The sequence below is a fragment of the Anabrus simplex genome, chromosome 13 (assembly GCF_040414725.1).
Source record: "Anabrus simplex isolate iqAnaSimp1 chromosome 13, ASM4041472v1, whole genome shotgun sequence".
Taxonomy (NCBI): Eukaryota; Metazoa; Arthropoda; class Insecta; order Orthoptera; family Tettigoniidae; genus Anabrus; species Anabrus simplex.
Genome location: NC_090277.1, coordinates 31,656,141 through 31,728,229, shown reverse-complemented (window position 1 = coordinate 31,728,229; position 72,089 = coordinate 31,656,141). Strand labels below are relative to the sequence as shown.

General features: G+C 38.6%; 1 protein-coding gene across 1 annotated transcript; it reads right to left on the bottom strand.

Annotated features, from left to right (window-relative positions):
* Positions 1 to 17,810: 17,810 nt before the first annotated feature.
* LOC137502910 (oocyte zinc finger protein XlCOF6-like) lies at positions 17,811 to 70,855 on the bottom strand. The gene is made up of 3 exons (XM_068230104.1): positions 70,737 to 70,855; positions 38,816 to 38,898; positions 17,811 to 20,155 (listed from the first exon to the last, which is right to left on the bottom strand). The coding sequence occupies exons 1-3, from the start codon at positions 70,812 to 70,814 to the stop codon at positions 18,907 to 18,909; spliced, it is 1,410 nt and encodes a 469-aa protein (XP_068086205.1). The 5' UTR covers positions 70,815 to 70,855; the 3' UTR covers positions 17,811 to 18,906.
* Between the last annotated feature and the right edge of the window lie 1,234 nt (positions 70,856 to 72,089).

Genomic DNA, 72,089 nt, shown 5'->3' with positions numbered 1-72,089 from the left:
CAATTCGCATATACTGAAAGTGGTAGCTGAGTCGTACAAGACCCTAGGATTCAATATCAGGAAAATAAAACCATTCAAAAACACACAAATTTTCATTCATCTGTTCAATACCATAGTAAGACCAAAAGTGGAATATGCCAGCATCGTTTGGAGCACTAGTTGTCAATCATATATCTATCAGATTGAAAAATTCCAAAAAAGATTTTAAATATTAAAAAACTGGCTGCTATCACTATCGGAGTGGAGAGTTTAGAAATTCGCAGACGAAAGTTTGCAGTAAAATTTATTTTTAAAATTGTAAACTATGCTATTTATAATCCTGAATTACTGTCTCTCCTTAATTTTCATATACCTCGCTTCAATTCCAGAAATAACATAACATTTTAAAATGAAAAACCAGGACGTGTGCCCATGATAACTCGCCGGTAAGCAGACTCCGTAGTATCTTCAACAGTGCCATTCAGAAAAATAATGGCCTTGACTTCAGTCTGACATTGCGTGAGTTTGTAACTGAACTTCATTCCGAAATTCTGAACACCTTAAAAAATCATTTTACATCAACAATACATGTGAGCAAATTTTCATGAAGGTACTGAGTTCTGAAAGAATGCTGCGGTATCAGACTCTGAAGGGCTAAGGAGGGAATACATTTGAAATTTATGAAAGTCATCAATTTTACACTGCTGAGAAATAGCCTCAGAGATTTCTCTCCTTAAAGTACCCTCACAATGGGAAAATAAGGCCCTATACATGCCTAGGTCATCAACAGAATATACACTGGTGGATTCCTTCATTTCTACAAAAAAATCTTACGAATCTCAAACATTCATCAATTGAATTCACAGAAAAATTCTTATCTCCACTTAACAGTTACTTAAGGGAATTACGAGGGGGCGTAGTATTTAATCCAGAAATGAGGCCTTCCAACACAGAAGTGGCAACAGAGGTATACGCTTGTTAATTAAAATTGGAAGCAAATTGGATAGGATGGTTTTTAGAGTTAGGGCAAGAAGGATTTTCTTTACCAACCACAGATAAATTTTCTACCTCTCTACACGCTAACGTCAGATCTAACTCAGTAGAGATACTAGCGGCGAGACATAATGGAGACGTTAATTCACTTATATACTCAACAGCAGGCTTAATAGTTACAAGGTCTTGAATCCGGCCACAATAATGTAATGGTCTAGCCTTGAGCCGGTCTACCTGAGCCTTAGTAGGCGTTATCTCAATAAATTGATTTTAAAAGCCGCAATTTCATTAATATTAGACTTTATCTCAAGTACAGACTCACCGGGGTGCCTGTTTCTACCTTGGATAGATCAATGGGAACCTGGAGATGGGATGATAAATGAGCAGCACGTTCAGTAGCAGTGCCGCCTGACTCCAAGCCACGTATCCAGAGCTCGTACAAGAGTCCGGACTATCTTCAAATGATATGGGAATAACACGACTCGGGACATGATGAATGAACATGAAACAATAGTTCGAAAAAAGATTAGGAGAGATACTTGCACTTCTTTTCACAATTATGCATATAATTACAATACATAATCTTCCTTCACAACCCAGCAATTCAACGCCATCTCAAGCGCATTATCCAGGAAAGGGGAAAAGAGAAAGAAAATAGTTAGTAGCGAGCCCAAGAAAAAGCAATACAACCATACTCTGCTACGAATTACTGGGCCGCCAGCGCAATTTAACACCCAATTATACCAACGGTCAGCAAAAATGCACCAGCCGTTACCACCTCTAAGCTGGTGTAAAAAGGAGCAAGGGAAAACAAACAGATATATGACAAACAAGGAAGCGTTTTACACGGATAATTTACTTGCCCAAGAACAGGCCCATTAACATCCAAAGAACGTGGAGAATATTACCAGATACCGCGCTAAATGACTGTAGTTTATGAAAGAAAACTCCGTGCCTTCAGTAAATTTTAATTTTAATCCAACAAGTAAGAGATTAAACGAGAAAAATAAAAGGTGATATCGTTGTTAAAATAATAACTATAAGTGAACAAATTAGGATAGTCAATGTGCAATTAAAGTTAAGTTTAAACTTAAAACGCGGGTCCGCTTTCCATACCATATTTTCCAAAAGTCTGAGCAAGAAAAAATAGGAAATAAAGATTTACAACGTTCATATAAACTTTAACCAGGAGAAATTTCTCTGAATAGGATTCCGCATAGCATGAAAATCTAGGCCAATCCAACTTAATATAAGGAACACAAATGTTTCCACTACACCGGAAATATAAAACCAAACAGAAAATATATTAAACAGAAAGATAGTAAACAATAGGAAACATTCGTTAGTAAGTTTTGAAACCAGACATTAATTACCCAACCAACTATCAAACTAGTAGTGCCACACCCACTTCAGTCAAAATCCATCATCATAATCATTCCTATGGTAACCAACAACAACACAGGTAAAGAAAGTAAACGGCCAATTGCGGGGCAAGACCGCAGAAAGGGGCACCCACGCAAAGAAATATTACCAGGGAAATTAAATATAAGGAAAAAATAAAACTCAAATAAGCTACAAGAATTCAGAATTGCATGCCCATGCGAAGTCCCACATACTTGGGGACATATATACGAAGTTAAATGGTAATTTCATACTCAGGCATAGCCTATCTACAGGTGGCAAATGATACAATGAAGTGAACATCCTTTTTCTCTTTCTTTAAGAAAGAACACTCACAAAGTAGTTTTTATCTAATTTCGCAGGGAGGTTTTAATTACATATCATAATTTCTTTCCTATTTGATAAACATCCGATAGCTGCATGAAGTTCCACAATATACGTGAAGGAACTTTCGACGGAGATTTGTTCAGTCATCACAGAAGTTTAATTTATTGCTGTTTGCAGTAACTTACTTACTTGTAGATGGCCAATACACATCTCTCTGGTTACATAAGGTCCAAGACACAACAGAACGATGCCAATAGAACACAAATGTTTGATGGTTATGAAAACCACGTCGTTAGATTATCATCCGGGGTCAATCCACCACCCGGACGCCAATATTTTTCGAGACAAAGCAACGCGTCTACTGGCCATTACTTCCAGCAACGAACTGATTTGCATCATGGCTTCTCGTTTGTTGTAGCTAGCCATCCGTTCACTGATTGGACAAGAAACTGTAGGAGGAGCGTTCTGCTTAGTTCGCTGCCACGAGAGCGCGGCACACAACAGGGACCGTAAAAATGTATTCACGTTGATTAACAAATATATGTATGGAGATTTGAAAAGTTTCATTTCAGTCCAAAATCAGAAATATAATCCATGAGAAATGAGTAAGTCCACAAATTACTAGTAGTACGGGAGAAATCGCGCACGTTAACGAATTTCCACAGCTGAGCCAGTTCCGAAACTGTTTCTAGAGAGGAGGATTTTAAATACGTAACACGGAGTCAGTGACCTCCGGTGCTTACTCAGCAGAGAAAGTGCTGACGCCATGTTTCTGAACCGGCATAGCGCATACTACTTTCATTTGTTTGAAGTTCCGATACTCGTTCATTCCTCCTCTCATTATTGTTAATGGAGGAAGGTTGCCAAGTTGTGCGTCCTCTTGAAACAGTAATCACCACTACAGTGTTAAGGCACTCAAAGCCATAGCAACTCCATTTTCGTTCGGAATTCGGAACATACTAACGCGACTTTTGATTGAAAGAATTCTGTATACAACGTCTCGCTTTCGGTCAGTGAGGTATCGCAGCATTTATTAAGATAAAAATTATATTTCTCTTGATAATATCGACTGCTCTTCGCCACTGTTGATACCGATAATATTGTTATAGCGGTGTCTCTTCCAGTCCCTATTCCATAAAAACGGTGGTAAGTCTCACAATCAATCAATCAATCAATCAATCAATCAATCAATCAATCAATCAATCAATCAATCAATCAATCAATCAATCAATCAATCAATCAATCAATCAATCAATCAATCAATCAATCAATCAATCAATCAATCAATCAATCAATCAATCAATCAATCAATCAATCAATCAATCAATCAATCAATCAATCAATCAATCAATCAATCAATCAATCCATCAATCCATCAATCAATCAATCAATCAATCAATCAATCAATCAATCAATCAATCAATCAATCAATCAATCAATCAATCAATCAATCAATCAATCAATCAATCAATCAATCAATCAATCAATCAATCAATCAATCAATCAATCAATCAATCAATCAATCAATCAATCAATCAATCAATCAATCAATCAATCAATCAATCAATCAATCACATTATGTTGTTTCATACTTTTCGTAATCGAGCAAGTGGTTGTGCTGTTTGGCTCACGTAGCTATCAGCTTGCACTTCGGATATCCTGGGATCGAACCCGTAAAGATACAAAACTAATAAGATTCTTACTTTTAAAATCCCGCCCAATCGTATTCGTCTACTGATGTCACTCTCAGCCTTCTCCCAGATGTCAGCTCGGAACATACCACTTGGTAGAGTTGCTCGTCGCCTTACTCCCAAGTCTTCCCGTGCCTAAGTTCGCAGAATTTACGAAATGCCGCTCGTTTGTCGGAAATCATCCAGAATTGTAGTCTCACCACTAACGTTTAGGTTCTTACTACAACCGCGTAACACCAACATAACCACATAAAGAGTTCTCTAGCCGTTATTTACAATCCCGTTAAGGCGATTACTCAAATGAAGACCTTTCCTTATATTAACACCAAGGTATTTACAATGATCTCCATGTGGAATTTTCACTACATTAAATCTGAGAAGACTTGGTCCTTCCGTGAGAGATACAACCTGGCTTTTCACCATCATGCCATTGTCCATATCTCAACATTATCAAGATACTTTCGTGGTCACTCACAATCCTGTAATGTACCCGTATTTATAGTACAACACCATCCGCAAAGCTCCTTGTCTGTAATTCCATTTATATATAGGAAATCATAAAGGTCCAATAATGCTGACTTGCGTAACCCACTCGTTGTCGTAACAGTATCAGATACTGATCCACCTATCGTAAGTCGTTGAGTTTTATGTTCTTGAATTTAGCCACCTATATTTCACCGTTCTTAGTATTTTCCTCACTAATTTCCTATGATCATCCCTGTCGAAGGCCGTGGGTAGGTCAATAGCGAAGAAAGGACCTCTTGAAACAAAAATATCTGCTAAATTATTCTGGAGTTCTTGACGTTGAGCCTCAATGGAATAACTTTCCTAAACCCAAAATGCCTTCAAACGGATCAGTTAGTAACTTCACAAACGTGTCTAATATAATAAGAAAGGATGCTTTCCAGACTTATTTCAAGCTGACTGGCCCGTAATTATTAGCAGTATGTTTATAATTATGCATCATTACATACTGGGGCTACTATAGCTACTCTCCATTCATTCGGTATAATTTCTTTATACAAACAGTAATCAATTAAATATTCCATATACGACACAATATCGCACCTAATGTCGTCAGAAAGGTTCCATACCAGCTGCTTTGCTAGCTTTCGAATTTCGTATATTTCTGCTAAGATTTTTATTATCACAGATCAATTACAGTACTTCTCCTCATCTACCTTGACATTATCTTTATGTACCGCTGACTAAACACTTATACTTTCCATAAATCTCAATATTTAAACCTCCTCATTTAATTATGATTACTGGAGTATCCTTCCTGGAACCTTGCTTAATCTTGAGGTATCTAACTGTCTTTCCGTTTTCACTAAAATTCACTTTACTGCCAATTATGTCTACCTTTGTTTTGTACCTAGCTGATTTCTTCGATAAGTTGAATTTTCTGTTAAGTTCCTTCAATTTTTCTTTACTTCCCAACAATTCGTAACTCTTCTTTTTTCTAACCAGTTCACTTCTTTGTTATCAGATAATGGAACTTTGTCATTCCGTATAACCATTCACAAGTAAACACCTATTATCACACTCCTCAGCTATTGCATGAAACCCACCCCACTGGTTGTTTAAATATTTATTTACCATTTTTCATTGATCGTAATTGATTTCCATAAACCCTCGTCTCTCTCTTAACAACCACATGGTATTGCCTGATTGTCTCACTTATACACTCTTCCTTTCTATCGCATTTATTACTGGCTACGAAAAAAACAACTTCCTAATTACTTATACCTGCATCACTTCAGTTTCATCTGGCTTTTTCAGCACCACGTCTAGAATATTCTTCCCTCCTGTTCGATCTGTCAACCCTTCCGGTGTTCGGGCCTCGTGAGGTTTCCCGTGCAGGCCCTTCCGTCAATTCCCTTAAGTTTTAGCTTTGTAAACATAGTTCCCCCGGAACGCAAAAGCTTTGGTTTCCCGGGAGCTGCCTGCCAAGTCATCGCAGGAACTTTGGCGTATCGCTAGCTGTCGAAGGAAACCCTTTCAGCAAAGACACCATAACAATGGGACAACAAGTAATTTATTCTATCTCTGAAGTAAAATGGGCACAGTGGTTAAGGTTGATGAAAGATACTGACATGGGTAGGAGTAGTCAAAAAGTTTGGCGATTACTTAGACGACTCAGTAGTAATCCTAATATAAATTCAACACATTCCATTGTCGCAACAAACCAAATTGCACATCAACTTCCGCAAAATGAGCAACCATCTAATCCATGTCTATTTCCAAATAAAGAAATTGAGAGGGATTATGAGCAGAAAACTTATACACTCACACTGAACCTTTTACTTTATCTGAGCTGAAAAGAGCAATAAATCAGAGTAAGTATGGTGAGGCTGCTGGCCTAGATGATATTATGTTTGGAGCAAATTAAGCAATTTAGACCTGTTGCTAAACAATGGTTACTAGAACTGTACAATAACTGTATAAACATATTGTACCAGGAAAAGTTGTGGGCAAAGGGCATGAGTAGGACCTCAGGGAGTGGAACTTGGTTTTGGAGCTGATACAGAGTAGGATAGACTCGCAGAGCGAATAATAGATGGTTAAAAATCTTTTTCAATACAATTTATTAATTCTTCACCCTGCGATATGATTTTTGATTCAAATCTGGCATTGAAATTAAAAGTTTGAAAGTAATCTTCCTGAATTCTGTTCATGAAGATGGCATAAATACTACTGATTTCAAAGTCTTTCATATGTGAGAATATGAGGTATAGAATTTCCACCTAAAGTCTTTCTAAACCTAAGCACACTTATAATTGTAAGTTGATATGAGAAATTAAATTTTGGTTAATAGTTTTCAGTTCTCAGTTCGTCACCCTTGATATATAGCACACTTGAAAAGCCTAAAGTCTTTCTACGAGATATGAAACTGAAATTTGAAATTAAATTAATCACTTCTGAGAAATTATGAGAACTCTGAAATATTTGTTCACACGCGGCACTGAAGTTTCCACTGTTCACAAATTAATGAAGAAAAAAAAAATTAGTCAGTTTGTTATTACTCACTTATGGCAAGAAATGTTGCTACAAAATGTCGAAGGATGGACATCTGGAATGTTCCGTGGAGAATCAGGATCGGCGATGTTCCCTTGACACACCATGTTGACGTTCCCGATGAGGTGATGACGGCTGGAACTGGATCATGTAGAATTGCAGCTCGTTAGGGTGATTTTTCGCACACGAAAAATTCACTTAGTGCGAGTAGTTAACACTGACACTGTCATTGACTGTTGAACACTATTTATGGCGTAATTGAAAGAATCACAGTCCTTCCTGTATGAATTACTATTTACAGTCGTTATTGAAACGTTCATAAATGCACAGTTCACACTTGAAAAGGCAAGTCGATAATCACAGTCTTTGAACACAGTCATTAAGTCACTAAGAATTATTTTCTGCTTATCCTGTTATTATAATGTTATATTACCTCAGAAAAGTTCTTAATTTTCACTCAAATTACTGTAAGTCGTATACTGACGTGGCATGAATAAAGGAATACAGTTCAATACTCGGAAAGAAACGAGTTCTGGTGATTCTACACATTAGTTTCTGCAGAAGTTCAATATCATAAGTCTACACGTAATGACATATTCTGTGAACGTTAAATAGTTAATGTGTGCACTTCAATAAGTTCACTCGTATTACATTCTTAAATGTCTTTAGGATTAGACTGTAGTCGCGACGCGATATACTAAATATAGTGCGACGTCTTTTATAATTCTGTCGGCGATATAATTGCGCGTTCCGAAAATACGACGGAAAGTACTTTCACCGTGACTGCGCGAACATACTGTACGCGGGCCGGTCTCTCCTCTGTCTCACTCACACAGCTGTCTACTCGTCCTTGTACTGGCTTGCTGGCTGGCTGGCCTTGGCATATATAGATACCAGCGCTGGGAGGGGTAGCATCTCTCTCGGCCATGTGACCGTCATTGCGTAATTTCGTTGAGACTTTAAATTATTATAACTCAACAACCATGGGATGAATTAATTCGAAATTCACAGGGATTAACTTTTATGACGTCCGCTATAATTCAGCGTTTGTCCCGTTGAAATTGGTTAAGGCGTTAAAAAGCTGGTAAAAGAAAAATTCTTTCGAGAAATGTCTCTAGGGGAGGTGAGCTTCAAGCGACAGGTGACGTCACTTGACTCCGCCTAGTGCACTCGTAGGGTCTGGCACATACTGGAACATTCTTTACATAGATGTTCGTACGTCGGTCGGATCTTTTATGCTGAAGTAATGTTTCTTTCAATTAATATGGACCAGGACCTAGGCTTTCCTGGTACAATATGCAAGTTACCACGTGTGCGGAGGAAATCCAGAGTAATCGCAATTCTCAAACCAGGAAAAGACCCAAACTATCCGAAAATTTATACAGACCTATCTCACTGTTGTGTCATCTGTACAAGATCCTAGAACGGATGATCCTTGAAAGACATACAGTGATCATTGAACCACTTCTCATCCCAGAGCAAGCAGGATTACGCAAACGGAGAAGTTGTAATTGACATGTCCTCCATCTGACACAGTATTTCGAAGATGGATACGAAAATCATAAAATCACAGGGAAGACTTTTATCGACTTAGCTGTTGCATATGATACAGTTAATCATCGTATACTGTTGCGCAATCTATACATCATGACAAAGAATTACAAGATGATTCCAGTCATTTGCAATCTTCTCCAAAATCTTACGTTCTTCGTCGAATTTCCAGATCAGAATAGTCCATGGAGGAAACAAAAGATTGGTTTGCCACAAGGCAGTGTTCTCGCCCCTATGCTCTTCAATATCTATCATCCTCTTCCAGTTGGCACCAGAAGCTTCATATATGGGAATGATCGAGCTATTTCTACTCAAGCAAACAGCTTTTAAGTTGTAGAAGAAAAGTTATCAGAGGCTCTTTCTGAACTATCCTACTACCATAGAGGTAACCAATTGAAGCCTATCCCATCTAAAACTCAGGTATTTGTCTTCCATTTAAAGAACAAACAGGTGTCAACGAAATTGCAGATAGTATGAGAAGATACTCACTCAACTAGATAAAGGCAAAACACCTAAGTATCTAGGTGTAACACTGGATCGTGCTCTCACATACAAACAACACTGCGTGAATATCAAACAGAAAGCGTCAGCTAGAAACAGCATCCTTCACAAGTTGTCTGGAACCATTTGATGTATACGTCCAAAGACGGTGAGAACTACAGCCCTGGATCTGTGTTACTCCGCTGCAGAGTACGCGTGCCCTGTTTGGTATATATCCAGTCATGCTAAACAAGTTCACATTTCTCTAAATGAAACATGCCGAATTATCACTGGTTGTTTGAGACTAACACCACGAGATAGAATCTACTGTTTGGCTGGAATCCTCCCGCCAGATATTAGAAGTGAAGTCGCATCCCTTAATGAAAGAATTAAAGCACCTCCGGCATGTGCACACCCATTGCACGGATATGAACCTGCCCACCGAAGATTGAGGACTAGGAGGAATTTCCTGAATCTGAAACGAATCTGATCAATCTACAAGGTTGAGATTATGGAGTACAATAAATCCTCTACTTTCTGGTTGGATGCTACCAATTGAACATCTACTTCCAGGACACGAGGAACATGGGTCTACTTGGAAATCGTTGAACAGGCTTCGCACTGGGGTTGGTAGGTCAAGAATCAATATGGTAAAGAGGGGATTTCTTGGCACATCCAGGGTATGTGAATGTGCTGAAGAACGAACCACAGCTCATATCATGAACTGTAGTAGGTGCCCTTAAAGTTGCACAATGGAGGACTTGATGGCCGCGAAACCTAATGCCCGTGATTTGGCAAAATTCGGAGCAGACACTATTTGATATATGTGTCAATAAGTACCATTATGCTATGTAAAACATATGCTTCTGATACGAATAAATTAATAAGTTCCACGCCCACTGTGTCCAGGCGCAGCTGCTTCTGATCTAGCAGTCCTTCCCAGATTAACTTACATTCGCATTCACGTCGCAGTTAACATTCACCCACTTTCTGTGCTGTTCGCCAATTAGCTGACAACTGTGCACCAGTTCCCGGTCACTACAATCCAAGTTGTCTGGTATCTTTAGAGACGAGCCTTTCACCTAGAATTTCATGTTTCTCTGCCTTAAATTTTTCACTATATAAACACCCTCCTTTCCCTATGATGAACTCTCCAGCTCTGAGAGAAAACTCAACTCATATCGCAAACCGGTGAAAATATAAATATACGAACTTTTTGTCGCACTGAAACTTGGAAGGTTTTCGGAGACGGAAAGATTGTGAAGGTAGCGGCCATTGCATTAATTAAAGTACGGGGCCAGCATTTGCCTGGTATGAAAGTGGGAAACCACGGATGGGGTATGTAACCTCCATCTCCCGAATGCAAGCTAACAACAATGCGACCCTCACCACTCGGCCAAAACCCAGGGTAAAAATATATTTGTTAAGTAAATACTTAATTATAGTCCTTTCGTTACAATATATCTACAGTTCTCCAACTACAACTTGACTTGACTTCCAGCTCCCTGTACTCGAATCACCGCTCCCTTGATCAAACTTCCCTGGAGTACTGTCATTTTTACCCAAAATTCTAAATCATTAATTTGCCTTAAAATTACGCGATGTATTCTTTCTACATGAGAATATCTGCTAAATACTCTTATTTGTGCTCAGTAACTAATGTTTTAAAATTCCATCTTATTGAAATCCCAGGCCCCAAGAAACCGTAGCTAAGAGATTCAAAATGTTAAAAAAATAAGATTTGAGTGTGGTCTCATACGGAGATTTTTATCAGATCCTCTTAAATCTTCTGTTCCGTTCGTTCAACCTGGACATTCTCCAAAGTCCAAGGCATTTTAACTGTTACTCAGGACATATACAATTTAAGATTTATCTCTAATACTGAATAATTATTTACATTTAAATATTGATATGGGGTCAAAACACTTATCATATTTTGCTCAATTCTGGCCACATTCCATAGTTTCTATCTCAAGGTATGATTCTGTAAGTTGGTGGAACAAAGAGAGTGTTGACAATTTTCGTGTTTTCAATGTACTAGCCTTGCATATCTTCTATCGATTATCGGAACGTCATCCTCAGGGTTATCGAAAGTCGTCCTATCTCTAATTTCACTGCGCAGCATTCGAATCTGATACAAAATGACAAGCAGAGGAAGTAAATTCAATATCAAAACGTAAGGAGATGGCGCTTTACTTGGCGAGTTTCTTATTAAAATATGAGTACAGGGATGTTTTAGGAAATTCATTGTCAATCATTCGAGCTCAATGAAGTATTGGGAGGAATAGTAGCATGTGAAATGTCGTCATAAATGAAAGAATATAGTCGAAAATCCGGGATGAAATGGCTAAATAAAATAACACGATTAGCGTAAAATTCGCCCCACTGTGTGAGAGAGAAACGCGCAAGCGAGACAGTCACAGAAAATCATTAACCCAGGCTTGTTCAATTTCTTCGGGGAAATACAATTGCTCATTCTGAGGGGGAAAATATGAGATGCATCAACGTTGGAAAACCCAACGAACTGATTTCTATCTAGCACGGGTACCCGATCTGGGCGAAATAAAAATGCAAAATAGAAAAGATATAATTGCCTGATATCGAATGAGTTACATCTCAAAAACTGAATTAGAATTTTTGAGATATTTCTGTCAATGTTGACCATATGCCGACCTCTACGACCTCCTAAATTTTAACAACATATCATCTAATGCATTACAAACAGTTTCATTGTTCCGTAATTCGTCGCTTTTCTTAAGTCAAAAGTTGTAGCTCTTTTCAAGATTGTAATATTCATGTAAGATGCGCGTACACACCAATTTTCATAAAAATTATGTAACACGTCAATTTTTGAGAGGCAATAGTGTAAACTGATAAAACTCTTCTCTTGAAAATAATTGATTTTGAATTGTAACTCTTTTGTTCTGGGCCTTTAAATTATACAGCGATGCCCAGTCATGCATTGATTCATCATTCTGGTAGAAGCTAGGAAATTAGAGCGAATCAATGCCAGAAAGTCGGCTGGCATCAGAAAGATATGTCTTTAGCCGGGGATGTGCCCCGCGTCGGTTGAGCGGGCCGTGAATTCAAAACAAGTGGGTGCGATGCTTCCTTGTCTTGTATCCAGAGCTGTTGCTAGAAGTGCGTGTCGCCTGTCGAGAAGTCGGAGCTGCAAACAAAGCTCTTTGTGAATTGTACATGTTGCTCTTCGTTCAGAGCGGTTAGAGAATAGAATCCAGTAATTAATATGGAAAACTTAAAGATGCAGAACAATGCATTTGTAGATAGTTTCACTAATACTCGTAATTGCGACCGTAAACGTTGGCTCTGAAGTAGAGCAGCTTATAAAATTGCTACTAAGGAATATGTACTTACGATTGGACGAACTAATACCATGATGATGATGATTGTTATTTAAAGAGGCTTAACATCTGATATCGGCCCCAACTAAGACCTGGGTCCATGACCTTCGATGTTAGGCCCCTTTAAACAACAAGCATCATCAAGAAGTAAGCCAACTAAGACCATTAGGTGTTATCTAATATCTGCTCATGAGTGGACTGACTAATTTCAGTCAGGCAAGTAAGCACACCATACACTTACTGGTATTTTTTCTAGGCTGGAGACCTTGAGTTCGAGTGTCGCGCGCGGTATACATGTACCATAACGTTCACGCGGCCCGCTAGTTCGGAGAAGTGTTAAATGAACAATTACTCAATAGCCCAATGTTTTATGTAGCAGTGACGCATTTTCCAACCCACCAAAAATATTACCTCACTAGTTTAGTGGTCGATATCACTAACAGATCCACGAACTTCCCTTAAGTCAATATGAAGCACTAATCACCAATGAAAGACTCTATGAGGCCTATGTTCATCACAAGGTGGAGACCAGGTAAGTACTAATCAGTATTATATTTAGGAGCTTAGTAATAATCGCACTCGGCCGTCTATATAAATCTGTAAATATAAATCACTGATGATTCATTGTGGCGATTTTAAGTTTCCTAATTACCTAGTATATAATTGGGTTAATGCATGTTCTCTTATGGTTGATGGATTGCCTAAGTGAGTACTAGTTAATGCGGTGTAAATATTAGTAATCATGAGTGTACAGATGTATTTGCTTAATGTTCAGTTGACACGAAATGACTTTAGTTTAGCAAATATTATGACTAATGTAGAAAAAGTATTCTTCATATGTTGCCTGATCATAAACGTCTCAGGCCTCAACTATCATTGGAAAACTATCAGCAAGGTAACACTAACCGAATCAAACATTCCCTGATGGTCAGGCAGAAAAATATAACAGCTTTAAAATATAATATCAGTGGAAGAAGGAAACTCAGAAACACATTATTAATTTAAAACTGAAATATTTAAACTTAATTTAAGCACTTGCCCAAAGGAAAGCTGCCTAGAAAAATTAAGGTATTAAAAATCCCATAGCACAACAATAAGGAAGCTGAATAATAAAAGCTACATTCCTCATCTTGCAAGTAATCAGAAAGGAAACAGTTTTATTGCATAGCTAAGCAGAGTATTTCTGAAGAAAATTCGCGGTAGAAAACTGACAAAATTTTATATGGAAGGGAAATATAAAAATAATTGTCAACGACGAAATTATGCGAGATTCTGAAGTTAATATAACACTGCTTGGGAAATAATAAGTAATGAAACTGGTAGGAAGTTTATAAAAGGGTCAACAGCCATTGTACCAAACATCCTGAATTACTTCTTTATAAACAAGTACAAACTGAAAAATAACTTTGATATCCTTGAGGATTGTTACGATTTACCTCCTGATATTCTGAGTTACCATCAATTATAGATGTAATGATGTAAACTTTATGTGACATTAAATTACATTTAAAAGGTCTGTCCGTGACACCTGGTAGTATACATGAATTGTGTAGGACTAGTGGCAAGTAAATAATAACATCCATATGTACAATTTCTATTGCTCATTTATCTCAAGTTTCCATTGCATTTGTGCTGCCTTCTGCTCATGAATTCCAATTCTCTAATACAGCACATTCCCATTTACTGCAGTACGAGGGTATTTACTCCTCTGATGTCGATTCCTAAAAATAATATTTTAAACAAGAATTACCTGCTTGTGCCCCTTTGCAGCTCCTCATTATATTATGCATCACAATTACAAACAATACAGGTGACCACACATTTAATAGATTACACACATAACAATGTGTAGACTGTAGCACGGAGCACTCTTATAGAGCAAGTAAATGTGCATAACAGTATTTCGAAATATCATCGAGCTCGAAGGGTAGAACTGTAGGTTGCTGAGCGGCAACAATATTATTTTATTCATACAAGAAGGCAAAGAGCTACTTCCACTGTTGTTTTCTCACAATTGCACTTTTAATGATATTTCCATAAATCGAAAATCTTATCAGCCATACTCCATAGTAAGTAGGCAGAAGGTCATTAAGGGAAACTTATTGGGCAAACAAACTTTCATGCACAGCAAAACTCCACGACACTTCCCCAGAGAGAGGTAAGAATGTTATGTAACGAAAGTAATTTTACTGAGCCACACATCCCGGCTGTTATTTGAAGAAAGCAATGTTATAAAAATGTGGCGCTCTACACATGAGGAATGTGCGACCTGACACGTGAGTTAGTGGACTGGTAACATCGACGATTGTACCACTGAGAAAATATACGATTGTACACATCGCTATGGATGGTCGTTAACACAATCCATGTTAACCCCAGAACAATAGGGTGAAAATCGTAACATAAACGGTCGGGCTAGGTGTGATAGACGCAATATCAAAACAGTTATGTAAAACATTTAGTGATTAATTTTGCACCAAAAATATTTCACAATAAAATGGTACCTCAGTACCTTGAAAGCATTCTTAAAATAGTCAACTCCATCAAACTTTAAAATGTCCATTGAAAAACCAGCATAACATTCAGGTTTCAAAATACACACGGATATGAAATTTTGGGGCAAATAATATGTACTTAATACATCTATCACTTAGCTGTATTTTCCAAAAATGAACACAGTAATTCTCAATATGGTAGGCAAAATTTAACGTGTATATGACACTTAGGGACGTTCCAAATGGGTCACACTCCTTGGCTTCTTCTGCCTTTATCATCTAAGTAATGAGGAGAACTATCTGCATTTCAATCCTTTGTAATCACCGTAACAGTGGAATAATTATGGTTGCATCTCTAATGTGTTCTTCTTCGTCTTTTGCAATAAGTTACCTATTGGATTCAAAATTACTGGTTATCACAAACTCTGGGTCAGGGTTTGAATCATTCTAGGGTTAAACAGTCAAAAAAGATGAGACTTCATTCATAAACATATCTGCACGTTAAATACAAGGGAGCAGCTGTTGTATAAAATCCGTTCTAAGATTAAGTATTCTAGAAAATAACGTTGAAACGTACCATATAAAACATGGGCGATACCTATAGTGTCTAAATAAGTGTTCATTGCGAGCGTACTTACAAAAAGAACAAGAGATCAAAGATACATAACAGAGGTGTAGATGTACACTAACGTGAGCTAGCAGGTCAGTCCGAAAATGAGTCTTGTGGGAAGACGTTTTAAATTAATTTCTTAAAATGGCTTGATCGATCTGCAGGGTTAGCGTGTGAGTTTTTCTTAAGGCAAGACTTCTATGAATCCTACAACCTCACTTATTACTCAGAAGCAGGTATGCTGGAGACTGAGTGAGTTGGTGTTTACAATAATTACCACACTCGTTACAGGGGGGAGAGGGGTTCTACCAAATTCTTCAGAAGAACGTCGCCGTTCCACACCACAGGTCAGCATATGTAGTTCTATTGCACGTTTGAGATAATTTAACAAAACATTGACATTATCAGTGGGACCGTAGCTTGGGGTGACTCGCCGCATGTTTTCAAAGACAAGACTCTTCACTAAAGCTTTTACCTCATTCCGAGCAATAGTGTGAACATTTTCCGTTATAAGTGACCTGGTGCATTCAATGATTAGAGTTCTTGAATAACTTACTGTACTACCACTCTTCACAATATTGTAGGCGCCCAGCAGTATTCGTGGGCATGTGTGCTCTAAGACGACATATCAGGGGAACGCTCACCACAAGTGTGGAAGCTCTACGATATATTTAAGCAGTTGTTATTTACGCGTACACTTATCACGAAACCCTTTATGACATTAGTTACGGGAGTTTGGTTGAAAATCATAATGCATGAACAGGTGGTGCTGAAAAATATATTTGAAGAAAACGCATTATGACAGACAAGAGTACAGAGGCTTATAAATGTCTTTTAGCAGGTACCCATTAGGTGTGCTCTTTTCACGAAATTTTGACAACATTAGTTACGATAGTTTGGGCGACAGATATTTCCGATAAATATATTGGCGGAGAACCACTGTAACATTAAACACAGTAGAGTGACCTATATCGTGTATGTGTGTGTTGTGACAGCACACATATTACACCCTCGCATGGTATTCAGATGTAAGATATATTATTGTCCGTATACGATTTATTATTTTGTTATCATTACTTTATTTGTATATATATTCCTAATATTTTAAACTGGAAGGTATCCATTTGTGATATCAGTAATATGTTTTCTACAAGCGGATGGGAAACATGCTCATTTCAACTGGGAAATTTGTATGAGTCATGCGAACATCCCGGAGTCCAAGGAGGTGGCCTTGTTGATGTTGCACGCGGAAAGTTCCTATGAGTCATGTGAATAGCCAAGCGTCTGACGAGTTGGCCTTGTGGATGTTGTCAAGGGGCCCGGAAGAGCTTCAGGGCGTGGTATTGGAAAGATCTACTATTGATTGGATGGCCAGGATCAATCTACACTGATCATATAACAAAACCGGGAAGCTGGGGTCTATATAGTCATGTGATCAAACGACGAGAAGCATACCGGACTTGGCTTCATACTGGAATGGATTAAAACTTTGGTGGAGAAAACATTACTTCAAACAGCAAATGAGAGATGTAACTTTTCTGAAATATGGTCTAAATGTGTTGGTGAAGTGTGATAATAACCTACAACTGCTGAATGCCTAAGCACTTCATATTGTGCCACTTGTTGCGGGTTGGTATTATATGTTGGTGAGAGCTATGCAGTGCTGTATTTCAGACTTTCTATCATTTATGTTCTAGAACAACAAACGTGCGTTGCTCGAGTGATGTATCCTTAAACAAAGTATTAGTGTCTGTTAACACAGTATTATAAATGTACAGTATCTGTGTGATATAACAAGTACCCTAAACAAGAATGAGCAAGTTGTGTTGATACACAGTCAGTAAAGGGTACTTATATACATATATATGCTTTGTTCAACGGAGTTCCTGCAGGTGGTGGCTTGGTCCTCGCTTTAGGTTTCCCACTGTTTATGTTGTTGATTATTGTGTAAGTATGGAGTCTTTCTGCAATATATTGCGAGTATATTTTATGTATATATTGGTGTGTTGATGAGGTGCCCATTCACGGATATTGCACAGAATACAATTGTTTTAGAATCAGTGCAGTTAATGACAAACCTATGTGCAGTCCCTACCTATTTAGCCGTTTTCAGAAGGTTATGTAAGGAATGCAGATTATGTACTAGTACGCAAGTTTGTGTACACGCCCTGGGAAAGAACGTATTATCATGCCCTACCAAAATTCGTGGGATCCATTCTAGTTCACTCTGACGCTCATACCACGGACATATCGAAATATTATTTTAATAATAAGTTTTGATTAATAATGTTGGTATTTTATTCAGATAGATTTCACGTTACAAAGCGTGAGGCGATTATTTTATTTTATTTTAACCGAATTGTAATCCTTAATTATCAACATAATATCAATCAGGGCTCCCAATGTGGGGCGATAACCTACCTTATTTTATTTATATTTCATTACTTAGTTATGTGGCAATGGTCATTGATGCTTTTAATAATTATTAATATTAACATATATTACAGTGTGTGTGTGTAAGATGTTGTATATCCAGTTTGCACTCTTCGTGAAACTTCATACCACATCCATTGGTCACTCGACAATAATCGCAATAAATGTGTTGTCGAATATTAGATTTGGATGAAATATTACCACATTGACATCAAGCACATATTTGGCCAAGACTGTCACACACATCGATCTCAACAAATTGGTTAAGCTGCAACATAACTTACTTTTTTTGTTTTCGAAGACTAAAGTTGGTAAAATTAATTAACACATTGATGAAAGGAATTTAGCCGCACCATAGTTTGGGTAGGCACGTGCTGTCGAGGAACATCTCTCTCAGAAGATATCTTACCACAGTCATCGCAGAAATGTGGACGCTCAGACTTTTGAGAAAATGTATTGCCACATTGATTACAGGAGAATGACGACTCGCCAGTATGAGGAAACAGGAGATTCGGAAGACGCATCTTCTGTGAAAATCTCTTACCACATTGAGCACACCTTATCCATTAACCTGTGGGTGTAAGCAAATGTCGCCGAAGAGTGAACTTCGTAGAAAACTTACCACCACATTCATCACAACGATATAGACGCTCACGAGCATGTGTAAGCAGGTGTGGCCCAAGATGCCGTTTCTGAGAAAAATTCCTACCACACTGATCACACCGATATGAACGCTCTGCAGTATGTGTAAGCAGATGTCGCTGAAGAGTGCATTTGTCCAAAAATGTACTACCACATTTATCACAACCATATGGACGCTCTCCAGTATGTATAAGCTGGTGTCGCCGAAGATGCTGTTGCTGAGAAAACTTCCTACCACATTCATCACAACGATATGGATGCTCTCCAGTATGTGTAAGCAGATGTCGCCGAAGATGCTGTTGATGAGAAAACTTCCTACTACATTGATCACATGAATGTTGACGCTCACCAGTATGAGTAAGTAGATGACGCCGAAGAGTAAATTTGTCTGAAAATGTATTACCACAATCATCACACCGATATGGACGCTCTGCAGTATGTGTAAGCAAGTGTCGCCGAAGATGCTGTTGCAGAGAAAACTTCCTACCACACTGATCACATGAATGTTTACGCTCACCTGTGTGAGTCAGCAAATGTTGCCGAAGATTCCATTTGTGTGAAAATGAACTACAACATTCATTACACTGATATGGACGCTCTCCAGTATGTGTACGCAGATGTCGCCGAAAATGGTGTTGCTTTGAAAACTTCCTACCACATTCATCACAGGAAAGTTGACGCTCACCAGTATGAGTAAACAGTTGTTGCCGAAGAGTGCATTTGTCTGGAAATTTACTACCACGTTGATCACAGGTATTCGGTTGAGTTAGTAGGTGTTGCCGAAGATGCGACTTCCGAGAAAACTTACTACCACATTGTTCACAGGCAATCGTTCGCACAGCATTGTGCATAAGCGAGTGTTGCCGAAGATTCCACTCGTCAGAAAACTTATTACCATATTCATTACAGGAATTTTGACGCTCCTCAGTATCTGTGTGCAGGTGTTTCTGAAGAACTGAGGTCCGAGAAAATTTATTACCATATTGATCATAGGAATTCGGTCGCTTTCCAGTATGGGTAGGGAGGTGTCGCCGATCAGAATCGGAAAACACGTGTAGTTTGCATTCATTAAGAGGGGGCGAAATGGACATTATCTCACTTCCCTCTTTCATTATTTTGCAGCTAATGTTACATGTTACATGACTTCTCGTCAATAATGCAGCGTTGCCAAATCTAGAAAACCAAAACATGTTATTACACATTATGAGTAAGATAAAAAATCGAATACTATATTCAAAAGCAAATGCAATATATGTTCCAAAATTGTTTCTTATCACATTACATAGCACTCCAAACATCAATAATTTCACATAAAGGCTCTAACAGATAAGCCAATATAATTTCCAATCGCGAAATATGATGTATGATAAGTTTGTACTTAACCACAGCACATCGAAACAATTTACGAAAGTCCAATATGGAAACAATGATGGTGAGAATGCTTCTCCTTGTGATTTCCTTACGTGCATTTTTCACAATTTATCTGTAACTGAAACTCACCACATTTGGTATGCTAAATAATAACCAATGTTTTAATAGCTTAATTCTTATTGAGGTTACATCTTGACAATGTTTCTCTATCATCTACGGGGACATTGGCGAAGGCTGCTGGACATTTTGACGTCCAACTGCTGAGATACATATATGTACAATAAAGTCAGAAGAAATTTCTGACTGAAGTTCCTCAGCTACTTCAATTGAGCTAGTAACTGTCAACACGTCGTCAAGGTAAAACAATATGCAATACGGTGAGATTCTGTGTGTTCCTCAACAAGTTGAACTAGATACCTCGGAGCAAGGAAAGGGGCAGAACTTGTAACAGTAGTAAGATGGTAGTTCTTGTTAACTTCACCAGAGGATTCATGCCATGAAATAATCTAAAGAGTCCTGTATTAACATAAATTTGTACAGCATAACTGAAAGAGTAACAAGGTAAGTTCTGAACTTTAAAACATTAGACAGGAATTCAGGCTGAATTTCAGAGTCAACCGTTTGCAAAGAGTTCACAGTTATCCCATTTCAAGATTCACAACATCTGTCAAACTAAACTCTTGGGTTGGTTGTCATGCTAGAATCTTTGAGCACACAATGATGTGGCATGTAAAAGCTTAATGAGTTAGAAGTCTCAAGTGATGCAATTTCCATGTGTACCATTTCACTGTATTCACGCATGAAAATTTCATACAGCCGTTTCTAGTCTCGAAATCTAGCAAGCTTATTTTCATTGTGTTTGAGCGTTTTACAAGCATTATGCTTAGACTGAGCTACAGGTGACACTTCAGGACGAGTAGCAAATCCGCCATCAAACCTGAGTTAATCATCCATTTTGTCGTTGTTCAAGAAAACGTTCTTCACATGCCCTTTCTGCATGAGTGAAAAATGGTTGGTGGAGTTTTTCACGCTTCCAAAATCTTTGTAAGTTTTTGTAAAGAGAATCAAGATTTACATGCCTGGCACACCGAGCTTTGGCATTATTCTTAACACAAACTCAGGGGTGGTGCCTGTAAATACCCAACCAAATTTGGTCATTTAACGAGGTGGGATAACCTTTCTTATGCACGGTATTAAAGACAAAATTTCATACCAGAGTTCAGCTCTTAGCAAGATATAAATAACAGAATGCTGCTTAAATATACCAACATATAAAATAACGTCACGAACAATATACCAACTGGAACAATCAATCTGCTGTGCAGGAAGTTGGCTATGGTTGTATTCATGACTGCACAGTTCAACTTCAATGAATAATCTGACAAATTAGAGAGGGAAACAAGGTTGCATGTGGATCTTCCAGGCGATACATGAGTATTGCCTATGCCAAATACAGGAGCCAACAAATCTTAGTACGAATGCCAAGATTCGTGACAAGCCTACAAGACACTAAGGATAAATGACTCCTCCAGTCCAGTAAATCTTCAAATAGTACAATCTCTCCTGAACCGTTCTTCACCGCTACACAAGCTGTGCTTAACTGAATATTTGAGTTGGGGGATACAATTGCAGAACTTCTAACATTTATATCATTATTGGAAATTGTTTGTTCTTTACAAACCTATAAGGTGAGGAGTCCATTATATCAGGGGCACTCGTGTCACCTAGACTGTTTAGATGCATGGGAAGGAGAAACATAGATACCAAAGGTTATTCTCCCTCACAAACTTGCGGAGATAATCAACGTATGTTTGTTTGTTGGTTGGAACTTTCCACAATTAGAATTGCTTTCATTATCAAGTTTGAAACACTTACAATTGTATCGTAAGTATTGTGAAGTAAAATATAAAGTGAAAGACAATAACAAAATGACCATGAATCCAAAACTACCAGTGGATCCAATTCGCAATGCCTTATTTTCAGAGATAATGCTTGTTGTCCAGAAGGGTCCAAATCCATGTCACTGCCTCATGCAATGGTACTAATTACTGGTAAAGCAGAACCACGGCAGTCCTGCTATAGTTGTACTAATCACTGGCATCATACTCATGGCATTCCTCGCATGTTGGTACTAATCATAGGTAATAGAGACACATGGCATGTCACACATAATGGCACCACTCACAGGTAACAGAGACCAATGGTGTTCCCCATATTAGGGTACTACTCACAAGCAATGCAGACCGATGGTGTTCCTCACATGGTGGAACTAAACACGGTCACTGACTAGATCAATGATTTCTTGTTTAAAGGGGCCTACCCGCTAGGTAACCAGGCCCTTTTGGTACGAGGTGCAACAAAATGAAACGATAATTAAAGCATCAACACAAATTAGTTGACAAGAATCTAAAGTGAATGATGATGACAAATTAGTACGAATTCAAAACAATCCGTGGATCCGATTGGCAGTGCTTTAATGACGTCACTATGCAGGGTAAAATAGAAAGAACTTTAGGATAAAACATACAACTTAGCTTGGAGTTCCAACGTTCGATACTGCATCAGCCTGTTTGCATGCCGGAGTCGGCGTGCGATCCTCCTCCATAGAGAAGAGTTTGCTACATGATTCTTAGGTCCTATATCTAAGAACGTGCACTCGAGGGGTGGTAAGTTCAAATGCGCAGCTCAGAAGATAGTTAACATAACGTATCTGTAGTGTGAAACTCCTCCTCAAAGACTTAGTAGCGCTTTACCTTCTCCTTGTGGACAGAGTACTCGGTACTCATTTCCGTTACAAAGTTGAGTAAACCTCAGATATCTCTCAAACCTCTTAACAGACAATCAAACTTACACCGTTATCGATTAGACCTAAATGAATTACTGATAAAATTATTCTTTATCCATTCAGATTAAAATCAATGCCTTCCTCACAACCACCATTAAGAAACAAACCCTGAATCTATGAGTTCTGATATAGAGATTTGAACCCCAAGAACTGCAAATCCCATAGCAGATAAATGTGTTATCACTCGTCCTCACTTAGCAAACTGGTATTCGTATAATATTTTGACAGAGAATCGGTTCATCACGAGAATCGACTATTATAATTAAACTTATTATGATTATATATATTATATTATAATTAAACCTATACTATTATACTATTATAATTAAACTTATGTTCTAATGGTCAAAATTTTAAATCCTATATTACACAATGTGCGTAGACTACGTAGAATTGAAAAGGAGGACCATTAAAACGTAAGTTTAATTATTGATGTTATCACAATTCAATACGCATCAAAACCATGCAGTTTATATTCTATGATATTGAGTTGTATGGCAAGGCAACTATGAGCTGGGACATAACGACTTCAACAGAAACCAACAGGGAGCACCATCAGTCAGAAATATACCACCTGCGGGAAGAGCTTCATCCATGGTGCCTGGATTTTCTACACCACCGTGACGACAACAAACTGCGATGGATGAGAATGCAGGGAAGCAGGGTAGGAGCCTGGAAGACAGTGATCCTCCAAGCCAAAATCATTGCATGTAGCTTGCTGTTGCTCCACAGGAATAAATACCACTTGCATTAATTGGCAGAACACTCACACCACTCTCAATCTGGCGGCACATCACCTCTCAACATCAGAGCGATATTCTGGCAGAGTTCCGTTTACCAGCTGCGAAACGCTCGTTGGTATTTATGCCATTAAATATCAGGAGCTACACAGAGGCAGCAAAGAACCCCGCACTGAACACACAAAGTACAACAACGCAGTGGCACAACAACAAACACTGGTCTTCCTGGCCCATACTACATAGTGAAGATGAGAAGTCTGAACCCAGATATCAACCACTCGCTCCCACTCTACTATGCCATCACCAGACTTCTGCCCAATGCCACACGAGATTACCTTCTAGAAATTCAGTTGAGCAAAGATGGCCACACCATCAAAACTTCTAAAACTATTATACAGCACTAGTCAACAAAATAGGACAGGCGCATTTTGGACACATCCTGCAGCACAGAACCTGGCTCAACAATGCGGCGCAACTAACCGTTTTGCGTCCAGCCTCCACCTGGTTACTTGTGGCACATGCGCTTGATAGCAGCAACACGGAGGACGTTATCGCAGGCCATCTCCAGAAACAGAGACATCAAATATTGGGGGCCATTCGGAGCTGGAATTCTAACGGATACACCCCGCTGATGCGTATCCTGTCCTGGAATATGGCAATATTAAACCAGTTCTGAGGGATGGTTTGATATTCTACGTGAAGCGATATCATGTGGAGGCCCCTTGGTCATCTTGACCACAGCACGGACACTGCGATCGCAGCCAATTCTATGATCATCCTAGTATTGCTTTCTTTAGAATGTATGTGCGATTTGTAGTGGTCAACACACCTCAAGTGCTTGCAGGAAAAGGGATAACTGAAATGCAACACTTGCAGTGAAGATCATCCATGTTTCTGAGTTACATGCAAGGGTAAACGCCAAACCTTTCCCACTTTGCCACACCAACTGACACAGCACCCCACCCTCCCATTTCACTCGTTCCCTCCTTCCACGGAGAACATTATGCATATCATCACTATGAAGCTCCAGAATATTCTCCCATTCCAACGTCCTAATGTTCTGTATCAGATCCAGCTAGCAGCATGATAATCTTCCAGACTCACTTTGACGGAACGTTCTCTGGGACATGAATGCACTGTGCATTATTCCTCCTTGATCCTAGTCCATTGTTGTAAGTGAAAGATTATTACGATAATGTGTATTCTTTAAGGGTCAAGTGACTGCTTCCCTAACAGATGTCGCGGAGGGGTAGCAATTAATATTAATAAATCCATCCCTTCAGAACAACAATATTATTCTTTAAATGGAAATCTATCTGAAAACTTAAAAGTAAAAATAATAATTGGAAATACGATAATAGCTTTAGCAACAATTTATATACGTCTTGGCTATTCCCCACCCCAGAAATTAGTAGAATATACCGATCGCTAATACACTATTTTCATTACGATCATAGATTTTAACAATAGTCAAATACACAACAACAACAACAAGCTATTTACGATTAACTATTAAATGATATCCAGGGTGTTGACTTAACGTTCCCTTCCCCCAACCCGCCCTACATCAAATACGAACCCTGAATTACCGATCTTCAGCCCTAACATAGCAACGAACTGTGACATCACCATGCTACCTTCAATGGGACATGACCATGTCCCTGCCCTACTAACAATAACAAATGTACTAACAAACCCATAGCAACATAACTAACAAGTTAAGGAATTAGAATCACCCCTAAATATTGTCAATCGACTATATTCCTCACCACACCTCCCATCCCACCCTAAGCACTCCAAATATTAAAATATTCCCACGAATATTACAAGGCGTACCTTCGACAGTTTGATCCAAATATTCATAACCACTCTTAGAGATGCTTGATCATTCATCAAGGCTTTTAAAATAAAAGCGTGGGCAAGTGCACTGAATTATCCAACACAACTGACGCCCGCAAATAACGGAACAAGTTAAAAGAACTGACAAAAATAAGGCAGTCCTACCCCTATTATCCAATAATACATAACAAATCTGCACTCATGATAATACAACAATGACTGACATCTTTGCAGATCATTATAATGTAATTTTCTCATCATCTTCCGATCCCAATATCTACCATCCTGACCACGATGCAATATCGGAATATTCGGATATCACACAAAATCCTCTTTGCCCTACCTCCAGCTCTTGACTCTCAACATCCCCCAAATGCCCCTATTGCAGTCTAAGATATAAAAGACGCGCTCAGGACTAAAAAGAGCACTGCCACTGGACTAGATCAAATTACTTACCGCCACATAAAAGAAGCCCCACATCCCTTCCTACAACTCCACAAAAAGTCTATATATATTAAATAAGAGTTTTGTCTGTATATTGCTCAGAATTTAAAAAGGGATTATATTTCTGTATCGGTCGTGGCAATAGTAGCAAGGAAATGCACTTTTTAATTTTCCGTAATTTCTGTCTATCTGTCTGCATGGATGTACACGCATCACGAGAAAAAGGCTGAAGAGAATTTAATGAAAATCGGTATGTAATGTCCACGAATAAGTCGCTACAATATAGGCCATAAATAATTTTATACGCGCTGAGAGAAATAATAGTTTAGGGTAAGGACTAAAATTTAATTGTCAAATATTTATGTTATTAGTGGTCCTATCTCAATGAAAATCGGTATGCAAAGTCGGGACGTAAGTCACTACAACCAAGGCCATAAATAATCTTATTCACTCTGAATGAAATGGTAGTTTAGCAGAAGGCCTAAATTTAAATTCTCAATTTTTTTTATGTTATTAATGGTCCTATCTTAATGAAAATCGGTATGAAAAGTCGGGAAATAAGTTGCTACAATCTAGGCTATAAATATTTTTTTCACGCTGAGTGGAATGGTAGTTTAGGAGAAGGCCTAAAGTTTTATTCTCAAATATTACTCTTAATACTGGTCCTATCGACAAATACTACATTACTAAAGTTATGCAGTATTAAATTTCCGATCATTTATGTCTTATACATTTTACCGTGCCGGCTATGATACCAGAGATATTCATGAATTTGTATTTTTCTTGCTAAGTCCATATCAGCGCAAAGGGACGAGAAAATGGGTAAACAGAATTTAATGAAAATCGTTATGTAAAGTCGGGGAATAAGGAACTACAGTCTACGCTATAAATAACTTGGTAAGACGCCTTAATATCACAGAGTCGAGAGAAAACTAAATATGAAGACCTACAATACAGAAGGCTCATAACACTGAACAACAATAACATTACATTGACCATTGTTTTTGTGATGTGCTTCGTGTCTTCTGTTGCCAGTCATGTCCGACAGATGAGATTACTGCTGTATACTGCGGTTTTTTAATTTGCTTTATGTCGCACCCGCACAGATAGGTATTACGGCGACATGGGATAGGAAAGGACTAGGAGTGGAAAGGAAGCGGCCCTGGCGTTAATTACGGTACAGCGCCAGCATTTGCCTGGTGTGAAAATGGGTGACTACGGAAAACCACCTTCAGAGCTGTTGGCCAAGTCGCTCGGTCGTACCGAGTATAAAAGCCTGCCTAGATATTGGCGGGAAGTAGCTGGGGAGTTAGATAATTTTCTTCTTAAGCATGCCATTCCTATGGTTCATAATTTTCCTGGCACTACGGTACGTAACGAACTGGTTCATCACAGCATTTGAGCTATTCAATCCCTACCCTGAGTCACTGATTGAAATGAGCAGTGTGTATATTTAACGGAATAATGGCAGAGGAGTGTTCACGACTGTCTGCGGCCTGGTTATTCGAGTACTGGAACTTTGGACTGTTAGATCGGCATCGTAGTACTGTTCGTTAGAAGTGAGAAAAAGTGCGGTTTTTCATTTGAGCGAGTATTTTATAACATTGCTTTTAATCCCTACATTCCTACTGACGTTTCTGTAATAGCCTAAGTTAACTGCAGTTAGGAAAACCACAAAGACAGTCTTTCTGAGAATCCCGTACCGAAGCACGGGTACAACAACTAGTATACACTATAATACTCCATACTGGGTTCTTCTCACTCCCCCAAATTGGGTACATGCCAAAATTTTGTTATTTTGCAAACCCAAAAAACTACCATCCAAATTAAATCCATATTGTTCCATTATCTTCTAATAGAATGTTCCTAAATCTTAGAAATCGTCCTAGATCACTGTATATATACCTATCTCGATTCCCTCCATCTCATACCTCAGTAACACGGCATTTTCTGTCCTCAGCACTCCATACATGACCATGTCTTTCATATATCTGTATCATCACAAAATATTTACATACAAACATACGCAAAGCACTTACCAGTCTTGATGTTCAGAATGCCTTTCAACAGATCGATATATAAACTCCATAACCTCCCAGTTCCAATGACAATCACCCATTTCCTAGCCAAAATCACTATCCATAACACATTTACCTACACCTTTCCAAATAAAGCAGGAGTACAGAAAGGTATCCCTCTGTCACCACTTTTGTATGTCCTGTTTTGTATCAATATTACCCAACGTCTACCCCCACCTTGATTGTGTCAGTTTGCTGAGCACACGGCAATACTGGCTGTGAAATCCAATAACCGATCCTTGAAATCCCGTCTCCAAGCCAATTTCAATGAACTCGAACAATGGCTCAATCTCTGACAAATCAAAATTAATGTAAGCAAAAAATGTATAATTTTTCCTAATAATAAATGTAGATATCGTCCGAATAACAAACTCTTTTTAACCTTAAATAATCAACCCTCTGCTGTAACTACCACATTTACCTATCTAGGCATAACGTTTTAAAATCATCTTCAATTGAACGGACATTTGGACCAAACTTATCAACCTCCTACCCTGGCGGTTAGGTCAAACCTGGGGATTCAAAGCCATACAAATCACACCTCCTATTCCCACTTCCGAGTCAGACCATAGATACATTTAAATTCAAAAAGGAATTATGGAGAAATACAGATCACATATTTCTGGGCAAGTTTCATCTTATTATTTTTGTTTCCCTGAGAAATTATGAAAACTTCGCTTATTCACATGGAGAAGAACTGGTTAATAATTTTGTCATCGATTGTATACTAATATTTAAAATATATATAAATGTATCTGAGTAAAAATATAAAATATATATTTAACATTGTTTCACTATGAGAAAAACAATGGTTTTTGTTCTGTTATTATTTTTCTAGTGATTCAATGCTTTAACAAAGAAAACTATTTTTGTTTCTGACGTGTTATACAGAAGTAGAAGATTTTTTTAAAATTTACTTCCATAAAATATTTACTTTCATAAAATATCTATAAATATGGGCCAAGGAGTCCATTTGTTAGATTGATGACCCACTCCCATAGTGGAGAGAATGAAATAAATATTAAACTAAAAATACTGGTTCATCTCTCTTTGGCTCTCTCTGTCATTAGGAAAACATCTACCATGAAACAACTTACCCAGGTTATATTTACAAAGATTGTGGAAGAACCTTTCTCTGGGGGGGACACAAGAGTCTCATAAGGTGATGTGTAGTGCAATTTTTCGGGTGCAAACAATGTAAATGTCTGGTCTAGAACCCTTCCAACAGCAACATGAAGAAGCTTCTAGTGTAGATTCAATGAGAAAGAATTTTAAAGAGCTCAAACATATTCCAATAATAATAATAATAATCTTATTTGTTTTACGTCCCACTAACTACTTTTACGGTCTTCGGAGATGCCGAGGTGCCGGAATTTAGTCCCGCAGGAGTTCTTTTACGTGCCAGTAAATCTACCGACACGAGGCTGTCGTATTTGAGCACCTTCAAATACCACCGGACTGAGCCACGATCGAACCTGCCAAGTTGGGGTTAGAAGGCCAGCGCCTTAACCGCCTGAGCCACTCAGCCCGGCCAAACATATTCTACCAGATAATTTAACTTATTTATTTATTTATTTATATATATATTTATTTATTCATGAATAGTAAACCTTTACAAAATATTTCAAACTCTCCTTCATTGTCTAGATTTACAAGTTCTGTTCCTTTGCTCACATCTCAAGAGGAAGAAAAGCAAGATAAATAAGAGGAAGCAAAAGATATCAATGGTATATACCATAAGAGTTGTTAATTTTATTCCTATTACAATATCTATCGCAGTGCAAACATCTAAACAAGGAGAGAAGCAGGATGACGTACATACTGAATAAGGCGATGAAAAAGAATACAACCGAGAAGGTCTAAATGCCTTTTCACAAAAAAGCAGGTTAAATATAGTTTTCTACATATCAACTGTCTGCACTTAGTCCGAAATGTGAACAACAAGCCTCTGTTACCATATGTAGATATACAAAGTAAGATCCCAACCTACTCGTAGAACGCTTGTAACAGAAAAGAGCCAATCAAGATTGTCATTACACAAGGTATGAAGCAGAGATTCTAGAAATAGTGCAAGAATGACATTGTATGGGTATTACAGAGTAATACAGTCAATACAGTACCTTTCTTTTTTCTGTAGCATACAGTACACTATCATGTTGCAGACTCTGCAATAACCTACATCCCTTGGGGTTATATCTCCAACTCTATCCGTAGAGCAGGTCTCAAGACTAGATAAAGCAAGAGAGACACCCGAAATAGTAGGCTAGCTAAAATGGTAGTTTAGGGGGAAGTATAAAATTTAATTCTTATATAACAGCGTTAGTAGTCGTTCTATCGAATAATGCTACATAACTAAAGATGTAAAACATAACATTTCTAACATTTTTTGGCCGAAATTGAGTTTTCGAGTTTTTGTACAGGCTATATTAACACATAATTATATTCACGAATATAAACTTAACTGAGTTGTAAGAAAATGGTTGCATAAAATGTAAAAAAAAAAAAACTTGTAATCACACCTCGTTAATCCACACATTTTAGTCACTGCTCATTAGCCTGCACACATTAGTAACTGCTAATAAGCCCTAGATCAATTGCCCCCTATCATTTGCAATTTTTATTAGACCCTGCTCATTAAGTCATGCTTCACTGACCCTTGCTCATTAATGACTGCTCATTGCTGATGACCATATAGTTTTGAACAGTCTTACCCCTCACCTAGGCAGTTTACCAAACTTGGAAGATAGATGGGTGTTTGTACCATATTTAGAATTAATAATAATCATAATAATAATAATAATAATAATAAAATAATAATAATGTTATTGGCTTTACATCCCACTAACTATTCTTTTACGGTTTTTTGAGACGCCAAAGTGCCGGAATTTAGTCCTGCAGGAGTTCTTTTATGTGCCAGCAAATTTACTGACACAAGGCTGACATATTTGAACACCTTCAAATACTACGGGACTGAGCTAGGATCGAACCGTCCAAGTTGGGGGTCAGAGGGCTAGCGCCTCAACTATCTTAACAACTCAGTATTTAGAATTAGATGACATCTTCTCGGCCTAGTTGGTCTCTATAAACTCGATATTCCATTAAGTTTATAAGTCCACTTCTGACTATCATTCCTAAATCAGCCTTTTAGGCTGATGACAGTGCAGTTTTCCAGAATCGTAAAGCTAGCACTCAACTCCTAAGTTAGTTTTAGTGAGTCTACACAGAGCTGATAGCTATCATTCAACACATTCTTAAGTTCTGAGCCCAAAGCTTTAATCTTTAATGTAAACATTCTGGTATGCAATTAAAAGTCTCTAAAGTTCAAATCTATATGGTCAAAAAGTTAAAATCCACAAGTGAGTGACTCCGTGGTCGCTCAGCTCTGTGAACCGGAGATCAACCTCCATTACGTCCATGTAAGCAATTCAAATTTTTAGGCCTTACATCACCTCCCTAGTCCCATATAAACAATGTATACTCACTATATTGTATATAACTACAAGTTCTACTCCGACTCCATCAGCTTGCCTTCCATTACGCCCCATCAGTATTAAACGTTACACCGACTCCCTAGTACCATTAACAAAATGTGTAGCCAAAATCTTGTTCCAAGTCCAGCACCGAGTCCTGAAGATCACCATCCAATGTTTCCCCTCTACGAGTAAAGCATACGTATTAAGCCTTACAGCATGCCCCTAGTCTCATCAGTACAATGAGTAGCCCCCATTAAGTTCCAAGGTCCACTCCGAGGGAGCTAATGCTTCTCCACTTTGCAGCATGTGGTCGAGTATTTTGTAGGCTGTTAATTACCTCGATCTCTGTGAAGTAAAGGATGGAGAGGGAGAGTGGTAATGGCTTAGCTGTGTTTGGGTACATACTTGTACTTTCCCTGGCTCATTATTGCCCCCTTTAAATTTCTCACTGAACGTTGAGGCAATGGCCTAGGGGGAGGCAACTATTGTCATTCGAGTAGAATGCACTTTGTGCTGATTTGGCGCGTTTGCTATTAAAGTATTAACACATGTCTATGCAGTTGTTACTTATCTTGTTTATGTCGTTCGTGGGTGAGTTCCTTGGTGGTATTCCTCACGCATTTATATTTGTCCCACTTAAGATTGCTTGTATCCTGTTTCCGTTTCCTGTAAAGTATATTCCTTTTGCATATCACTTTGACTACTTCTTATGTGATCTATGGAGAGTTTTTCTTGGTTATGATGGGTAGATGCCTTCTTAGTTATGATAGCAGTTCCCAGCCAGCTTTCTTGTAGTAATAGACTTCTCTATTACATCCTTTTAATGGTGGTTTATTGTATTTTATGGTAGCTGTAACTGCTAGGTGTTCGGAGGAACAGAGGATTACTTCTGTTTTCAGTACTGAGGATGGAGGGTTTGTAAGGACAAATGTTTTCATTATACGGGTTTGTTCAGTATTTCGTTGTTCAAGGAACACGTAGAAATCTACAATGAATGCTGTTGCTAATGGACGGATGGGAAGAGGCAGGATGTGAGGGCGATCGTGCTGCCAGAACATTTCCAAGGTATAATCACGAGCCATCTAGATACTTGAGAATCAATATTGTATATTTTGTACAGGGCTTAGAGACAGTAGTAATTCCTTATTACCGAGCTCGATAGCTGCAGTCGCTTAAGTGCGGCCAGTATCCAGTATTCGGGAGATAGTGGGTTCGAACCCCACTGTTGGCAACCCTGAAGATGGTTTTCCGTGGTTTCTCATTTTCACACCAGGCAAATGCTGGGGCTGCACATTAATTAAGGCCACGGCCGCTTCCTTCCATGTCCTACCCCTTTCCTGTCCCATCGTCGCTATACGACCTATCTGTATCGATGCAACGTAAAAACCAAAAGCAAAAAAATCCTTACTGATGGCTCGTGGGGTGGGGGAGATTCGGTGCTCAGTACATGGAACTCATGAGGAACTTGCTTCCAGCGAATGTGAATTCCACCCAAAATAAATTTTGCCTTCATTCTGCTCAAAACGCACAGGGTTGAATTCGGGTTTCATGGCAATAAGTGCTCCTTCCCCTGAGGTATCCTAAATACTGTGCATAATTGAGGTACCAATTCTATTTCATACATTGACGAATTTAGACAGGATTAACTAACACACGCTATTGGTGGGTCTAAACAAGCAGGAGTGGCCAGAACTGCCTGTTAACGCTTCACAAATTTCAGGCTGTGAGCATTAAATCAAAACACAGTAACTCTCCTGTTATGTGCAGTCCAATATTCTGAGTTCCTAACATCAATATTTACACTTCATGATGTTACGTTAAAAATTATTCTGAGATTGAGGTGAACTATATTTCCAACATGACCACGTCTCCACCCCCGAGTTGATTTTCTACAGTAGAGCTGTATTAATCATTGCACATGTTCTCTGGACTGGCGAGTAAAATAATGTACACGTCACAAATAGCTGATTCACATGATGTTTAGCATTACACATGTTACACAGGCATTTCAATGAGACTTCTGAGTTTCGTCCTGGGTTCAATTCCACATCTCCACTAAGTGCAACTGAACACATCCCAAGGTAGAGTAATGATACGGGCAGCTTGGCAACCTTGTTCCCTCTGCTTCCCTAACCCCCAGACATCTTTTACCCATTCCTGCGGTGGACTGTAGACCTTCACTTCTACACCACGCCCAGGAATTAATCTCACATTTAGATACTACTAATAAGCACTTATTAATTTCTACATCTGTATACAATGCTCTGTTTGTCAAGGAGTACTTTGATACTGTTTTTGCAGATGTTGTAACACTTCATACCATTAAAACACGACACAAACATGGAGAACTCATATCACTACGGAGATGCTTGCCACCATCTTGGACTATTTTCTGGTTTTGTTGCGATGGGCTGGAGATTTACATATTCGAGAATAACATTCTTGCAAAACCAAACATTTGATTCCTTCACTTTCATCCAACACAGCCAGACAAGAGGCAGTGTTGCTAACATTTCATCCCAGAATATACTTTCCACCTGCCTGAACACCGAAGATGCCGAGGGCAACCTCTCGCTCTGAAACAACCCCTAATTTTGCTTTTGTGTACTCAATTTAACCGTACCAGTATGCATTTCTCATATAGGTTGCTTACCTCTTACTCATGACCGTATTTCAGTTTTATTGATTTGATAGTCCTTGGAATATTGTGACGAGTGAATGAGTGGTGTTTTGCATTATGTACTGAACCCCTCCCTTGTCGTTGGTAATTAACCCAGGAAGAAACGCAAGTAAGGAGATTCGAGGCGTGGACTTCGAACAGGAAAGGCAGAAAACAGCCCCAAACTGGAGATGTCATTCGTTATTAAAGAACAAGGAAAAATACCAAGCGCTACTCTGAATGAAAATGAGTTAGTTAAAATGAAGGTTTATTGAATAAGTAGATATGAAGCATAAAAGAACTGAAAACCAGTAATCAAACTAAAATAAATGGATTACAGCATAACGTACCTCCTCGAATGATCAACTTAAAGTCGTGGTGTGAGCTGAACATTTCCATTTTCTAACACCCAATAAGTATTGTAACTAGCTCGCAGTTTTTTGTAATGATCTCGCTACATCATGCATTTATACCTCTGCCGTGCACACGGCTGAATTCAACTCTATCTTTTTACGAGAATAACTTCATTCATATCATACTTCTATTCGCACCACTATCCTCACAACAACAACCCTCTGTTACACTCCATCAAAGCCCACACGCCCAAGGAGTACAAAAAAAGGGCAGGCCCCTATCAGTATTAAACGTTACACCAACTCCCTAGTACCATTAACAAAATGTGTAGCCAAAATCTTGTTCCAAGTCCAAGTCCAAGGCCATTGCCTCAACGTTCAGTGAGAAATTAAAAGGGGGCTATAATGAGCCAGGGAAAGTACAAGTATGTACCCAAACACAGCTAAGCCATTACCACTCTCCCTCTCCATCCTTTACTTCACATAGATCGAGGTAATTAACAGCCTACAAAATACTCGACCACATGCTGCTTTTGGCCTTGATAACATACCACCAATTATCCTTGTGCAATGTGGAGAAAAGTTAAAATTCACAAGTGCTCATCTTTTCACTTCACCCAATCCCCAACACTCCTTCCAACATTCACAATATGCCGGTATCGGGAAGTAATTATGCGAGCGGCCGCTCGAGTTGAAAGTCAAACACCAATTCAAATAATATGACTCACCTTGTCACACAGTTAGGTCTCACATATATCGATCAGTAGCGTGCATACTTCTCAAACATTTCACACCGGAAAATCAGAGAGAATCACTTACCAAAACCCCATCAGGTCCGCCCTTCAAACGACCCGAATGAAAGCTTCTAGTCGACTCGAAGGGCGTAGGCCTACAATCATTGGTGGCGAAGTGTAATAAACGTAGTGCACGAAATATGTAATCAATCGGAGACCAAAGTTACCAAGATATCATGATCATAATATCGACCATACGCACTCACACAGATGTTTCACGCAGCGAAGCAGAAAGAAAAACATCGATCAGTTATCGATGACCATGAAGAATGTATTGCAAACATTCGTAAAATCAAAGTTAAAAACTAAGACCAACATACCTGTAATATTCATACTTATCTTACCAAAAGAATGCAGTAGGAACTTGTTTTAATATAACAAATATCCATATGAAACATAGGAATGCAATTCCGGTCCGTATGGGCGGCATTGTTAATACGTCTCATGTAGACAAAGGCAAAGATAAGACTCCAAGAAGATGAAACTAGTCTCGTAAAAGGAACGATCTTTAGTACATATTGTGAACAGTGCTGCGCTCACTAGCGCAGCCATGGAAGTACACTGACTGACAGAGCAAATGCAACACCAAGAAGGAGTGATCAGAACTTTAATGCCAATTGCAGGGTAGACTGACGTCACTGAGGTATGCTCATGATGTGAAATGCGCCGCTGTGCTGCGCACGTAGCGAACGATAAATGGGACACGGCGTTGGCGAATGGCCCACTTCGTACCGTGATTTCTCAGCCGACAGTCATTGTAGAACGTGTTGTCGTGTGCCACAGGACACGTGTATAGCTAAGAATGCCAGGCCGCCGTTAACGGAGGCATTTCCAGCAGACAGACGACTTTACGAGGGGTATGGTGATCGGGCTGAGAAGGGCAGGTTGGTCGCTTCGTCAAATCGCAGCCGATACCCATAGGGATGTGTCCACGGTGCAGAGCCTGTGGCGAAGATGGTTGGCGCAGGGACATGTGGCACGTGCGAGGGGTCCAGGCGCAGCCCGAGTGACGTCAGCACGCGAGGATCGGCGCATCCGCCGCCAAGCGGTGGCAGCCCCGCACGCCACGTCAACCGCCATTCTTCAGCATGTGCAAGACAACCTGGCTGTTCCAATATCGACCAGAACAATTTCCCGTCGATTGGTTGAAGGAGGCCTGCACTCCCGGCGTCCGCTCAGAAGACCACCATTGACTCCACAGCATAGACGTGCACGCCTGGCATGGTGCCGGGCTAGAGCGACTTGGATGAGGGAATGGCGGAACGTCGTGTTCTCCGATGAGTCACGCTTCTGTTCTGTCAGTGATAGTCACCGCACACGAGTGTGGCGTCGGCGTGGAGAAAGGTCAAATCCGGCAGTAACTGTGGAGCGCCCTACCGCTAGACAACGCGGCATCATGGTTTGGGGCGCTATTGCGTATGATTCCACGTAACCTCTAGTGCGTATTCAAGGCACGTTAAATGCCCACCGCTACGTGCAGCATGTGCTGCGGCCGGTGGCACTCCCGTACCTTCAGGGGCTGCCCAATGCTCTGTTTCAGCAGGATAATGCCCGCCCACACACTGCTCGCATCTCCCAACAGGCTCTACGAGGTGTACAGATGCTTCCGTGGCCAGCGTACTCTCCGGATCTCTCACCAATCGAACACGTGTGTGATCTCACTGGACGCCGTTTGCAAACTCTGCCCCAGCCTCGTATGGACGACCAACTGTGGCAAATGGTTGACAGAGAATGGAGAACCATTCCTCAGGACACATCCGCACTCTTATTGACTCTGTACCTCGACGTGTTTCTGCGTGCATCGCCGCTCGCGGTGGTCCTACATCCTACTGAGTCGATGCCGTGCCCATTGTGTAACCTGCATATCGGTTTGAAATAAACATCAATTATTCGTCCGTGCCGTCTCTGTTTTTTCCCCAACTTTCATCCCTTTCGAACCACTCCTTCTTGGTGTTGCATTTGCTCTGTCAGTCAGTGTAGATAAGTCATTTGGATAGAGGTAGACAGAACTCATTTGCATATCAAACCATTGCATTAGCAACACAAATCATTTGAATTAAAGAAACATGCTAAGGAAGCATGGTTCAATTACTACCATACATTGCCTGTGATCAGCAGATTGTGCAGAAACGAGCTACTACTTACCATGTCAGATGCATGAACAAGGACTATGAAAGAGCAACAGAAGGCCAAGATAAATGTCACAGAGCAATTAAGACTTGACACTTAGACAATTAAATATCTCCAAACTGCATGGAGCAGTGTTTATAATGAAGTGCTGGAGGTGAAGAAGAATAAACAAAACATAGATGATGTAAAATAACACACCAGCCTCTGTGGATCATTGCTGGACTTTCAGCCACTGGATCCCAGGATCAAATTTTCAAAGGTCAGAACGAATTTTGAGTATGGAAAGCAAACTTAGTACATGGTTATCCAACTGCAAATAATCAGGCCTTGAAACATAAGAAAGAATCCAGGTAGGTGTCCGATGTTATTCTTCCATCAGAAACAACATTAAAAAATATGTACCTAACAACACGAAGATAAAAATGTGCTATGCCATCATACGAGCCAGTGTATTCGATGGCTTTGAAACTTAACAAGCCACCAAAGGCAACAGTAAATATATGTTGAAACTTAACAAGCCTCCAAAGGCAACAGTAAATATATGGATGTAACAGAAGAAAGTATTTTCGAAGTGTAGCTAATGATGGAAATTGGGGATTCGATAGAAGAATGCAAAGATGTACAGAGGTATGAAAGGAGACAGAATCAAGTTCCTAATTCACAGCAGGTTGATTCTCTAGACTCGCAATGTTGCAAGAATGGCCAACAGCAAAGTCATGGGCCAGCAGACACCCCAGGAACACCTGTTACAATATGGAGAAATGAACTGGGATGGTAATAGTAATAATTGTACTGGCTCAGGTACCGAGTGGTGCCAACTAGGCGGCCTGCTGATCACTAGATACTACAAGCTGACTTATTTTAATTTCGTGGAATTTTCTTATGAGCCACGATCAAACCAACAAGTTCGGACCATGAGTGAAGTACAGGAGACAGAATTCGAGAATGATCGGGATGGACCTGTGCTCGCCTTCAATCCAAGATATTGAGATTTTGAGGACATCACTCCAAATCTTGACTGCAGAGGGAGCTACTGAACACAAAGAGCAAATTCCATATTGTCGAGGGTTAGACGTGTAAAATCAAATAAAGTTAAACAGTACTTACTTGTCTTCTTCCTTGAAAGAAGCGACCAACTGACCAACTGTTGGTTCATCTACACATATTTCATTCTTAATATTGGTGGAACGCTGTAAAACAAATATGCAAAACAAAGTAAGAAGAGTAAAAGTTTATAAATAGACAAGACACAGCTGACAAAGTAAACTGAATAGTTGCACAATAAAGATATCAAGTTAATCTCCCAATGTAAAAAGGAAACAAACAATTGTCAATTCAAAATTATATGAATAACAAGAAATGGCATTCATAATAGGATAAAGAGAACAGCACAGGAAGAGGGAGCAAAAGAAGAAGAAAAGCTTGAAGGAGAACAATAATCTCTGCAATTTTTTAACAGCTTCCTATAACTTCCTGTCATTGTGTTCATCCTGTTACGTGTTCTTAAATGACTGGTCACTTGTTTGTTTCTTGTGTTCCCACAGATGACTCTGATTGTCAAACAGACATACATTGGATCTTAACCAGAGAAAGGTCAATCTCTTGCCTGCCATGTTCAAGTTCGTACGCAAATAGTCAGTTGTTGGACTTTCCACTGACTCTAGACAATCTGAAGGCTTTATCAAAATAGACTTACAACATTTACATTCAGATTTTAAGGGACAATGCTGACCCCGTTTACTACGGATAGCAAGTACACCGCATACCCGGAAGCCCCAGAATTGATTCTCAGACAAGTCAGAGCTTATTACTATACATTCATGGCTTGTTGCTGGTCGAGTCAGGCTATACGAGAACAATGAACGTGTTGACTTATAGAGAGGTAGAACCCTTAGTCTAAAGAGCCAAGGTAATGGCCATGAAAATTTGTTGTGCTCATCACACATAGACTTGTAAACTGCATGCCATCAGGCTGAGCAGAGGTCGCTTGGCAGGGTAATACTCATCAGAGCTGTAGGGCCACGGGTTTTGGTTTGGTCTTAAAACGACTCTCTTCAGAGAGTTCAAAACTACCTAATACGTTTCCTAGACATGAGCAGAACAGCCTAATATTTTTCAAAATTATCATTCAACTGACGTAGTCTACACTTGACATAGTATGCAATGTTAGATGAATGTTAACTAACGGTTTTTTGAAAGAGAGAAACCTTACACTTGGCTTCCTCACAAGTGAACTTTCCACTTTTCTAACAAAGGTGAAGGGATTCAATTTAGTTAACTGTCAATGTGTATTTCATCAATAGAGCAATATTCAAATGAATTCGCTAATCTAAATCTTACTAATGAAAGGTCAAGGATCATAACTAATGTGGTATATTTTGAAAGTAACAAACAGTAAAACGAGAAAAAACTCCCATTTCAAACGCTGCAAAAAGAAATCAAGGATCCAAAGTACATGGGTAACACTGCCCTGGAAATTTTTTTCAAGGCTCATTTCTTCTCAGATGAGTCTCTTCAGGATCGGCTGCATCGATGGATATGCCACATAGCATATGTAGAATTATATTGACTTTAATATAAAATCTTACACCGGAAAGTCAACTGCGCTTGTTCCCAACAACTAAGCTGTAAGCAAAAATCTATATTAACTTAATGAGAAGAAACACGCTTGAAACAGGCGATTCTCCGGATACATCCACAAAATATTCTCAATGGCTGTTCATATGATAATTAAGTCGGCCACAGGTGGATGAAAACAGAAATGATGTTTAATTAGCTCTAGGATATGAAGATGAATGAAGTATGGGAGATAAGACGGTTGGAACTTTAATAGAGACAACACTGCTGCAGAGACGCCATGCAATGGAATTCTTTTTTGCTAGTTGCTTTATGTCGCACGACACAGATAGGTCTTATGGAGACGATGGGACAGGAAAGGCCCAGGAATGGGAAGGAAGCGGCCGTGGCCTTAATTAAGGTACAGCCCCAGCATCTGTCTGGTTTAAAATGGGAAACCACGGAAAACTATCTTCAGGGCTGCCGACAGTGCGGTTCGAAACCACTATCTCCCGGATAAGAGCTCACAACTGTACGCTCCTAAACGCACGGCCTACTCGCCCGGTGCAATGGAATCTAATAATGTCACTGACAGCACACGTTAGATGCATACCTACTGTACCTTACCTCCTCGTATCACACGCCTGCAAACTGGCATATAGAACACAGCATCGGGTTAGCTGGCAATCTAAGACAGTGTTGTCACGATGTTTTTGAAACAGTAACAATGGAATATTCGATGAAGATTGAATGTACCAGAGGTCGTACAGCACGGCAGTGTCCTCAAGGTCTTCAGGAAGCTTGCAGGGAAACTGCATAGCCTTACAGGACTGGCACGGTGGGTAAAAGCCTTCAACAAAGGATGCCAATAAGTTGCAGACGTGTGTCAGGTAGTTATCCTAGTGTCAGTGAAGGAGAAGTGCTTGCTCTTGTCGTGTTAATGGACACTGCTCGATGTCATATGATATGTGAGCTGGCCCGAGACACCGGGCTAGCTAATACGAATGTGCTTCATATTGGAAGGAACACCTGGGCATGAGAAAAATTTCATCAAAATGGGTTCAGCATGATTCAAGGGAAATGCAGAAATGAGTACCCGTCATGGTGCTGCTCGTAACCATTTGGAGTACTGTAAGTATGAAGAAAAGGTTTTCTAATGCCATATCGTTACGCTGGATGAGAGATGGGCTAAACTGTATGAGCCACATCTGAAGTGCTGATCGAAATAATTGCATAATTACGGGAAACCACAAAAATTGAGAGTTCATGAGAACACCAGCCATATGAAAGTTATTGTTATACTCATGTATGACTGTGATGGTTTTATCCTAACGCACTATGTTCCTCCACAGCAACCGTCAATGCGTATTACCCATCATTTTCCACGACAACCCTCGGCCGCATACAGTGCAAACGTGGCTGATTTGTTCGGTCGATGGAGCTGGGAATTGCTGTACCATATACTATAATCCACGGGTTTAAGCCACTATGACTTTGGCTTGATTCACAAGATCAAGGAACCACTTCGGGGCCTTTGTTCCACAACAGTTGCAGCGATTTGTCAGGCAGTAAATTGCTCAATTCGAACTACCAACATAGCAAGTGCTGCAATAGACATCCTATGATGTCCTCATCATTGGCAACAAGATGCACACATTGATGGTGACTACTCTGAAGGACAGTAAATCTTGGTATAACATTCATACCTTTTGTATGAGTTGCAACTGAATATTTGCTACTATTAAAGTTACAACCCTTGCATATGTCCAATAAGTTCCTATTTACAAATTTCCTCATAGTGCTCCGGCGCAGATAGGAAAGAGCTAGGAGTGGGAAGGAAGCAGCCTTGGCGCCGACTTACGAAAGCGTTCCATACGCGCCAATTTGGACCAAACTGTTTAGTGCCAACCTATAATCGTTTGTAGTTTTAGTTACTAGCAAGTGATAAGTCTCGCGCCGCATGTAGATTACTCTCTGAAGTTCAGTGAAACTTCTAAATGGAACTCGCCTTCCTTAGACCACAGAATACTGTATAAAAATGCTATCTGCTTGCACTTGTTAGTAAACAAACATGGCTGATGATTATGTAGATATCTTAAAGTGGTTAGAAAATGATAATGAGAATGATTTTTCTTCAGAAGACAGTGCTATTTCTTACATTAATAATGATAGTGTTAGGGAAAATGATTCTAGTGATGACGACAGCATGGACGATGTAAACGAAGACCCAGGTGGTGGGACTGCTTTACAAGATAGTTCTTCAACACTGAATACACCTAAAACATTCCATTCACTGGTGATTCTGCTCTCAGTGCCGTTCCTTTGAGAAGACTGTGTATTAGATGTGTTCCGCATTTTCTGGGGATGAGTTCTGGGAAATGATTGCGACAGGAACCGATGGATATGATGCTGCCTTCCAGGCGAATAAGTTGATGAGAAACAGTCTGAAATATGACAGTAAGTGGTGTCCTTGCACGGTTGATGAGATAAAAGTGTATAGTTTTGCTGTTGATACTCATGAGTCAGGTTAGAAAACCTAAACTAAAGTTGTGCTGGTTTAAGAGGAAGGTTTAGAAAGCAAATTATTTTCAGACTATGACATTTGAACTATTCTGTCAAATTTCACGGTTTCTGCACTTTTCCGATGGCATGTTTATAGATCCAAATGACCGTCTAAGAAAATTCAGACCAGTTATTTCATATTTGCAAACAAAATTTCAGAATATCTACAATCCTGACAGAAATACAGATATTGATGACAATGTTATGAAATTTCTACGTAGGCTCCCATTTGTGCAATACAGTCCTTCCAAAAAAAGCTAGCTTTGTTATGAAAATTTATGAACTCTGTGAAAGTGCTTCTGGGTACTGTTCCCAGTTCAACATTTATACCGGACAAGGCAAAGAGGGTGTTATACCAGCTACAAAAGCAGCAGTGTTGGAACTAATGGAAGCAAACTTGAACCAAGGTCATATATTATATCTTGATAACTGGTATGTTTCTCCTGAACTTTTTCTCACCTTGTTGGAGAATAGAACTACTCCTGTGGGTACCGTATGCTGTAATGGGACGAACGTGCCTCCAGAGTTCCGCACAGTAACACTGACGAAAGGTGAGAGTATTATAATGACAGCTCATCATATTCTTACCATAAAATGGAAAGACAGAAAGGATATGCATTTACTTTCAACTGTTGATAAGGACTTGAACTTTGTTGTGAAAATTCAAAGAAAACGAGGTAGAGGAGAGGAAGTGGTGAATAAACCGAAGGGTATTGGAGATACAACAGGAAAAATAATGCAGTACATCGTCAAGACCAGGTCCTTGCATGTTTTCCCGATAACACGTCGGGACCCGAAAGATGGTGAACTATGCCTGGCCAGGACGAAGTGAGGGGAAGCCCTGATGGAGGTCCGTAGCGATTCTGACGCTATAGCGGCGAAAGACACTCGAACCATCTAGTAGCTGGTTCCCTCCGAAGTTTCCCTCAGGAGAGCTGGTGCTCGAACGAGTCTCATCCGGTCAAGCGAATGATTGGAGGCCTTGGGGCCGAAACGACCTCAACCTATTCTCTAACTTTAAATGGGCTTGCGTAAAGTATTTTTGAAGCCAGGAGAGATTTATTTCTAGGATCGGAGTGCCAAGTGGGCCACTTTTCGTAAGCAGAACTGGTGCTGTGGGATGAACCAAACGCAGAGTTAAGGCGCCCATGGACTACCAAGGGCTATAAAAAGATAATGCTGTATCTATTGGATATGGCTATCCTCAATTCATACGTTGTGTTCATGAAGGTTAACGGCAGGTGGTTGCATTATGCAGAATTTAACACTGCATTTTCCGAGTGACTGTTGCAGAGTGTTACTCCCCGCATACGACAAAAAAAGGAAGAACGCACAGTCAAGACAGCCACCTGCGGCTTCAGGCAAGTGTATGGCGACATTCCCCGGTGCCTATTCCTCCAACAGACAGAAAGAAAGAAACATCCATCCAGGTCCTGCAAACTTCGCAAGGGTCATAAAACAAGGTCGGAAATGTGGTGTCCCACTCCATCCGGAGGGCTGCTTCAAAAAATATCATACGATGATTCACTACTGAAGAATGACAAACAATTAATGAAGAGTTAGGCATTGATCTGTAATGTACATAGCTTTGGAAAAATGCCACTTTTTGACAAATCCTCAATAAATATTAAAGCATAACTTTTGAAAATAAATATAGTTTTCTGTCCCTGCAGGTTAGACTATCAGTCAGGTTCCAATGGGTTAATTACAGTATAGTTTCAGAGTTTGTCTGTTTTAAAAGTGGAAAATCACAGAAAACTATCTCTGAAGAAAGGCTGAAATAGAAGTGCAAAGATGTTCGACTTTATGGCCTTCGGAAAGGTAAAAACTGCATGCAGGAAAATCAAGGAAGCCTTTGGAGAGAGGAAAAATGGGTAAGAAAGAGAAGTGATGGGTGATACGACAGTCCCGATGGATTGGATATGGAGGAATATAGTCAACAGCTTGCTGATAATCCTATCAAACTGCAGTCCAACGACTGGGCTCATTTCATACATGCACCTTTCCCATTGTATCCGAGCAAATCCCTTCAACAAGAGCTCAGATAGAAAAAACTTGTAGGAAAAAAAACACAAAACAGAAATATGGTAGGAACATATCCAACACCAGTATCAAGGTAAAGAAGTAGATGACGGTGTTCTGGAACACTAAGAGGCTGTTGATGCTAATGAAATGAAAGTCCCAACTTTGAGGTCAGAATTAGAGAAAGTTTAGAAAGACCTAAGTATAAACAGGGCACCAGGAATTGATGCCATACCATCAGAATTATTGACTGCCTTAAGAGAAACCAGCATGGTGAGGTTATTCCGTTTAGTGTAAAAGATGCATGAAAAAAGAGAATTGCTATGCGATTTTTGGCAGAATGATGTTATTGCACCATTAGTTTAGTATGGAAATACAATTTGAAACCGAGTTGGAGGACATCAATTTGGCTTCAGAAGAAATGTTAGAACACATGAAGCAATCCTGGCTTTACGTCTGATCTTAAGAGGATTGGATTAAAAAGGACAAGTACACATACATAGTGTTTGTAGAACAGGAAAAGGCATTCGTTATCAGATACCGAGAAAGAATAATTATTTACAATCTGCATAAAATAAGTCTGCTGTGATAAGGATCGAAGGCTTTGAGAAAATAGCAGTATTCCATAAAGGAGTGAGGCAGGACTGCAGGTTCACCCTCCATCACAATGTTCATATAGAAGAAAGAGGCAGTAAAGGAAATCAAAGAGGAATTCGGAACGGGTATCGCAATCAAAGAATAGGAAATCAAAACTCTGAAGATTGCTGATGATACTGTTATTTTATTTCAGTCTGCAGAAGATCTGAAGAATTGTTGAATGGTACAGACAGAGTCTTGGGGAAGGAGAACGATATGAAAGTAAACAAACCAAAAACAAAAGTAACAGAGTGCAGCAGAACAAATTCAGCTGACGCAGGAAATATTAGAGTAGTAAATGAACTTCTGAAGTTTGTAAATGAATATTGTTACTTGGGTAGTAAATAAACTAATGACAGCAGAAGTAACGAGGACATAAAATGCAGACTGTAGGCTAGCACAAGCAAGGAAGGTCTTTCTTCAGAAAACAAATTCGCACCTTTAAAACATTGATAAACGGATTAGGTACTTAAATGTTTATGGACACACTAGTCTGGAGCGTTGTGTTGTATGGAAGTAAAACATGGAGGAAAACTAGCTCAGGAAAAAAGAGGGTAGAAGCTTCTGAAATATCGTGTTAAAGATGAATGCTGAAGGTTATTTGGGTGGATCGAATCACGATTTAAAGACACGGAATTAAATTTTGAGAGATCAATTTGGCTAAATTTGACAAGAGATAGAATGATAGGGCATATCTTAAGACATCCAGGACTTGTTCAGTTGGGTTTTGAGGGAAGTGTAGTCAGTAGAACAGTAGGGGTAGAACAAGATGTGAATACGACAGGCAGATCAGAGCACATGTAGGATGTAGTAGTTATCTAGGAATGAAAAGGATGCCACAGGATAGGGTCGTATGAAGGGCTGCACAAACCAACCTTTGGACTGATGACACAAACAATAACAAGTAATAAATTGTGTCTTGGTTAACAGAGACTGCAATTCCTTTCCAAGAGGACATGTGAATACCCGGTTATATTCCTTAATCAAGATGAACAAGCCTGTCAAGTGCACTAATAAAATAGACTGTATTTAAGCCAAACATGGTCATACTGTATTATACATTTCTCTATATCACCTAGAATTGAATCCCATTAAGCTGATATGGGCAAGTGTCAAGAATGGCATTTCTGAACATAATGAGATTAACATACTGAGTTATGTATAATGTGCAGTTATGTGTGTAATTATTAGAAGGATTTGTGAAAGTTTTCTTAACAGAAATACTAGAATTTATGATAAGATTGTATGTTTCATAAGGCGTGCATTGTACAATATCCTCACTTACACTCTCCTATGTATGCTAGAACCTTCCAGTACAGCGCTCTTCCTGTCCTGCACTTAAATAAGTGCTCTCCACAACTTGCACAAGCTGTACCCAGAGATTGTGACTTTGTCTTCAACACATCAAAAGCAATGTAAAAAAGAAACCTACACCGCCTGATATCTTTCTGATGTACAACATACGGGCAGACAAGGGTAAAATATATGATATATCTAGGGAGTAACATCGGACCATTTTGCTGAAATCAAATGCCGGATAAAGAAAGCAGAGTCCATCTTCATTAGCATGTGGCAACTTCTATCCTGAAACAATCTCAAAATAAGGCTCAAAAAGAGAATAAAAAAGTGCTGTGTCCTCTCCACCCTACTAAATACTGTGGAGCCCGATGTATTGTATAACCTACAGAAAAGAGAACCCAAACTTTCAAGCTGTGGATATAAAATGGTATATTGTATAATTCCTGTGGGTCATGTATTATGGCAACGATGAGATATGAAAGGGCTAGGAATGGAAAGGAAGTGACCATGCGCTTAATTAAGGTACAACCCCAGCATTTGCCTGGCATGAAAATGGAAAGCACAGAAAACCATCTTCAGGATTGCCTACACTGGGTTCGACCCATTATTTCCCGAATACAAGCTCACAGCTGTATAACCCTAAACGCATGCTCACTAGCTGAATACAGATAGACTGACCACTGTGAGTGGACTTCATAAATATTGAGAAGCAAAAGGTCAGATTGTTGTCTCAAGAATCCCAGCCCTATGTTCAGCATATGGCTGCACTAATTAGTGTTACTAATCCAAGGATTCATTTTGTTTCAACTAATTGTTACTGAATTATAACTGACATTGCGTTTGTAATTCCTGTTTAATATTAAACCCATTTTAATGATTAAACAGAGGAAGTACTGTGAAACACAGTTATAAATTGTTTGATCATTTTTCTGAATTCCTTTACAAAGATCAAGGAATTAACCCAACAATGGGTTGTGAGGACGAAAAGAGACAAATGGTATCCCAAACAATACAGTCATTTGTGCTCTGCACACCTTGAAGATAAGTACATGTATCAAATGACCAGTGGCTATTACTGCCAAAGATGGTTCTAAGCATTTTATTTTCCTTCACATTTACAAACAAAGAAAATAGAGTGCTCACTGCCAAGAAAACATAACAAAGAAAACCCACCAGAGGCAACCTTCTAAAATTAAAGTATATAAATTGGGGACTATTAAATAGTCTTAAATTATTTTTTCCTAAACATTTACCGCTCTTGTTTACCATGCAATTTAAGATTGTAGTGATCTGAATGACATTCTTTTAAACTGTTTTAATTTTATGTTTTAAATCACCAAACCTGTGACCAAAACTACAGCGTTTGTTCCATCCTTAAGAAATTAAAGCAGCAATTGATGCAGGCTACCAGGACAATAAAACGGTTGAAATAATGGCAAAGCAAACAAAGAGGAACAGGAGGAAAGTCTCCAATCAGCAAATCATTGAAGGTCTTCACAAGAAACATAATGATTCAAGTCTGAATGTTCTGTTTCCAAGAGGTGATCCAAGACCTTGTCAGGCTTCAGGCCAACCCAACAGTGCATCTATGTCCCCAGTATCCCTACTGTTATCTCAGGAAATTTTTACACCATGAGCCACACCTGCCCTAGCTAACCTACACGAGCATCGTAAATAAATAAATTAGGTGCTGTTCCCGAACAGGAAGGGCGGAATACACAGCCTTGAACTGTAAAACGTTACTCTCCTCAAATAATTCAAGCTAGTAACGAACACTACTTCCAGTAAAAATCCGTCAGCGCGAATGACAATCGTACCAATGTTCCGTAACCTCATCTTTTCTTATATACATCAGGACAGTTATTCTTGAAATGTTAGCATTTATACAATCAGTGACCTTGTTACTCAGAACTGCGAGGTGAATATCATTCATAAGATCTTTATTCGACCTTTCCTTCGGCGAGGAATAAAAATCTCAAATTCAAGCGTGGGAGTCCTTTATCAATATGTCCTCCCTTTTCAATACTCCATTTTTTAAAAACAATACCTCTCTCATTTCGATTCTCACACACCAAGGAGTAGATAAAATTATAGTGTTATTAAACCAGAGAAATGGTGGACCAAGGAAATTGTCCACGAGGGCCAAAGAGAATGCTTCATGGAGCAATGAACGCAAAGCAAAACAATAAGTGTGACATGGGCCTGCGCACGGCCACGAAAGAAATAAACCAACATGGCAAGTTCCAGGCCGTAAACGACCCAGACGCACACCAAAGAGATTAAAGACTTCGCACCCAAGTGAAAATGAGGCGCGATAAGGAACAAATAATCATTAATTCAACAGACCGATATGTCATCTTAATACCCAGCTCATTCATTTACACATTCATTCAAACATGCAATCTTTTTACTCTCAATGTTAAATAATTCCAGCAGATTGCTGCGAGCAAATAGTTCAAGGCAAAACGTAGAGTGCAATACAACATTTCACCAATAAGGCCTCACGTCAATATTAGATATACAGCTCATCGAGTGCAAATGACACCAGGACGTTTGTGACCCCACGGTCATGAGTAAATCCACCATCTACACACTGCGTACGGCTAGAATAGACCTTCCGGCCGACACACAGTCCATACCTCCAAATGATGGCAAAAGGTTCCATCGAGAAACTCATTAAAATAAACAGAGACCAGATTTTGACGCACCACAATCACCTTCTCAACTGACGCACATGCCATTCTCGCTCCCAGTACCAAGATGGACTTCGTTCGGCCATAATAAAAAGAAAAGAAGAAAAAGAACGATAATACATCAAATGATACAAATTCGAACGTTACATTACCGTCTATATCAATCGTCGGAGCATGCTAATGATGCAGTTGTCTAGCACAGTTTTGAACTTATAAGACATCCATATAAAAAGTAAAAATGCCGCTCCTGTGTGTGTGGGATCCATGTCTTAATTAGCCAGCATAAACAGCACAACATTTACTTCAAGGAGAAGATATTCGAAAGGTCTCGCGAGAAAAGATTCTCGCTCGCGACAGAGGAAGCTGCCCTCTGTCGAAAGAAAGTTGAAAGACATAACCTATTTGGAACAGTCAGATACCTATTCCTGGAGACATTGGTAAAATCACATTAGAAACCATGCTACACTAGCATGTTTCAACCACCACATCTTCAAAACATTTGTCAGTGGGCAACGTCTACTGATGGCAGTCCAGGTTTCACAGAGAAGAGTTTTGAAAAGAAAGAAAAAGTAGGGCTAATTCACAATCAAACCTCAGAACTTACATGTTTGATGAAAAGGCTGTTAAGAAGGACTTGGTGCAGGACAATGAACAGTTTTGTGTCTATGTTGACTTAGGTCAGGGAAATTTAGACACTGGCGAGTATGAAGTGGCCAAGGAAGCATTAGACGTTATGGTTGCAGCACTGAATATAGTCTCAAAAATACCAGTAAGTGGAGGACCAGTATAAAAAAATCATATAGTCAGCAGTTGTGATTGGGATTAATAGCCTTAGGAATGAAGTTTGTTGAACTGAACTCCCAGTGTTCTTTTCCTCATCCAGCAGAGTTTGAGCAAAAGGCATTAATTCGCTTGATGCTACTCACAATATAAAACTGGCAATGAATTCCCTAGCAGAAAACCAGGTTCCGTAGATGGTAGTGCTCCAGACCTAGAAAATATTAGTGAGGTGAAATACCTGGAGGAAATTGGTACTATTACAAGAAGTGAAAGGCCTGCAAACTGGTTGTAGATTCTGGAGAAAGAATTAAGAGTGGGTGAGACAGAAGATCAACGGTTCCTTACGTGCATAAACCTTTAATAATTCTGTGGTTAATACCCTTAAATATTGCAGTGATCTAGGTCATGAAGTGCTTACTGATTGTGGAAGTACCATTCACTTTGCAATGTTCATTAATCTTGCATTTGATTTAATAAATTCATGCAATCTTATGAGTAAGTGAACAATGGCTGCAAACAGATATTCAAACGGGCCAAAATCTGTACTGATATTGAAAAATGCATAAGTTATCCTAATAACATTAGGCTAACTGATGGTCTGTCCCTCTGTAACAAAGAAAATAACTGCAATGTATGGAATCATTTCTGATTTGTTAAATGTGCAAGCTCTTGCAGAAACATATGTCTGGGGAGAGGATTCTGTACTAAGATACCTCCTCACATGGAGGTTAAGCCAGGATCACACGGAATTCATCCTCTCGTGTGTGAAGAATAGAGATGGAAGTAAAATTCTGGTCAACTCAAAGCTGCATACAGTTTGTTTCTCACTGGTCAAATCGACCAATCTTGTAATTCTACTGTGTGTTTTTGAAAGGTGCTGTTTTGTTGAACCCTGGCCTTGTACAGACAATTCAACAAGAAACTGATTTTGTCAGACTTCATCAAGATTAATTCACCAGTTATGTAGTCCTTTATTTATATAGTGAATATGTTGATTATAATGCAAGAGTGTATAATATATATCCCTAAATCAATTAAATATGTGCAGTGTTTGCATCTTTTACACGGCTACATAATATCACCTACATATCCGTATTGGCAGTACCGAATTATACACTTACAAGACTTTATATCACCCTCCTAATCAATACAAACTTCCAGGTGAATTGTCTGATAACTTCAGGCCATACTGGCAATAGGTGAAGACACTGACACTGTACTAATGAAATTCTTATCTTGTATTGAATATGAGGTTGTAATAGAGTCCTATAAAGACATCATTCTTTTGTAGTACTCAAGCACTGACACATGTGCATTGGTGCAGCGTAATGAGTCTACATGAAACATATCATTTTCTTATCATCATGGATGAGATGCACAGTATGGAAGATCTGACACATTTATTGTTCTTTGTCCCAGTGCTTAGACATTCCTCATTTCCTGTAAGTGTCAACTCAAAAATTCTGTAACAGGCCACAATTATTATTATTATTATTATTATTATTATTATTATTATTATTATTATTATTATTATTATTATTATTATTATTATTCCGAATGGCTAAATGAAAATGAGAAGAAACATTCCTTGAAGATTTTGCTTCATGCTTATTCTAATAACAAGACTCCTCCTTAATGGGGCTGGCTGACCAAGAATCACAATCAAGAAGGTGAACTAAAAGTGAACCAACAATCAAATCAGATAGCAGTTGTGTACATCATGTAATAAAGGCAATAAAATGATGATTGTATGTAAGAAAGCATTTAGTATTTCGTACTCGATAAAGAATAGAGGGGGCCGATGACCTTCGATGTTAGGCCCCTTAAAACAACAAGCATCATCAAGCAGAGAATAGAGGAACCTTCGGATAACTTCAGACCGTATTCAGCCCGAAGGCTGGTTGGATCCTTAACAGGTCCACCATTAGCTGTCACAGATGGGCTAGGTGTCACTGTAGAGGCGTACTAGGGAAATGAGGAGTGAATTAGTTTTCCATTGCTTTCCTCACTGAGCCAGAAGTTGCCATTGCATATCAGTCTGCCAAGCCCACTGAAATGCGTGCACCAACCGACCCTATGAGCGACATTTTCACACCATTCATAGCAGGGACTGCCTGCATAAGGAATGGCATTACTAGCATCCCTCATACCTCAGCCATTTTCATATTGTCAAAGCCAAGGTTAAGAGTGAGACAGGTCAATGAAAGTAACAAATTTATTCTAGCCCATACCAGAAGACATAGTGCAGTGTAAACACTACATCTTGCCAGCTAAGGCAAAACTTCAGACCATGCTGCCAATACAGGCAAACAAGGAAACTGCATTAATATGATTGATATCCATGAGCACATTAAGAATTGTTGTGCTAAAGGAATAGATACATGCATACACACATCTCCATTACAGACAGTTACTCCTTTTGATGTTCAGTCTGCAAGCTTCTGTGTATTTACTAATCACCAAAACAAACCCCTATTTCTAACTAGTTCTATATCTCTTATCTTTAAATCATAAGAAACTGAGTCTAATCATCAATGCTTTGGTGTGAAAATATCGCTCATAGGGTCGGTTGGTGCATGCATTTCAGTGGGCTTGGCAGACTGATATGCAAAGCAACTTCTGGCTCAGTGAAGAAAGCAATGGGAAACTAATTCACTCCTCATTTCCCTAGTACGCCTCTTCAGTGACACCTAGGCAATCTGTGACAGCTAATGGTGGACCTGTTGAGGATCCAACCAGCCTTCTTACCCTCCATTACCAACTCCATCATTCTCCTAGGTAACCTATCCTGCTCTGTTTGCCTTACAAGACCCCACCATGATGCGCTTCATGACTACAGCTCCATCCATTGAGTTCAATCCTAAGTTAGCCTTTATCTCATCATATCAAGTCCCCTCCTGCCATTTTTTCCACATGATTTACCAGCAATCATTCTTGCTACTTTCATGTCTCTTACTTCTAAGTTGTGAATAAGATATCCTGAGTCCACCCAGCTTTCACTCACATAAAGCAAAATTGGTCTGAAAACACTCCAATGCAAAGAAAATTTTGTTCAGGAACTGACTTCATTCTTCCTGAAGACTGCTGACTTAAACTGTGAGCAGACTGCATTAGCTTGATTCAAGTTCACTTACTATATTACCAGCCTGGGAGTACACACATACAAAATATCTGAAATTATCTACCTGTTCCAACTTCATATCCCCAATCTGAGATTCAATTATCTTGGATGTCTTACCTACTGACATCAATTTAGTCTCAGAATGGTTAATTTTCATACCAAACTCATTGAACCTATTTTCAAGTTCCAAGATAGTAGACTGCAGGCTTTTGGCAAAATCTGCCTGGAAGATAAGTTGTCAGCATATGCCAGATTCCTTACTAAATTTTCACCTTATTGAATCCTTTCCTGCCACTTTACACCTTCTAGCAGATGATCTATGTAAAGTACGAAGAACAAGGTTTTTCAAAATTCTGGCGAATACAGAAAATACAACCCTGACAGCCCCATTATGGTCTGAAACCACACTGCTTTTCGTCCTACTTCACCTGAACCACTGATCTCACCCACCCCTCCCAGATGCCAATGAACACGTTGCCTGGTATACTGATTATTAAGATACCTTGATAAATTGGTGCAATACTTCCCCTTTGCTTGCTTATAGGAAGGTGCAATTAGAGCTTTCATCCAATCTGAAGCTACCTTACTAACACTCCACAATAATCTTATTTTATGAAGCAATTTCAACCTTTTCTTCTTACTATATTTCACTATTTCAGGTCTAATTTCATTTATTCCTGCTGCTGTATGACAATGGAGTTTATCTACCATCCTTTCCAATTCCTTAAGAGGAAGTTTACTAACATCATTGCCCTATTGACACAAGAGTTGAGAAACAATAGGGATTGAAAATCACATATGACATAGCGATGTTGCAAGAAAAAGAGTACGTTCTATGACTGAGAAAATTATTTGTGAGAATTAATTTGAAGAGTATGATGATGTGCTGCAACAATGGGCTAAAAATGGTATATTTGAAGAAAGACATTATGAAGGGGCTAAAGGCTACATTCTACCTTATCGGAATGTATATAAGGACAGTGCAACTGTGTGAATTAGGCCCACATTTGACACATCCAGTAAAAGGAAGAGGGAGTTGTCACTGAATGACTGCATGACAAAGGTCCGAACTTAATTGAACTTATTCCCTCCGTTCTGTTCAGATTTAGTGAGAGGCCAGTGAGTGTGATCTTGGACATAAGAAAAACATTCCTACAAGTGTCATTAAAGAGGGTTGTATCAATTCTGTGTTGGAAAGATCATACTCATAGGAGCTTACATCAATGCTGGGTGGATGGCAAGGTAGCATGAATTTTTCAGGGACAGCAGATTCAGTCTCTCCAGTACTGGGGCTGCTAGGTCATGTCGCAAAAAAAAAATTAAAAAAAATGCAAAATTCATAACAAACCTGCAACAACATGAATTATTTTATCTATCCTTGTCCCCATTGGTTTCTCCTGTCCTTTGTCTCTCATTTCACTTTTAAAATTTTTTTTTTGCTAGGGGCTTTACGTCGCACCGACACAGATAGGTCTTATGGCGACTATGGAATAGGAAAGGCCTAGGAGTTGTAAGGAAGCGGCCGTGGCCTTAATTAATGTACAGCCCCAGCATTTGCCTGGTGTGAAAATGGGAAACCACGGAAAACCATTTTCAGGGCTGCCGATAGTGGGATTCGAACCTACTATCTCCCAGATGCAAGCTCACAGCCGCGCGCACTGTTAAAATTTGAATGAAGGTTCCAGCTATTCAATACTAAATATATTACATAAAATAAACTTCATTATAAAGCCCGTATTGTCGTGAATATCATGTAAATATTTAGTTAATAAAAAAATCTTGGTATTGTAAAGGTGGAACATTTGACCTAACCTTCAACGTATACTAAATATATGTCATACAAGGTATAAGTTTACAACATATTATTTATTTATTCATAGTACTGGTTTCGACACATAAGACTGTCATCTTCAGCTTAAAATTGCAAACTGGGCAAGTAACATATTATATTACTATAAGGAATATACGTGCAATATGATATGAAATACATATGATGACAAATTCACACTTAAAAATAAAATAAAATGTAGGTAGAATGTATGGTAGAATGTTGCAACACATTATAGGCATTATAGTCGGTTGTGGTTGTGGAACTGTTGATGATATGTGAGTTTAAAATCTTGATGTACTCATTAAAATGTCGAAGTTAAATTGAAGTCTACTCCACTGTTGATATCGGTGGAGATATAGGTCAAAATCCAGTAGTCAATATGGTTAGTAGGTTCTTCTGATAATTATTTGTTCATAGCCAGCTCATAATAAGTGGTGGGTTAAATATAGTTTTAGTTGGACTAAGATTGTCTCAGTTCAATGAGGACAGTGAAGCCTAAAACAAAAATAAAACTAATTAGATGAATAAATTGGTTAAAATGATGCCGAAGGTTCTGTTGCAAGACAATTGGGAGCAGAAAATAAGGTGGGACACAGAGGTACTATAAGAAATAAAATGCATCTTCATAAAGTGGAATGAACAATTACCTTGATAAGCTTGTATTACTATACTGAGACGACTTCCCTTGAGTGACTCTAAGGAAGTTTTATTAACTTCACACATTCTGTGATACTAGTAAATATGCTTATGTTGCAGTAGTATCGTCGAAAAGCAAGCATCAAAATGAAATCAGTCTGCAGCTGATATTCACAAAAAAAGAGGGTAGCACCATTTAAGAGAACTCCAACACTTCAACTAGAATTACTTTCCTGCCTTACTGGTGTTAGAATGTTAACCACTATAAAATACAGCTTCAGTCTCGTTGATGTGCACTGCTATCTTTGGACACTGCATTGATGCAGATATAGAAGGTGTCTTTGTACAAAATAGAGTGAAGGAAATATTGACTTACTCCCACAGAGCAGCGTGGCAGCATTTACGAGGAAGACTTTTTTCAGGTGATTTGCCTTCATAAGGTTGTGACATGGATGAGTTTTAGAGGAATCAAAGTGGTGGGAAGGTCCTGGTAAAGCTGGGAGAAGAAAAGTGGTCTTGCGATAAAGTTGCCATGTAAGAGGACGAAGTTGATTGTGAATGAGGTAAGGAAACTGTGACTTATGTTGTCCCCTCTGGGGAGTTTCCATGGAATCTGGAATATTCTTTTTCTATATCAAGATTGACAGAATGGTCACCGTGATGTTGTGGTTTACTCATAACAAAAGAAGGAATGCAAGTGAAAGACTTGTGGGAGAGAGAACGACGATTGAAATAAAGGCATCAGGAAGATTACTCACTTGATTCATTCAAGAGCAAGTTTCTGGGGAGAAGGGATTTAGGCTGGAAGTCACTTCACACGATCTAAGATTGTGAAGGAAATTTGTGAACGAAAACAAAGATTACTGAAATAAAGATAGTGAGGACTTCAGATGCCCTACGGTACTAACGACTAAACATTGTTTGGTGCAACTTCTAATCCATGAGGAACATGTTAGAATACCAGATTTTCGGTTATTCACGGAAAAGGAGCAACCAGGCCATGCTGTCAAGATGTGTGAGATGTAAAATGGCACCAAGCAAAGGCAGCAGATGCTGATTCTGGAACTCTATCGGAAAACAGAATAAAAGACGCTGTGGTATTTGAGGTGAAAGGTGTAGACTTTGCGGGGCTCCTGATACTGGAAGTAAAAACAAAGGTGTGAATTATGCTCTTTACATTTGTCGTGTATAGGCTGACTCATCAGACTCCTCAAAGTGTTATTATGACAGCACATCTACTGTTTCAGGTGAATATATAAAATAAGTGATTTACAATAAATGTGAAGTTCCTTTCAAATAGAAAGAATGTTTCTCAGAGGCTGTGTGGTTTAGGAAGTAAGACTATAAGACATTCTGAAAAGATATCAATCTTATTAATCCTTCTATCAAAATAGTGTACACGAGCAGAAAGTTTTAGAAACAGATTTCCAGTGAGATTGGTAGATTTCAAATAAGGTTGGCCTTGTATATTTTTTGGGAGAGTAAAATCACACTTTCAGGTTTCACATAAAATCTCCAGCCAATTCATGGACGTTTACACATTTTTCAACATTCAAACCCCGATGTAATTGATGTAACTGTGTTGAAAATAATTATTGTAAATTTAACTAAACAGTTTTACACTATGTTCTTAGCGCTTATCCGTGTTATGTTAGAAGGGCGGTCTGCAAACACAGCAGGGCAGTGCATCCATTAAAAATGTCTTAGATCAGTGTATTTGAACTTATATTTAATACAATCCTTTTATAATACTAACGCCATGGCCTGCCCTACTATTCTAAACCTCTGGACTTGCACCCAAACTAAATTACTGAAATCCTGCAGGACTTTGTTTCTGAAATGATAACAATAACAAGGTTGTCACACCATTCGTTCAGTTGTTGCAGATTTCATAGAATATTAATACAGGTGTTGCAGTACGTACAGCCACACAATCATGTCAGGTGATACCTGTGTTGTAATATCATGGTGGAAAAGGGTGTCAGAAATTTTTCCATTAACTGGTTTTTGAATGAAGTATACAGTGATTTTTCATATCAGTGGAATTCTTAACCATCTCACTATCCACATGAGCCCTGTAAATACCACACCATAACAGGGAATAAGAATAGTACTCCCCTAGATTTACCTATCTGTGGAATCTCAAAAGCAATAGTGTAGGAAGCCTTAAGAGCATTGTGACAGTTATGCCATACCTTTAAGCATTCCAGTTGTAGTAATTATAATTCTGGTAATTTTGATGATCCAACAAGTTGGAACTGAATCTTACTGATGAATATAAGTTGTATTGCTACCTGGATGAGTAACTCTAAGCCACTGGATTAGACTCAGTACTGAGAATGACATAGCCTTCTAGGCTGCATCACTTTTGTTGTAGTGGGGACATATTTTGATTGCATTCATTAAGTACCAGTACTGAGTACTTACAATTGCAAGGACACTAATTTCACGAACTGCCCTAACTCCTCCATCCAGGAGTGCCGTCAGCATTGCCAACAAGCCATGACCATCCTGAGCAAGCCACAGATTGATCAAGTAGAGGAGTATAAATAATCCTCCCCTCCTATAACTCTCTTCAATTTGTTTTTCAGTGGCCTCCACAGCTGTTGGATGTTCTGCTTGTTTTTCATGATTATAATTCACAAAAACTCAACAGATTGGTTCATAGTAAATTTAATGTACCGTAGCTCTATCAATAAAAAAGGAAAATATAAATAATGTGGAAAGAGAGGGAACACAGCACAAGAAATTGTACAAAAACAATTAAAGGCTTGAAAGGAAAGACAAAAAATCCCTGCATGACTACACAGGCCAATTACATGATTAATTGAAAAATCCTATTATCAAAGTTGACCATCAATGTTATAAAATCTATCCAATCAGGAGGAAAGCTGAGTAAAAATCAATAATTAGCAAACTCCCAATATACAAGTCAATATAAATATGTTGCCAAAGAAGATAATACAGAATGATCAATACTGAACTAACGAACTCGATCCTCTCAAGATTTTAGGTGAAAAGGAACCGATCAGTCACAACCAGTAATTTTGTCATGAACAGTAACCTAAATGTCACTATAGCTGTTTTACCAAATGAAGAAATTGTCCATAGCACTAATAGAATCCTGAATCAACACTAAGTTTCACGTAGTGATTCCTCAAACTCACTGGAATCTTACCAGGGCCATGTAGGTAAGATGAAGGTGCTCATTATATAAAAAATAGGGCCTGCTCAGTTAATTTATACTGAAAATGAATAGCATTATATAACCAAACATTAAACTATCCATGGGGAAAAGTAACCTTAACAACTATCCACTATTTCATATAAAAATGAATGACATCCAGCATGCAATCACCACTCATCTGATGGCCAATGACAGCGACAACATACAGCACACCTACCAGACTACCACCTAGATATGTCACGCTATGAAGGGAGAATACAATAAAACATCTGACAAAGTACCTTTTAAAAGTTGGAGAGTTTGTGCCTCTTGTTATGCACTGAACATAATTCCAGATGAAATACTTTGTAACATGTAGCTCTGAAAATATATTGAATATCAGTTAAGTTCCAATCACAATAGAGTAATCAGGCATGATACTTACAAAGGATGTACTTGCTGTGCCTTCAAGCCAGATAGGTTCCTCCTTTATCTCTATTTTCTGGTCCATTTCACACTGCAACAGAAATTGTTATAAGAAAATGAGCCAAAAATTACTTCCACTGACTTTTACTGAACAAAAAAGTTACCAGAAATATATATTATTATTAATGATTAGGGTCATAGTTTATTGGCCATTGAAGTAAGCAGGCAGGACTGTAGCTCTCCATTGCTTTCAATGTCTTTATCACAGCCAAGCAGCCTATAGTCTTCCATGGAAATCAAATCACAGAGGCAAGGCTTTTATTTCAAACATCCCATTGGCACTGGCGGGGCCTGACTGTTAGCAGTATATATTTTTGAAAATGGAGAATTCACTTCTCCTTTAGCAGGTTAGCAATCCCTATTTGGTAACACTGCGGGATCACGCAGTTGGTCTGCCACTGCCAAGCAAAGGCTTACAGGTGCATATCAATGCAACTGATGAGCACAAATTGCATGTCTGGCTGAAACTCTGCAAATGCACATGGCCTCATACCTCAAAGATGGTTCTATTCATGAGATACTAAAATCCCTCCAACTTGATTTTGACTAACATGATGAAAAGGGGTTGTCTTTATATTGAAAACTCCTCATTTCTATTGTTAATGGCAATTGGGAAGTGAGTTTGCCACTATGTTAGAAACTCTTGATTTCTGTTTTGAATGGAGGTAGGAAATGTGGCCTGCCATTATCATCAAAACTCTCCGAAGAGCACCTTACATTTGAAACAGTGTATGGGGTCCTAAATGTTTCGTTTCTCAGATAGCACTAAGGGACATACAATTTAATGTAATTTTACTCACTGCATGCACAATAATTTACGTAGAAACCTGTATTCAAAGTAGAATACTACAGCGAATCACAGGTACATTATCTAGGTTGTAATATTTCTTCAAGGAATGTTTGGGATTAAGAAACCGCATGTGTAATTGTATGCCATTCACAATTTTTTGGAGCTACTTGTTACCATTTTATTTTTTGCCATTTTATATCATTATTACTTTCTTTGTTTCCTTCCTTATTTTTTAATTTTTTTGTTTAATGGGTAGCTTGTGTGCACTTTTTTTACATTAGTATTTCTGACATTGTTGAATACTGTAAATATATTTACTATATTTGCAAATATTGAGGTATGGTTGTCGAGAACGCACAGATACTGTCATAATGGGTAGATGAAGTGGAAAATGAGATAAACAAGAATGAAGAAGCAGGTGAAGATGTAGATTATATAAATGACATTTGCTATTACAATATAGGACAATTTAAATGAAGTTTTCTGGAATTGAAACAGAACCTGTTGTTACAACTTCCGACCAAGTGGTACAAAACAGACCCTATACACAGGGAAGGAAGGAGGAACAACATGCGATGTACTCTGCAGAAACACAAGTACAACACACAATACTACACATAGGAATCTTGTGAGACATCTACCAAGTACCAGAGAAAAAGCATGAAATGAAAGACTGCATTGGAAGCAAGGCATTTATTTTTCCCTGCAGACACTACAAAGTTAAACGTGCATTATACCAAACGCAAATTGGCAGAGATGCATGATGGAGTCACCCATGAAAGAGATGTTCATGATACTGATTAAACGATGTAGAATAATCTATATATGAAAATAAAATTGTGTAAAACTACAATAATTCTTACGAAAATAAATATAGAAATATTTAATTAACCAACTAAAAATCTATAACTGTACTATAAAGATTACATTTTTCATTCATTTCATGTATGAGAGATCTTACCATGTACCCACATCTGTCCCCAGTAACTTGAACCCCTGTGCCAGGATAAGTAATGAAATTATATATTAAGCTAATAAATTTCATGTAAGGCTTTTGAGTCATTCTGAATCTCCTATGTTTTTATGATTTTCTTGCATTCAGCTAATGCTTCTCCTTATCATATCTGCCCCGCTTTCCTTTGGGGGCTGTGATTAATATGTATCTGTCTTCCCACTGTTATTGTATCGTATCTTCTTGAGTTTGTGGATTGCCTCTTGTATATTGGAAATGTATTGTTAATTGAGATTGATGTGTCTGTGATGGTGGGCACAAGTTAATTTCTTTAACTGTGCAAAATGTTGGAAGTTTTTTCAGGATTTAGATTTTGTGAGATTCTCTTGGTGATATTATTCAATTATAAATAGTTTTCTTCTAAATAACATTGCTTATTTATTTGTGCCTTATTCTTAGTTTCAACGAACTGGGAATTTATTCAGCATTCTTCATTTTAATGTACATCAGATTATAACAATGAGTTGTGAATTATGTTCAAATCCAACTGTCTTAAAACATATTTTAATAGGGGATCCCTAATCATTATCTTAATTTAAAGGAAATTCATTATTTTCAACCTACTTATCATGAATCATGTCATGTTTCACTATTTCAAATTTACTATTCAAGTTACGTTAATCTATTATTAATGGTAATGGGTGTTCTCTTATCTTCCATTCAGGCAAACGTACAGAACTTATTGCAATTCATTTTGAATTCTTGTTCACACCCTCTTTATTGCTCTCCAGGTAATGGGCCTGTTTTCACCATCAGTTTGGTTGGGTATTTCTGGCTTTCAAAATGTAGGTCTGTTACACGATGTTCCTTGTACTTGTGGGTTTTCTTGTTTTTTATGTTTATCGTGTGGTTTTGATGGGTTCTGTTTAGCTTGCCCATCTTATACTTCCCCAAATTTCCTGTTCACATACAGAAGCAGTAAGGGGTAACATAGGCCGTAGTGCTGGGTTGGTGCAAAATAATGCTTCAGCATAAGGGATGACACTGTACAGAATTAATAAATGAAGGGAGAACATGATAAATCAATTATAACTTCTTACCATGGAATAGAAAAATCTAACCATGCCTATTTTCTTCCTTTACTACCACTTCCAGGTGGTTGCCAGAGATATATATCTTGAGAAAACAGGTCTATGCACTAAAATAAAAAATAAAGAGACATAGTAAGCATGCGGCAGACACCTTCAAATACCACTGGACCGAGCCAAATTAAAAACTGAGTCACTCATCCCAGCATGCACAACAGTAGCTCACAAGAAAAGTAATATCAGAAAACTGTACTTGAGCTACACAGGTGGGAACAGTTTCACGAAACATGAGGTAGAGATGTAAAAAGGGCATTATACAAGTCCGCACCAGGTGGTATTGAAGACAACGTAATTAAATAAATACATAACTTCTGAATGACTCTGTTCAACAAGGGCTTACTTCTAAAATGCTTCTCTGTATTCCGTATTATTAACCAACTTTATTTTATCTTATGTTTCTTCCCTTTTCTTGCATTTATCTGACATTGTTCCAATCCTACATTTCCCACATCAAGAGTGAAAAACTGTGAGGGTGGACCCTTGATGAGTCCTGATGCCCTCCCTCCCGATGAAGCTGAGAAGCACAAAGCAGCCTATCGGGGTCTGACAGTAGAGGAATTAGGATTGGTGAGGAGAAAGCCTGTGGCAGTGTATGAAGATGTGGAAATTGTCGTCATCATTTTGTGTTAATGTGTTTGTCCTGATCTCCTCTTTCTTCCCATACTGAACTCCGATTATGTGCGTCCTATCATGTGTTCATTTTTTTGTGTCACTTATTTGTTCCTCACAATAATTATTGCACCTTTTGTGTTTGACCCATGTTCCTAAACTTTTACCTCCTCCATTTTTTTTTATCTTATTTAAGATCTGTCAAGGTAGCCCCCGAATGAGTGTCAATACTCACCTTCATCCTGAAGTTGGGAAGGAGAACTCATCCGGGACAGAGAAGAGATGGATGTAGAAGAAATGGGATCGACAAACTCTCCTATCAAGAAGTTAATATAAAGAACCACCTAATCGATATTTTATTTTTTGCCTCAGGCAAAATTGAATATATATTAAGACTTACAGAACATGTTTCGACTACTTAGTGGTCATCTTCAGCTGTATAAAGAAAAAACTAAGATGAAAAAAACATTAGCACAATAAGCACAAGTGATACTCTTAGGTTATGATGAAAAAAATTGCTGTGTTGACTGTTTGGTAAAAGATCTTTGGTAACTCCTCTGTTATAAAATGGCGGTCATCAGATCAGGACATCTTGCCTCTTGTTCTTATTTGGAAAAGATGTTCATTCTGCGCTGTCTTTGAACGCGACCTAGTGTAGTAGCGATGTGACACAGTCTGACTGTTCGTGCTATACTCTGGAGAGAAGATAAGTAGAGTTCTGTCGTCATCTAACATATCATGTGAGGAGGAAGATTTGGCTGTGCTTCTGCGATGTCGTGTTTGATTATATCTCTTGTCCGTCTTCTCTGTTTCCTGTCTACCCATTCCAAGTATTTACTGATATGCTCGTATAAGAAGTTTTTTTGCTCGTTTTCATTTACAGACCCTCTGGACAATGCAGAATAAACATCTTTTCCAAATAAGAACAAGAGGCAAGATGTCCTGATCTGATGACCTCCATTTTATAAGAGAGGAGTTACCAAAGAACTTTTACCAAACAGTCAACAGAGCAATTTTTTTTCATCATAACCTAAGAGTATCACTTGAGCTTATTGTCCTAATGTTTTTTTTTTTCATCTTAGTTTTTTCTTTATACAGCTGCAGTGGTCAAAACATGTTCTGTAAGTGTTAATATATATGCCTGAGGCAAAAAATAAAGTATCGATTAGGTGGTTCCTTATATTAACTTCTTGATTATACTCATCAGTACAGTCATGAAATGGACGACTTGTAATAAACTCTCCTATCATGTGTTCACCCCCCCTCTCTCTCTCTCTCTCTCTGTATGAGCTAATTTGATGATTGTTTCTTTCCAATGCTTATTCCTCCTTCTTTTGATTGCTATAGATTAGACTCAAGGCAACCATCAAGTGACTGCTCCCGCTATCCCTATAGACTCATAAGCAGCCTCAACTGTCATCCCAAACAGACAAAGAATGCATCTGCCTGCTCTTGCAATCAGAAATAAAACCATTCATGTAAATAACCTCACAACCTTCACTGGCTCAGACGGCAAGAGAGAATTTGAGGGAATGAAAGAGCAGGCCACAAAGCCAAAATAGCACCCAGCTATCTACACTTCATTGCCTATAGCTCAATATCAATGAAAAGATGCAGGAATTTACTGAAACAATGAAAATCCATAGCCAGTTGCTAGTTGTGCAACCAGGTCAGGAATGGAATGAATGAAGCCCCCATGTAGCGGCGAGGATAGGAACTGTGCCGGCTACCAAAGCGTGTTGTCCTCGTCTGGGGCAATTATTAATGACTGACAGATGAAAAGATATTGGAATGAATGATTGCAAGGAAAACCAGACTACTGAGAGAGCCTCTACTTTATCCAGTAAAAATTTTACATGGATTGAAAACCACAGAACCCAGTGGTGAGAGCCCAGCATTCTGCTGCCTGAGCCATGGAGGCTTTTACTGAAAAAACTATCACACCAAAATCTTTACTGAAATAGGCCAATATAAAAACTCACGGAATGCTTCTCACATTAAACTATTCATTCCAAATATGTCTCATAATCTTTCTGGATACTTTGTGGGTAATAACATCCACATGCAATTCTTTATCAACCAAGGCTTTATTAGATCACCCATCCACAGAATGAACATAATTACTTCACCACCATGTGACAGCCCAAAGAAAACAAGACAAATGGCTTGCCACATCATGAAAGAATGTACCTTCTTTGCAAAGGAATACCCTACTGTACCACAGTCTCTTCACATATCTCAAGTTTAAACATCACATCAAAACTCCCAGCATTTCAAGCTTCACCATATCAATCTTCTGTAAGATTCAAGAATAACACTACTGCACTGTAATACACATCTCCGTAAAAACCACTGGTAAAGATGTTAGATTGTTGAGCATATAAGACAGTGGATATGGCTTGAATCTGTAATATGTAGGTTAACCTTTGATAGGCCTGGACATTTCTGCAAATGGATTCCTAAATGTAAATTTTATAGAGCAAAGATGTTCTTTCTATTCATGTAAAGGTTGAATGGTGCCTTTGGAAGCCTATAATGTGAAAGAGTTCGGAGAGTAGTCTCTAGATAATTTTGTGGAGCAAAAAGTGCTCGTGCAATATTGTGTACTTTGGATACTCTGCCCCTAGTGGTGTAAAAGGAATTGGGAGCTCCGTCTCCTTGACTATTAGTTGACAGGAGCTGTAGCACTCATGGATAATGTATAATTAGGTAGCTTCAAGCTCAAAGTTGTTCATTAATTATTATTTGACTTTTGAAATTGTTTCTCAACCTTATGAACTTAGTACCTGATTTGTAAAGTTGAGATTTAGAAAAGAAATCAAAAGATATCAGAGAAAGAAATATAGCTCAAATTTCAAAGTCTTAAATTAATCCTTGGACCGTCTAATATCGACCCATTGCTGCCCACACCTTATTTCACCTCCGTCCACCGCAATATTTCCATAACAGTCTGTATACTGGACCCATTTAATCTACAAATCATGCTTTGTTGAACTGAATTTATGAGTAATAGTATATAAGTTTTTTTGGAACTTGCTTTACTTCGCACCGAAGCAGATAGGTCTTATGGCGACAATGGGGTAGGAAAGGCATGGGAGTTTGAAGGGAGTGGCCATTGCCTTAAGTAAGGTACAGCCCCATCATCTGCCTGGTGTAAAAAGGGAAATCCATGGAAAACCATCTTCAGGGCTGCCAACAGTGCAGTTCGAACCCACTATCTGTACAGCAATAACTGCATGGCTTACTCACCCCATAAACAGTTTATATATAGCTTTAAAGGGGACAACCACAACTTGAGTAAGTAGCCTTTTCATCAGATGTGGTGATCTATTGTTTTAATTCAGTGTGAAGTGAATGCCCCATGTCTCTCAAAATTTATGTGCACTCAGCATGGACACCTACACCAGCCTGGTTGCCAATAGGTAGTGGAGCCATAGCTATTGTTAATAATATTAATATAATGGTACTGAATAAGTGGACCTATGTCTACCCTTTGATACTGATCAATAGTCAATATGGATCATAATGAAATTTATAACTTATAAGCTGTTATCATTATTGATTCTATGTCATGAAAACTAGCTTTATGGATTTCTAAACACTAAGATGACGGAAAGAGGCTGATGTATTTGAGCACCTTTAATACCATCACAGTGATAAAGTGTTTAATATGTCAACTTGAAACCCAAAACGCAAGCCCTCCAAAACCTGAGCTACTCAGACTGCCATTTTTCCAGACAAGAGCTACAAAGCAAAAGGAAGATGAAGAGAAACCCACTTCTTATTCAAAACCTTATGAATAAATTCAGCTTTCAGACACGCTGTGAAAAAAAAAAAAAAAAAAAAAAAAAAGCTTACTTCAAAATTCTGCATTTATGTAATCATTAAAAAAATATTTAGTAAATTTGAGATTAGTATACAAATATATAAGTACCTTAAGAATAGACAGAAAGACACTCATATATTTCCTCAACAACACAAAAGTAGAGTTATGTAACCAGTGAAATTCATCTAACATAACTCTTGGGAAAAGAGGATATTGATACGGGGGCTTATTTGACCCACTATATCATTTTCATGTCCTTGATGTAACTAATGTTGAAATGTGTTTTCAAACACAAGTGGAGATAAAAAACCGATTGTTATATATAGACTGGTCATGATCGTTGTTGTGAATGAAACTGTAAGTGCCTTGACTGCTTAATTGAGAAGGAACATCCTAGACACTTAATGCAGTCTTGTATGAATATCATTCCTGTTGATGTGTTGCTTGGCCATTGGGAGGGATCTTAAGATAATCTGTAATGAAGTAAAAAAAGAAATTTTAATTGACAATTTAGAGCACGCATTGTGACAAAACATTTTAAACTAACACCTCATAACTGTAAAATGAATTACTTATTCAGTTTATACTAGGCGGACTTGTCTGTTCCGGCAGCGCCTGTCTTACTAACATTTCCACTCCTGGTGTTATATCTTTGCGATAATGGAGGGGCAGGGCATGGAGGGAGAAGGGGGTAGGCTAGTCTATGGGCATATGTGCTACTGCTAGAGGGGAGTTTCTAGAAGCAGTATGAGCAGCCTTTACATTTGGCATTGTGGATGAAGCATTTGAGTGTAGAGACTTCAATAAATGAGGGATTTTGTTGTGATTTGAATTCACGTTGTTGATTAATTTAAGTGTTAATTCATACAAAGAACTTTAATTTCATTGACATCGTTAAGATTTTTATTTTTATTATAGGTCTGGTCCAAAAATATGTGTAGATTTTCCAGTTCGTTCATTAATTTCCCTTTACCTATGCTTCTAATGATGGTAAGATCTTTCACTATGGATGCACATATTGTACCAGGAGGTACACCTCAACTCCGCTCATTCAAAATAACCGCCTTTATGAACTCCTCTATTGATCAAAAGGTGAAACTGATACTACACGAACTTGGAACTTTAATCAGAACATGTCACCACTGTAATATTAAGTAACTGTTTTGTTGTGAAGTTTCCTAAACTGATTGCAATTCTCCTGGTTTTGTTTGCTATAACTTACATCAAAAAGTTTGGGCATTTTTCCACAGATGTCACTACCAAAAAGCTCTGATCATGCACTCTGGTGCAAGGTGAAATAACTTATAACTTAAAGAAGTTTTGTATTTCTAGGTTGTCCATAACTGAATCTTTGTTAATTTATTTTGGGGTTGGCAACTCTTCTTGAATCTGGCCAATGAAAAATTTCTGTAATTAATTTTCAACCTATCACAGGTTTCTGGTTCGATTTTGAGTGTAAATTTTGAACTTAACCAACAAAATTGAAAGGGTGTGGCCGGTTTAGTCTTGAATTCTCTCGAACCTTCCCTGAGGGTATATAAGTTGCGGCTTTTCGTGTTTCCTTGTCAATTGATCATCGTCTTTCTGGGTGTGTGTTAAGACAGGAGGCGGCGCTGCCTCTTTCTTCAGTCAACAGAATATCTATAAGTTAATGGCCACATAAATCCTATCTTTCTTGCTACCTCTGCAGCTTTATTCGAGGGGAAGGTCCAAATCTTTAATTACATAACAATACTTTTCTAAAATGTAACTTTTCTTTCAGCTAATGTATAAACTTTGTAAAATCTTTAACTGTAAATCGGAGATAGAGAGTGAGTTACCCTCTCAAACTCCCCTTCATCTTGGTTTGAGGTGACTACATTTTCGTAACTGTGTTCTCCTGTAATGTATTAAAGAATTTCCATGTGAGCCACCTCATTAGTTTGGGAATAGCCCGTTTCATCGGCCGAGAGCCTGGTAGGATTTTAATTTTTTCATTATCTCGGAGCGCAGTGTATGCCTCCATTCAGTTTGTGTTCGGGCGGTTTATTTAACCTGTTCTTTTCACAAAGGCCCTGTAGGTTGGGTACTAGATACCTCTGTGCAATGATATTTCAATTTTAAATAGTGCCTTGAGAGGCCTGAGATTGTCAGATTTTCACGTAATGTTGCCTTGAGTAGGCCGGGAAAACTGAGAGCCTGCTAGCTCTTTTTCGAAGTTTGTAACAGTGAAGTGTGCCTTTGGGAGGCTAGATATTGAATTTTAGGGAGCAAGTCCTCTTGAATTAGGGGATTTCTGCCCTTAACTAAATAATACCACATTCAATTATAAATTTGTAACCTAGGGGCTTGTAGCCCAGAACCGTCAAGGTTTGAATCTAGAATTTTCCAATTTCTGAAGCTGTCATTGTACCTGATGTTTCATTGTTATGAAAAATTGTTAAGTTTGACGTTCTAAAAGAAATATAACCTACAGTCCAAGTTTTAAATTAATTTTGATATTGTAGATAGACCCATTCACCCCAGCACTTCCTTTAACCTCTTTCTGCTCCACGGGTATCCCCATAACACACATATTAAACTAGCCGTCCATCAGATCGCAAATACTTTAAAGAAGCACAATATTAATATAGCCTTCAGAATAGTTAACACCAATCAAAACATATTTTTTAACCACAACAAGGTCAATTACAATTACAGTAATTATTCAAGGTCTGGTGTATATAAACTAATATGTACACAATGTGCATTTTTTCACATACAGATGAAACTGGACGGAGCTTTTACACGAGATATTTGGAGCATTATAATGCTCAAAAACACAACAACTACTCAGCAATGAGCCAACATATGAGAGAAACTGTTCATCACTATACATCAATAGAGAAAGATCTTACCATCATTAGAAGCATAGATAAAGGGAAATAATGAAAGAACTGAAAAATTTACACAACTTTTTGGACCAGACCTATAACAAAAATAAAAGTCTTAACAAGGTCAATAAAATTAAAAATCCTTTGTATGAATTAACACTTAAATTAATTAACATCGTGAATTCAAATTACAACAAAATCCCACATTTATTTAAATCTCCACATTTATTTAAATCTCCACACTCAAATGCTTCATCCACCATGCCAAATGTTAAGGCCACCCATACCGTTCTAGAAACTCTCCTCCAGCAATAGCACATACGCCCATAGACTAGCCTACCCCCACTCTCCCTCCATGCCTCGCCCCTCCATTACCGCACTGATATAACACCAGGAGTAGAAATGTTAGTAAGACAGGCGCTGCTGGAACAGACAAATGCACGTAGTATGAACTGAACAAGTAAGACATTTTACAGTTATGAAGTGTTAGTTTAATACGTTTTGTCATGTGTGCTCTTAATTGTCAATTAAAATTTCTTTTTTACTTCATTACAGATAATCTTAGGATCCCTCCCAAAGGCCGAGCAACACATCAACAGGAATAATATTCATACAAGACTGTATTAAGTGTCTAGGATGTTCCTTCTCAATTAAGCAGCAGCCTAAAACTAAGAAACAGCCTAAGATTGTACTCTTTACAATACCTTGTCATTACATAAGACCCGAAGTCAAGACACTTACAGTTCCATTCATAACAATGATCTTGACAAGTCTATATATAACAATCAGTTTTAAATCTCCACTTGTGTTGACAACACATTTCAACATTAGTTACGTCAAGAACATGAAAATGATATAGCGGATCAAATAAGCCACTGTATTAATATCCCCTTTTTCCCATGACTTATGTTAAAGGAAGAAGATCCATATTAGTTTTGGGCATATTTTTAAGTTTTATAGAATAGGACTGACAAGTTTTAACTGTGTAAAAACAAAGTCAAATTCAGAGGACTGCTAAGGGTTTAATTGTAATTACTATAAAGTTATCTGCAATGATACTTACGCATGAATTATCTGATGTTTCCTCAAAGCAGATCGGTTCCTCTTTGATCTTTACTTCCAAGTCCATTTTAAATAGCATGTGAAGGTTTAGACAGTTTTGGGAGGTAAATTACTTCCATAGATCTTGCCCTGAAACATGAGCAACAAACACTATTATTGCTGTTTTTTAGTAAAACCTGTAGTTTTAGGTGACTATTGACATTGTGCTCATAGCCATAAGACCTCCAGTTTTACCTGCAAACTGAACCTCAGGGTTAAACATTTTCACTGAAAGAACATCCCACACCAACAGGTTGGGATTAATTTGCACACCCCTACACACCCCTAGTGAAAAGCTCATGACTATGCAACTTACACATAACCCACTACACTGGAGGTCTAATGACTGGTTTGATGTACCTCCCCATATAACCCTACCCTGTGCTATACTGTAGATGTACTCTGATCTGTTCATTATATTTTGTCCTCTATATCCCAACTGACCTTTTTTTCTTAACAATTCATTTTACATCACACTGACACAGATAGGACTTATGTTGTTATGGCTAGAGCAGGAAGGAAGTGACAGTGGCTTTGAGTAAGGTACAATCCCTGCATTTGCCTAATATGAAATTGGGAAAGCACAGACAACTGTTTCCAGGACTGCCAAGGCCACTTCCTTACCACCCCCAGTCCTTTCCTATCCTGTCATTACCATAAGTCCTATCTGTGTTGGTGTGACAAATCAAATTGTAAATATAAAATTCTACAACAAATACTTTAAAACTAATCATTTCTTGGTCAACATGCAGGGCCAATGATCTAACAGTGAAGACACAACATCCCACCCTGTCACTCCACTAGCTCTATTGGCTATGTACATTCTGTACTGTACTTACACAAGATTCCAACGGTAATTCAGTTACAATATAATTTAGAAAGTAAATATTAGGAATTCTCTGATATAGTACACTCAGTTTTCTTCCCAATCCGCAAACATTCTTGTTTGGCTTGTTGTTTAAAGGAGCCTAATATCCAAGGTCATCAGCCTGCAAACATTCAGATAGTAGATGGAGAGCCCAGATTTTTTCATTATGCTTGCAAATTATGTAAATCATCCTTTATAACAATGACAATTGTGTGTAAGCCCTGTACCTTATGTATTTTAATAAGCCAGTTTCTTACACATATATAGGCATAGTTCTTCTCTCAATGCACAGTCCTCAACTGGGCTAGTAGCCTCTTTAAGAGCTACCATAACAATATGTTGAATTCAATAGCAGTTTAAGCCAGATTCCTCATCAATCAAACAAATTATTTCATAGAGGATAGCCAGTACTCATTGGTTTATTTATCTCAGAAGTTGCAACCATTA

What these genes read in the sequence shown, in the direction of transcription:
- LOC137502910 (XM_068230104.1), bottom strand. Translation starts at nt 70,814, where the DNA reads ATGCTATTTAAAATGGACTTGGAAGTAAAGATCAAAGAGGAACCGATC. An exon ending in AAACATCAGATAATTCATGC is followed by an intron (nt 38,899 to 70,736) that starts GTAAGTATCATT and finishes TTTGTTTTACAG; the next exon opens with CGTTCCACCAATATTAAGAA. An exon ending in TCTTTCAAGGAAGAAGACAA is followed by an intron (nt 20,156 to 38,815) that starts GTAAGTACTGTT and finishes TTGGTTTTCTAG; the next exon opens with ATTTGGCAACGCTGCATTAT.